The following is a 67596-nucleotide window of genomic DNA, read 5'->3' as shown; positions in this document are numbered from 1 at the left end:
TCAGGTCTGGGGCTGTGCAGTTACAAGTGCAGCACAGCCTTCCTGGAGCAGTGCTAGCCCTGATGAGCACCTGTGTCAGTCTCCACATAAGATATGAAATCAAAAGCTGCACAGCTCTTCAAAGCTTTCACACTGTCTTCTGAAAAGCTACTTAGACAGAAATGTGCTCTGCCATTTTTATCTGTGCTCTGCTTAGTACTGTCACGGCTGTGTTGACTTATATTCTGATGTGATTTTTCCAGTGCAATTTTCCTCTTTTGGTGGAAAGCTAAGCCAGTCCTTATCGTGACTAGCTAAAAAAAACCTCAAAAAACGGTGTCTGTAAGGATGCTGCCTATTAATATGCCTTGTAATTAGTATGTCCTGGATCTATGTTCAAGAGGCAGAATTTCAGTTAACCTCTTTGGCTGGTGGGAGTTCCCTGTCAATGCGAGCGAGGGGGGAAAGCCAAATGGTGGGGGCTCTGCAGCTCTGTTCCCTAGCCCTTCTGGTCTCTGAGAAAAATGACTCACAGATCAGTTTCCACGGATCAGTGGCCATCCTCCTCTGCAAGGAGACTTAGTTGCCAGGACAACTGTTGCCAAGACAGACTGGTTTTCCTTGGGAACAATTTCAATTACAGCAAACCATCTCCCATGTCTATTGTTAGACCCATGTGAGAAGCTATTGGGGTTTTAGCTCCAGGTGGAAATTAGGAAGCAGCAGGAAGGGAAAACAAGTCTAATTACCAAAAGGGAGTTTGTGGTCCTACATGGATCTGCACAAAGTTCCTGGTCTCTCAGACTGTATATGCACTCTGCAAACATGGGCCGCAAAACCCAACGTTGGAAGCCTCTTCAAGCCATGAGATCAAAACGAATTCCCAAGCTTACAATTCTCTTTAAAAATATTTAGTTGGGAATAGGATAAGGCCCTTGGGGATATTCTGTGTTGTAGTGCATAGCTATATAAGTTCTTATGATTGAGTACAGTAGCGGTGATCAACAGCCTGCATGTGCTGGAAGCAACAGATTCCACCACCTCACCCGACCTGGGAAATGCTGGTGGTTTTGGGAATGACTAACACGCCCTCAAAGGACCACTCTGTTCCCTTTGAAATTGCTTGTGAGTTCTATATCACCTGAAAGATTGCCTTAACTTCACTTTCGTAATGGTATAGCGTTAATGGTATATATGCAACAGTTGAGAATCCCTCTTGTTACAGAGGCTTTTAAAGTTTATGATTCAAAACTTTATCATTGCTCTATTAGTTTCCAATTTTTTGCATGAAATACTTTTGGTTCAAGTGGAAAATGTCTTTGATCATTGTATAATATTAGAAAATATTCAACTGAGTGGATGTAAGTTAGTTAAATGGATAAACTACTGTTGTGAGAAAAACAAAGCAACCAGATTTAACACTGTTCTTGTTGTCCACCAGAGGTCACTTACAGGCCACTTTATTCATTATTGGCTATGCTTTCACTTGCCTAGTTAGTGTCTGTTGTTTCCCACATTAAATACTTCTGGATCAGCTGTGCCAATGCAGGTCCTAAATACCCTACTAATGACTTTGAATCTTTTCTAGAATCATTAACATTAACAGAAAGGCAAAATCCTGCTGAAACGTAAGAAAAATCATGAAAAAGTGTAGGGACTTCATTGATTCTGTGATCTCAGTAGGTAATCTCAGCAAGTTTGCAGACAACACCAAGCTGAGTGTTGTGGTTGACATGCCTGAGAGACGGGATGCCATCCAGACGGACCTGGACAAGCTCGAGAAGTGGACCCGTGTGAAGCTCATGAGGTTCAACAAGGCCAAGTGCAGGGTCCTGCACCTGGGTCAGGGCAACCCCCAGTATCGATACAGGCTGGGGGATGAAGGGATTGAGAGCAGCCCTGCCGAGAAGGACTTGGGGGTACTGGTGGATAAAAAGCTGGACGTGACCTGGCAATGTGCACTCGCAGCCCAGAAGGCCAACTGTATCCTGGACTGCATCAAAAGAAGCGTGGCCAGCAGGTCGAGGGAGGTGATTCTGCCCCTCTATTCCACTCTGGTGAGACCCCACCTGGAATATTGCATCCAGCTCTGGAGCCCTCAGCACAAGAAAGACATGGACCTGTTGGAGCAGGTCCAGAGGAGGGCCACGAAAATGATCAGGGGGTGGAACACCTCTCCTATGAGGAAAGGCTGAGAGAGTTATTCAGGCTGGAGAAGAGAAGGCTTTGGGGAGACTTTATTGCAGCCTTCCAGTACTTAAAGGCGGCTTATAAGAAAGGTGGGGTCAAACTGCTTAACGGGGCCTGTTGCGACAGGACAAGGGGGAATGGTTTTAAACTAAAAGAGGGTAGATTCAGATTAGATATAAGGAAGAAATTTTTTACAATGAGGGTAGTGAAACACTGGAACAGGTTGCCCAGAGAGGTGGTAGATGCCCCATCCCTGGGAACGTTCAAGGTCAAGTTTGGTGGGGCTCAGAGCAACCTGATCTAGTTGAAGATGTCCCTGCCCACAGCAGAGGGATTGGACTAGATGACCTTTAAAGGTCCCTTCCAACCCAAACTGTTCTATGATAACCTCAGTAACTACACCATGATTCACAAGCTTTGCCGTGCATATTAAAGAATTTTCAGTGCGAACAGACTCTACCCTGTATTACTAAATCTATGTGGGATTCTTATCTGGATTCTTATCTGCTCAATCTTCACAAAACTTTTCTCAATGTACACTTAAATTGAGAAGCAAAATGTGTTTACAGCTTGTGATACTTCAACTGTATGTGAATCTCAGCTGTTGTGTGCTTGCGGAGGCCTTTGCTTCACAAATTGTTGTTGCAACATAAGAAAACCCTCGAGAAGTCTTTACTTGACCGATCAGTTGTCAAATGTGAACAACTCATCCAACTTTGGCAAAAGATGCCATTCTGCATTTTCTATTGCAACTAGAGTGAAAAGCTGGAAAATCAGACATGGTGTTTTATGAGCCCTTAAGCATCAAGAAAAGGCCTGTGTCCGAAGCTGTCGGAACAGAAAATAACCCCATTCCATTCATGTTTCACTTACAGTGGATGAAAGAAAAGCAGAGGAAAAGAGTGAGAAGGTTCCTATTCCTCCAAGGTGAATGAAGGGCAGAAATTCCCCATTAGTCTATAGACCCCATTAGCCCAATAGTTAGATTATGTGCTCTGAACTTTGTATGAAAGGCATTTATTTTTGTTTTGTTACTTTTTGATGGCAAAGTTTAACCACTTCTTGCACAGAGCAATATAGCACTGAACAGTTTGGCACCATACACCCACGTAAGCATCAGCATATTTTTTGTTTGATTCAGTTGAGTAAATATCAAGGTGTAAACTGTAGTTTTATCGTGAAGCACTGTAATTTATCTTTGTATCTGGGTATGCTGGAGCAGAAAAAACCCCTGTGAAATCCTCTGTCTCTCTAGCTCCCTAATTCTTCTGATATTGGGACAAGATTGTAGCTGCTCTCAAATATAAATGTGTAAATATGTCATGATTTTACACTGTGCTTAGTTTTCCAGTTGCACTAAGCAGCACATTCTTTGCAGAAGTCAAACAGAAAGCTGGGTGAACAGTGGCCTGGTGGCTGGATAAAAACTTTTCTTGAATGATGCATGGCCCATACACAGATACATTAGAAATGTATAAGGTAAGTTCCCATAAATCTCTATGAAGGTGAAGACAGAAGTTGTTTGACTTTATAGTCAAACCTTTACAATATAAGTAAAGCAGAACAGCTGACTAGGGATGGTAAGAATAGCATCTTGATGTTATCTTCTTTATGAATCTCACGCGTTTAAAGCTCAGATCTCTTTTAGCTCAGGTGACAGGAAGCTCAGTCAGCAAATTTTCAAAAGAGGAGGAGAAACTCGGTACGTGTGTTCTTAATAGTCAGTACATCGAGTGAGGGATCCTGTGTGAATTGTGAGCTTTGTCTGAATCTCAGACAGAACTTCCCCTGAGTTAAGCAGGTTGTTGGGTTTTTTTTAGTCTGGTCTGCTTCAGAGTTGTCTCACTATCTTACAGCTTCAAGATTATATGCTCAGTCTCGCAAACTCCAAAGTACAGATTCAGCACCTCTGCAAAGTCTGTTTTTTAATAAGAAACAGGAATAGTTTTTGGTTTATAAGCTTAGGTCCAGACTAATATTCAGCCATTTAAAGTTTGAGGGAGGGGAAGGTGGTACAAAATTCTGCTTTGTTCCTAGTTTGTCAGCTGTCTGGCTCAGGACAGAAAAATAAATTAAATAATATCTGACTCTAATTAATGTCCACTGGAAACTTGTTGGGATCTGCTTGTTTAGGTCTTTATTTTTATACATAGACATGAACTCAGAGTATTATACATGCTGATGCTTATGCTGTCTAATTTCTACCATGAATGAAGGGTGAGGCTCTGTAATAATAATTACAGTATTATTCCTATTCCTACTTATCTGTGTTATTACTATAGCATTGCTCCTAGTGTACCCTGCTACATAAATTCCCTCATCTCTCGCAAGCAGTTGATACTTTTACCTTGCTCTTAATATACAGAGTGGACACAGGACACCCAAAGATTTTTATCGTTAATGAGGGTTGACTCAGGGTACTAGCCCAAAACAGGAAGCAACTGTTCATCTGCATAGTCTCTGTGGCAGGCTGACAAGTGAAAAGAAATAGATGAAGAGCTTCAGATCTGCTCCATCTTTCTTACTGTGCAGAAGTACGGCTGCATGGTAGGTTACACAGGCAAGGGATAAATCACTACTAATTCAGAAGAAAAAGATCCTGCACAGGACAGCTTCCACTTTATATCTTTCTAAGAGCTCTAATTAAACTCGCTGTATGAGCACCTACTAAGAATGGTGCTCCATAATGCCTGGTCTGAGGTTTTTCTGAAACAAGGTTATTCCTAGGGTTTTGTTCTTCAGAAGTCTTTAATCCTGACGCTAGTTGTCTGAATGAAAAGTTTGAAATACTTTGTAAACTCCTGGTTTGGGGATAAGAGCACTCTGTTGATCTGACATGAAAGTGAATCAATGAGCTAGCTGTGCATTTCTATCCACTGCTTTAGCCATATATTCTTTTGCAAGTATCTAGAAGCTGTCACCCTGCTATGCTGTGATGAAAATAATTGGATATAGTTCCCACTTCTGTTTTTCCCATATGATATTGCTGCTGGTGAAAAATACTCAAAACTGATGGCTCCAAAGGCGAGCTTGAAACTTCAAAAGCCAAGTGTTTTCATGTGCTGATCTGCTTGCTTCTCCAAGGAAATCTGCAGAGAGCTGCACCATATATCAAAGAGCAGCCAGACATAAGACCATTCCCCCAAATGAATGATATGCAGAAAGCAGGTACATTCAAGGATCTAAATAGTGAGGAACTCCGTACTCACTGGGAATCAGGAGAACCAAATAATTCTGGAAGAAAGGAAGGCTGTATAGAAGTAAGGAGATAGAAAATGAAATTACATATCCAGTGAAGAAAGACATTTAATAATTTGTGAATACTAAGCCACCTGCCCTTATGATTTTTATTTGTCACTTGATGCAGGTATTTACAATAGTTCTGTAGGTTTGGATACTGCATATAAACATGCTAGGTTTGCCACAGCTTAGTAAAATTTCTGCTGTGTGATAAACTATGTTTCAGCAAGATGGTGTCCTGACCTGGCGAGAACCTAGGGCTGGGGAAATTGCTGAGAATCCTATCTGCTTCATACTTCTGCTTTTGCAGGCAAGCAACCTTCAGGGAAGTTCAACAGACATTCAACAAACCAGACATTTTTGTGGGTTATAAGGTTAAAAATGAGCCCTAGATGCCATGTGTTGACAGTATATAGATACCACATTTGGTTCTTGGCCAAAATAGCAAAGGTCAGTGTGGAAATTTCAGCTTCCTATTTAAAAAGATAGATCTCAGATCCCAAATCTCTGTTTAATGATGTTGGCTCTACAATGTTTTTATCAAATCATGGCTGACAAATAGCACTGCTCTGAACTGATGTTTTCATTTCATTTTATTTTTACTGAGACTAAATTTATTCTAGCTCCTGAACAGGAAAGTTACAAAGGCAGCCTGACAGCCTACAACATCTCTATCTGATGCCACCACATCAGAGAACAACAGCCCTAGAAATGGGATCTTGGGAACAAAATCACTCCTCACACTGCTGCAGGGATGGAGTTTGAATTGTTTTTTGCAGCTGGAGATGTCTAACAGACCTTCCTCTGGGTAAGGAAATTTTCTGCAAGCAAAATTGCCCAAGACATCTCTTCCTCAGCATTGTGTTTTATGTTATTAATTTTGCAGAGCTACCTATGGCAATATCCCACACACTATTCTTGCTACTGTACTTTTCATGTCCATACAATGGTACTATAGCCAGCTGGAGTGCAAGCTCTATTGAGAAGTTTATTCTAATCACTATCTATCACTAGCATTATAGGAAGACAAGTAGTAAGTGATTTACTTAAAAGTTTAAAGATATATTCCTTCACCCCATGTTGTTTTTCCAAATCTCACATCCCATTTTTAAACATAAATGGGTGTGTTTGAGTTGGCCAAGTTTTTTCCAGGGATAATTCAGAGTACATTGCAGGAAAGGCAGTCACTGCAGTCAAGCAAGCCTCAAATATCCTTCCCTCTCCTAGGTTATTCAAAAATGAATCCATTGACTGAATAAAGGGTAAAAAAACTTATAGTCAAAACTTTCAGTGCCTGCAGTTGTTCTGATTTTTTGGTTGTTTATTTGTACTGTAACACAGCCAATGTCTGTCCAAGGCCAGACAAAGGGCAAAGGGCTCACTCCCAGAATGTCATATGCAGTACCTGTAGATAGGGGTGGTAAGATTGAGGTAGGCAATCATTAGGATTGTGCAAGACAGAGATAAGCCAGTAAGCAACCTCTTCCCAAAATAAGGCACAAAATTACAGCTTTTAGTAGAAATGTAGGTTTTTTTTTTTTCTCTTGGCAGGCTCGTCCTCATGGTAAAAATCCAGCAGGTTTCTATTCCATTTCTTCTCTACTACATTCTGTTGTGCCGGCTGTCAGAGAAACCAGTGGTGCGATAAGAGTTTCACTGTGTACTGATCAAGTAAAGGTGTCGGTAAGTGAAGATCTCTTTTGCTGTGATAAGTATTTAACCATACTGAGGCCATGCAACCCTTGCAGGTGCAGACATGCTGGTTAGAAAGGACTTTTGTAGGCTGCCCTACTGGAGCACAACAAGCTGAGGAGGAGGACTGTTACAGGATGTAATCTATCAGTTTAACAGCATTCTGTCCCTGAGTATTCTCTGTATAAATGCAATATCTGCTTTTGAGGAGCAGTTTTCCTAGTACTTGACTTCAATAGGGCTGTCCTGTGCTGTCAGACTCTCAGGTTTCGGGCTAATGACTCGGAGCTGTCACTTCCAAGACTAGGTCTGGAACAAGGACTCCCTGCTGCCTCTTCCAGGATCCCTTCCCTGCTGTTACGTGCATTGGGTGAATCATGTCCTAAAGCAGTTCTTATGGAGGAGCAAAAGAATTAGCTGAGATCTATGTCTTTAAATAGGACCTCCAGAATTAGCTACCTCCTAAATATAAAAGTTTCATGGCATCTTTCAAGGCCTAATTCTGATCTCTGCTGAGAAAATCTGCAACTGTGTAAGCTTTAGGACCTGAGGACTGTCATTACATCCACACTTAGTGTAATTCTCCATGTGGAATTCTCCATCTTCTCTAAATATAAATATGGACTGCAAAACCTGTTTTTTCTATTTCAGCTCCCTAAGATTTACTCCATTTTTGCGAGAAATTTGGAACATTTTGTTTTTTTGTCTAAACCATTGTTGGTGCAAAATATTAATCTCTTTGGGAAGTGATTTCATTGCTAGGAAACCCTGCCACCAGTTTGCCAAAGGTAACCAGGCACTTTGACTCTCCTAGAATAAAGGATCGGGGTGGTCAACTTGGAAAACTTTGGAGGTAAATAGATCTTGGCTCCTGGCAGGCAAAAACAACAAAGGTTTGTGTGAGATTGAATCTCTATAGCGAGTGGACTTCTCTGAGAGCTTAACATTTTGTTTTCAAGTTTTCCTTTTTTGTACCATTATTTTGAGCTTTGTCTTGCTGCCTTCATGGGAGACAGCAGCAATGTCAACTTCCCTGGTATTGGATAATTAACATAGTATAAAAATTCAGCAGAAGGAAATCCTTAGAAGGCTGTTAAGAACTGGCTTGAGTCCATGAAGCTGGATAAGAAATATAAACCAGGATTCAAGTTTTGTTATACTAGTTAGCTAAATACCTTTCCTTTTTTATTTTGGTGTATGCCATTGCCCCAGATTTTGATGTGAGCCTAATGGAGGAAGCACAAAGAAGTATATAGAAAAGTGGTGCTTCTTAAACTCTGCTTTTTATCCTAATGATAATGTTCTCACAGTAATATGCTGGTGATTATACTTTATATTGTGCTTTATCAGATGAAACATGACAGGGGAGGCTGCTCTCTGTGGGTAACCTTTTCTGAAGCTTAAAATAAAGGAAATAATTGAGGTGACTAGCAAAATTCATGCTGGATTTGATTTTCTCTCCTTACCCTAATCTGTCAACCAAATGGTGCTTCCTTAGGCTTGTTTTTCATTTTGACTGGTAGAACTGGGAGAAAATAAGGCCAATTGACTTTAGTATGTGGCTTGTTTACTGTAAAAGTTTGCCAGCTCATGTTTACGGTAGTTTAATTTTGTTTTTTTCGAGTTAAACACAGAATACATGGGACACGATTGCCTCAAATTTTAGCCTCATATTAAAACCAAGGACAATTACTGTGGTCAACTTGCCAGCATGTCATGCAGAGCTTTACCTTATGATGTTACTGCCTGTTACTGCTCTTCTGCTCAGAGAGGGCAGCAAAGTATTGCAGATCTGGGATCCAAGAGGACTTCGGCTCTGTGGTTTAATACTGAGGAAGAAATGTATCTTATTAATATATTAGGTCTGAAAGGAGAAATTGGGAGGCACTTAAATCATTACTACTTAAGGTTTTTGTCTTTTAAGCTATGGGTGTTTGCTAGTAGTGGAGATGCTATAAAGAGAAACAGCTTAATCACTCTAAGCTTAGACATACAGCAATCCTGATAGCTGTGGAAAGAAGAGTTCCAGCAGAAACACAATAGCTGGAGAGTTCAGGATTCATCCCAAACTGGAATACTGTATGACTCATTTGGCATGAAGAGAAATGTTTTAAATTTAGACATACAATGAACAAAACATTGAAATGGATTTGCAGCACGGTGAGATTGATGACTGTTGCTATATTAGATATTTTCATTACACCTTGAGATTTTCAGATTCTTAGAAGCTTGGCTGTTTCTTTTCTGGTTTCCATACATAAAGATACAATCAGAGGCTAGATGAAATGGTTCAGACACTATCCCTTGTTCTTGGTCTTTTGCTTGAAGATGGGAGTGTGTTTCCTAGGCAATGTAGGCAACTCTTTCCTAGGCAACCCTTTAAAATGATGTAACTGGAGAAATTTATTAAATTGCCCTGCTTGATTTGTCACAGATCTGTGGACTTAGCAATGACTCTTCTTCAGCCTTTCAATGCCATGGTACTTTGGCTTTCACTATTAATGGTAACAAGTTCAGTTAACACAGATAAACCTGAAGAGAAAATTTATTCCTGCAGTGCAGTGCTCCTGCGGTCAATGGCTTACCAGGCAGAGATGGAGGAGATGGTCCCAAAGTGAAAAGGGAGAACCAGGTACAGAGCTATGACCATTTAGCAATATTGTATTTTTGACACTCTTTATCATCCCTTTACTCTTGTTTCATGCCTCCTTCATTCTTTGATTTTGTCCTTTTTACTTCTCTCCTTTTCTTCTGCCCCATTAACCTTTTGTAGGCTCTGCACAATTTCAGGAAGCTGAAAATGCTTTCTGCATTTATAATGCTACTCTAGATACCTGGCTTTTAATAAATAAAAAAATACAATACATTTTCACAGCAGCCCATAAAACAGAGATGTAATGGGATTTTAATCTGATTGTAGCATTTGTACTCTGAATCACTTACAAAGGTTCCTACGATAGCCTACTAAATGATTATTGCTTTTTTTTTTCCAGAGGCCAGCTCTCAAAACCAGAAATCATGCTTGCTAGAGTTTGCTACTAATCTGATGGTCATAACTTGATTGCTTCATACTCATTAAGTCCCAATAACAGAATTCCCCCAAGGCATGATTTGTCAGTTAGGTAACTTTGTTCATGCACTGCTGCAAACAGCAAATAGATCAGCAAGTGCCTTCTGTCGTGCGGTAGAACCAAGTCACCTGCTCTCCCAAGTTGTCAAATCATAGTTTCTGTCCAAACACTTAATAAGTACATATGAATCGTATACTTTCTTACCGTATATCCTCTCTGTGTTACCATGTGTATACCACACATCTTGGAATTGAATAATTGCTTTTCATCCTCCAAGCAAACTCCCATCATTATCAATACTACTTGAAATGAACTATGACATAAAATTTCAGTGACATATATTAATATTCTGTATAGACGTTTTCTGGTCCACATACCATCAGCACGCCCTCTGCAATTTCATGGTTGAAATAAATAAAGCCAGCACTATGTTTCAACAAACTGCTTCAGAGGTATCCTTAATCTTATGATTTAGCTCATTTTCTAGATCATATACCGTGATGCGTGATTGGATTACAGCTGAAGTATATTGGCTTTCTGGTTTTAGAGCACGTATACCTCTGCAATAACATGAGACAGCATTTATTTAATTGGATTTTCAGTGTCATAAGTAGCTGTAGTAAAGAATTTTTCGTCAAAGTAATGCATTTCCTAGCAAATGAAGCTTTCCACAGGAACAATTCAATTTTCCTGAGATGTTTTTATTTTCCTGGGGGGGAAAAAAAAAAAGAAGTCAGTGTTTGGTACTCTCTCTAAGCACTAAGAAAACATAGCGGGGGAAAAATTTAGAAAACATTTAAACAATTTTCTTTTAAATCAAGCTCTAGGAGAAAGATTGAGAGGTCTACAGGGTTTCCCTGGAAAAGTGGGACCTCCGGGAATAAAAGGAGATTTAGGACCACAAGGAGAGAAAGGAGAAAAAGGAGAACATGGAAGTAAGAGATAAATTTCTCGTGTTTCTGTAGTCTCGTTTTCAACCTTTTAGTATATTTTTCCAAAAAATATTTGTGTTAATGTCTGGTATTCTTATAACATCATTTGAGGAAAGGTGTGATTTCCAGAAGTGTGAGGAGCAGAAAGATAAATTATCTGTTACATAGGAGATGAGTTGACCAACATAACTGGGAGAAAAGAGTGTCTGGGATGAGTCACTAGTTTATTGTTGTCTGTGAGTGAAATAACAAACCCTCCATCTCATATTATAAACAGCATTTTTTCTTTCATTCTTTGCCTGTTGATGGGTTTTTTACTTCAACTTTAATTAATTTTAAAATGTTTACATTTGTGTTTTGCCTTTGAGAACTGGGCTTTTCCCTCCGTATAGAAGATGACTTTGGCAGCCCTGAGAATTCAAAGCCCACCCAAGTATTCATCCCGGTCAGGGATAAGGTTCTCCCAGTGGGACAAACTCCCATGGAACAAACCTGCAGTGTGGCCTGTGGTTTCTGCTCTGGAAACCAAATACCCCTTCACATGGCATCAGGTTACAGGAGAGCTAAGCATCTCAGAGACAGTTGTTGTGTAGTCATTTTAATATAAATTACTAAATAACACCCTTAACTCCTAGTTGTAGTAACTGATGACCTGCAGAGACAAGTAACTGCTTTCAAAACAAAAGTACAGGTTTTGGAGACGGAACTAAATAGATACAAAAAAGGTAAGGTCCGATCATTGATGAGTTTTCTTTTTGGCCTGGTAAAATGATGGACATGCTTGTTCTGGACAAGGGACTGAAAACAGTAGCTTGAAACAAATATTACGCATTTCTTTTGTGTTGCTCACGGGAAATGGTCATTAATTAAATGTCTCACTGAATACGTCCTTCCTGAACTGACCTGCCAAACTTTAAGGATCACTTTGCCAACATACAGGGCAGGCGCTTTGTTGCATGGACTGCGGGATGAGGTATTGTTCTCTGGGTGCTTGTGCTTTAAGCATTGCATTACATTTTTCTTACTGTCCCAGTTCTAGATAATTTTCTATGAGTAGACATGGATTGGGATGCTGTCTGCCTGGGCCTGGCTGCAAGTAATTTCTCAAGAGATACTGTGTGAAAACTTTGAAAGAATGTCTTATCAGCATACTACTAGCCCTGGTACAAATGGCACGCTAGGAAAAGCACAAGGTCCATCATTGTTCTTAAATTAACTTGGGAGGAAATCACACAGGCTGCAATCTACCACATTACGAGCATCAGCAGAATAAAGTCATATAGCTCCGCAACACCCGCTGGCCATCCTTCCAAGAGGGTGTCTTCCCTGGACAAAGCACAACTTTGAAGCCGTAGTTGTGTATAAAGCCTGAAAGTTAACCTGAAATTGGGGCAAGAAATTGAAGAGCACGGAGAGGCTGAACAGCTGGCAGCAGTAATCTCTTCAGCCATCTCCCTTTTGTCCTCCTGTGCTCATGTATCAGCACCCTAGAAAAGGGTGTCTGAAACCATTGTGGAGGTTTTACCTGGCACAGAAGCGTGGCACATTGGAAGAACATTGGAAAATTTAACTATGCGTATGCCCTAGTTTTTGTGTCATTGTTATAAGGTAGTAGACACCCTTCACACTAATCCCAGAAACCTGTTAAAGGCAATAAGATAAAATAACTTGCCCATTAAAGACAGCAACTATGTTTCAAAAGAATTGCTGCTAGCAGTTTTATCTGCTAAATGAACAAGAGCTTCACTTTCCATTGGCTTTTCATGAAATCCTGTCAAACATGTGAGCTATATATTCCTGCTTCTCCTAAGATAATTTATATTTTTCTGGAGAAATACTCAGTTTCCCAGGCTCGCTAAAGCTGTCCCTATGTCTCCTCTTTCTGCTCTGTTGCTTTAAACCCTGAATTTCGTTGCAGTCCCTCAGCTTTGGTTTCTGTGATAAAGCTGATGGCTACAGAAGATCTCCTAATTGCAGCTCTGTCCCTTTCTATGATTTTAATTGATCTGTGATTTTTTGCATTGAAACCTGGCAAGCTATTTTGTCATGCTTGCAATTTGAGTGTGAATTCCTTCAGATCCTGATTCAAGAGCTGTAATACTATATGAACTGGAAATGAAAAACATTAGAACATGACTTATGATCCAGTTTCGTGTGAAATTCCAGTTTTCTTGAAGTGTGGGCTTGATATTTTCAGGTGTCTATTTTGTTTGACTTCTATTGGATTCTGCCTACTACTTCAACAAATAGTCTGTTTATAGGTGGTATTAGCTACTTCTGAAGTACAATTGTGATATGGGTAAATAACTATAGCATGATCAATTTTTGGTAAAATACAATTTGTTCACTTTTGTTTCTAGCTTTGATTTTAAAGAACATCAAGAGTATTGGTAAAACAATATTTGTCTCAATTGGAAAAGAAGATACTTTTGACAATGGAAAATCCCTTTGTGCAAAAGTTGGAAGTGCTCTCCTAGGAATGAGGCTGAGAATACAACTTTAAAAGACTTAATAAGACCTTCAAAGCAGGCTTATATGGGCATATCTGATGAACAGACTGAAGGCAGGTTCACGTGTGAATAGAGGGGCTGTAACTTACAGAAACTGGAATGCTGGAGAACCAAATAATCTAAAAAATGAAGACTGTGCAGTAATACAAGACTCTGGAAAAAGGAATTACATTAATTGCTCAAATTCACGTGCCTTAATTGCTTGTGAATTCCTGAGCTGATGAGTCTAAGAAAGCCCAAAGTTTTTGCTCTCAGTTATGTGGTTGATATAGATTTTTGTTCCCATAACAGTGGCCTGGAGTAACCAGAACCAGAGTGTATTTATAATTGTTTTCTCTTTGACATTCAGTTTTGAATATCCTAATAAAATACAGATTTAATTTTTTCAATCATTATGAATTAGATTGTGTTTATCATAGTGGTAGTAAGGCTAATAAGTTATGGCATGCTCAGCAGGCTGGTTATTATACCTTGCTACGAGTTCCTCATAAATGCAGCATGAGGGAAGCACTTTTTAATAATCTTGAAACTAATGAAAAATTCTCATATATTTGGTCTTTGAGCTGAGCTGTAAACTTGGAGAGATTGCTCTCTACATGTTGTTTCTGATACGTTCTTTTATCATGTAAATAGTGGACAGTGCATAGAGTCCTATGCTATTTCAGTGTTTAGTGATGGCTTTGCTCCTAGTGCGCTTTTACTCTGGTTCTAAAATTGGCTGATAATGATCACTTGGAGTCTAAAGTGGTATTTGTCATCTGGGTACAGAGGTCCATTGCACACAAGTGATTACTGACATGCAACTAATGTCTTTTTTGAAGTTTTGGCTATTTTCGTGCTGTTTTTTCCATGTGATAGGAAAATGAAATGTGCTGTAACTACAAAGAGGAATAAAACAGTAAAACGCCCGGCCAGATTGCTTTGTGTGCACTAGAACAATCACAAGAGAACAAGAAGATCTTTTGACAATCTATAGGCATCACTTGAAGTACAGGAGATACAGATCAAGATTTAGATGCAGTAGAAAGCAGAAACTTTTTGTCTTAAACACAAAAGCCTACTGGTAAAATGTACTCCAAGTGGCATTTAGCTCATGCAGAAAAACAGCAAAAGGCCTTATTTACGTGAATAGGTCCTTAATGTGAGAGAAGTGATACCATGGGCTTTTATTATTTTCTTGATGGGAGCTTCTTTCACCTCAGGTGAACTACAAAAAGATGAACTATAGACTGGATTAACTAGGAATAGGTGAATACCATGACGACAAAGCCCAACACTAAAAGTTCGACAATTAAGAAAAATGTTTACATGCAGGCTTTAAGTTTTTGACCATGAAAGAGTAGAAGATTTTCAATTCCCCTTCCACTTAGTTTAGGACATGTAAGCTAAGTACCTCTACTGAGAGAAGGACTGTGTCTACACTGGCGAGTAATGTTGACCCATGGGAACACAGGAACATACCTGTACAGAGGAGCATTTAGTGCCCAGCTCATCTGTTTTATAGCTGTTGTTTTCATTGCCTAATTCCATGTCTACCTTTGTAAGTAATGACATTTCTTTTCTTTGTGCCAGGTTATACAGGTACAGCAAAAAAGCAATTACTGAAACTGGTGAAGGGTGTGAATTTTCTCGAGTATGATTTATCTGCTGATCTGCATCATGTTTTCCTTGTCATTACTGGCAACGTATCTTAGCAGTTCTCTAGTGAACTGCATTCCTTTTCTTCATTAATTGCTGTCCTGCAGCTATGACAAGAAGAACTTTTACAATTTTGCCTGGGATTTTTTAATCAATATTTATTATATGAAAATGCAGGATATGGTGCAATATTTAAAAGACAGATTTGGGTTAATTTAGGACAAGAAAAAGACATTCTAGAGAGTAGGTACAATCCTGTTGTGCTTCCAGATTTAGGGATCAGTGGTAATTCAGTCTCCAGTGCATTTATTTGGAATGATTATGTAAGATTACTTTGAGATTGTATCCAAAAAACACTGTGATGTGTTTTGTGACCGTTTCATTTGAAGCTGGACTAAGAGCAATGATATATTATGCCCCCAGTGCATCAGCCACTAGGTTACAATGACTAAATTGCTGATTTGAAAAAGATTTGGAGTAGTATTTTGCAGATGTGAATGGTTGTGTTCTTTCAACTGAATTTTTTTAGAAATATTATTCCTAATTGCCATGTCAGTCACTCTCTCAAGAGTCCAGCTCTGAAATGTAATTTAGACTAATTTTTACATGATTTTGCCCAGAAAATCTCCAATATGGTTGTTAGAAATTTATGAAGCTTCTTGTAACCTTATATTAAGATTGTTTGTGTTCGGAGAGTACTACACATCATTCAAATGGGTCTATACAAACTGCAAAACTGTTTGTAGGTAAGTGCAAAAATATTCCTACGCTAAAAACACTGGGAGTTCATGAAAGCCGAATGGGAGAACATTCATATTGTATGCTCAGTTTCATACAGTCCAAAGTTGTCAGATAACTCACTTTTTTACCAGGCTGTGTACATGAAAGGTGTATTTGGCCCCAGCAAGAATGGTGTAAATAGCAAATCCGAGCTGCATTTCTTGAATCTACTTAAAGTAAACGCCCGGTCAGCTCATCTCTTGGGTCCTCAAGCTCTCAGGCTTCAGTCTGGTATCACTTCTCCTGTTCCCAGCATTCCCTGTCTTGTAGGTTTACCCTGGTGTAAACCATCTCAAGGAAAATGGTCCCCCAGCTGAAACACCTCCTGTGCAGAAGGGAAGCCGCTAGCTTCCCTTCCTCTCTAGAAGACAAATCTCTGCTCTATATTACACTGGTGAAAATCCGTCTCTGGTGGAGTTGCCCCAGAAATGCAGCTGTGTAAGTGAAAGTATAGCTCTATTAGTCTGGGCTTACCCAGTCAACTGTCCTGTCCTGCACCGTCGCTTGGAGGAGCAGAATAACAGTGCTGAAATCTGCGAGCTTTGGCAGGCCATTGCGTGGGAGCACGCTGATCTTCTCAGACTGGACGAAAGTCCACAGGGCAGGAACAAGACCTGGAAATAGAAAATGAGCTTTTATTAAGTCGTATTACGTGACACTTTTAAAGTCAGCAAGGTGTGCCCTAAGTTCTGACCTTTCTCACCATGCACGTTAGGGACACCTTTCTTCAGGGACACCTTTCGTCAGTAGGTGCTGAAAAGAGAGGAGGGGTTTAAAATTGTGTTCTATTATCTTCCGAGAGGCTTAAATCAGCATCCCTGATGACCACTTAATTTTGCTTTAATTATAAACTAATCTGTATTTACTGTTATACCCCTGATTGGAACCATTTCATTTGGTACTAATGTGACCTCTGCAGAGCTTCTGAGTAATTCAAGATGAGAGCAGCATTTGTTAATCAGCTGCTGAGTTTGTCTTTCTAAAACATAGCACAACTTCAGGCTAAGTACAGGCTTAGGAAGAGCTATCCTGTCACATGTGAAAAAACACAATCTCTGAAAAGCTCTTTTCCTTCTCTTTATTTTTCAAGTGGCAATTTTCAGCGGGAACTACAAGGTGGAAGCAGGAAGCTATTTCAATCAGTAGCAACTTGTACTTACTGCTTTATTTTTTAATTATAACACATAAATATGGGGGAAGGGGTGGTTAACTTGTGCTCAGAGAGCAGAGGAGAAACGTGCCCTTTGCTCTGGCTTCTTTCCTGTTCTGGAAGAAGGCATCACCCTCTTGTGTGAAACATGCAGGGAAGCGTTATGCAGGGAAGTCGGTGGCTTTAGTGCTACCCAAGTGGCTCTGCCCTTTGGCCTAGCACCTGGAGACATAAGGAAAAAAAAATAATTCCTGGATTATAGTTTGGCCAATAATACCCAGGAGAAGAAATAATGCAGGAGAGCCTGGAAACCTAGGTGCAGTCTCATATCTCTTTTAAGTTCGCTGCCAAACCACTCAGCACTAGCAGCATGACTGGATCCTCTGTGTTATTTCTAGGGAATGAATTTATGCTGGGGCACCTACAGTTAACATCTCTTTCTGTGGTCTGTGACCCCAGTGATGTTTCAGACATTGGTAGCTTGAGCTGCTTAGATCAGTGCTTCAGGGTAGATGGTTGTGAGAGTTTTTTCCTGGCTGGCTGTGTGTTCTGGTTTCCTTATGTCTTCAAGTAGCGTCACAGTTTGTCCCATGGAGCTGAGCTTGTGCATTAATCCTCCAAGAAGGTTCTGGCAGCTTTGCAGTGGGAGGAAGACTCTACAGTCTCTAACTGGTTGGCATCCTCTTCCAGAGTGTTTAAATACAGATAAAACTTCAAGCAGCTGGACTAGGTATACAGAATGTGAGAGCCGTAGGCAACCCACATGTAGGTGTCTGATTTCAGAGAGTCTGAGTGTGCTAACGCTGGGCTTCGTGGAAACGGGCCTGCATCAGCTCAGCGGTGCAGCAGACTGAATTTCAGTGTTTCATTGCAGCCTTAACAGAAAATATCACTACAGAGCCACAAAAAATTTTTTAGTATGTATACTGTCTCACAACATTCAAAACTCCAAAGCCACCCTCAGTTCCTGTGTTGCTTTGCCTTAGTGTGGTCTCTTATTTACCCTGTTGTTTGGATGCTCACGGCAACTGTGTCATGATGAGTCCCAGTTGATTGTGTCCTTAACAGTCCTACTCTATCTCACAGCTTGTACTTGAACAAATTTCAGAGGCGCGCCAAAGGCAGTGAGAAGGGGAAAGAGAGGTTAAACCATTTGGTCCTGCTGCCTTCTTGCAGCTTTCCCCATCAGTCTTTCTGCACTCTCTTGGGAGAGCTCTGGACAGCATCTCTCCCCTTTCCTCCCATCTGCACTGTTGGGCTACAACTCTTGACCACTTTTGCCTTGTGCTTGAGATATGTACAAAAAAAAGCTCTGTGCAGCCTTCCCCCCTGCCCCAAGAATTATTCCCGAGCATGTTTTTTATTCAAACTTTTGTTTTGATACAAAAAGAGAAGCTAAACTACTACAAGCTGCTTTAGCTGAGATGGGTACAGCACTTCACCAAATTTAGCTGGAAATCCTGAAACCTCTTAAGCAACATCATAATGAATACATTGGTTACTCTCTTGATTATCTCCTACCTTGCAGTTTATGGTTCCAATGATACCTGTGCAAGGGTATCCCACTCACAAGTGGTTTGATCAATGCTACGGATCACAACCTTTCAACCCCTCTATCCTTTTACGCCCTCTCCACCCTGCTTAAGCAGCTATATACATTCACAGAAGCCAGGTAAAGATAGGAAAAGAGAAAGGCGGGAGGAAGAAGTGATGTATTTTTTAAACCTTTTTACCTCTTTACCTTTTATTATAGAGAACTACAGCTAAACTGAAAAAAGGGGGGGTATTAATGGTACTTCCTAAGCCTGCCAAGTAGATCTTTTATTTGTGCACCAAAAACTAGTAAAGCAAATACTATCTTGAAGCCTCAGATTGCCCTCTATGTGCTGTTATTTTCTAGTACCTGGTATTTAGCTTAAAGCTGCAATTGCCAGCATCTGGAGAATCTCTGCTTTCATTTTCAAGACTAAAGTGCATTTCTAGCTTTCATGACTAATAGTGAAAAAAACTTAAAAGCCTTTCAATTAGAATATTCCACAAAAAAAGTGAAAATCTTTGTTTCCTTTTAATCTCATGATTTAAAGTCTATCTTAAAGCAGAACCTGCATTTTTAACAAATGGGGATTAAGTGTCGGGAACAGTATAGCAGGACTCTATGGCAAGAAAAGCTGCCAGCTCATCACACAATAGCAGTTGTAAAGGCTATTTAAGAAATGTTTCAAATGTTGTCTACAATGCTCAAGTGTATTATATATCACTTCACTGAAAATTGTATACTACACTCTGTCTCGAGTTACTGGGAGCTCTCCAGTGGTTTTGAATGCTGCAGCCCTGAAGTTTATCTTTGTCAAATTCTCTCAGAATAGTTCTGAATTTGGCCTTTATTCTGGCAAATTGTGTGAGTTGTTGGAAAGTAAAATAGTTTACATCATTTATCTCTGTTACAGTGGCACAGTATGTTACTCTGGAAAGGTGAAAAACCATAAAGGATGGAAGTTACTAGACAGTTGAGCCTCATTTGTGTGGAGACACAGCTGGGGAAATAGATGCTGGAGAAATGCAGTGTACCATTTGTATGCTAACACTGGTACTGCGCCAGTCAGGAGCACAGGTGTTCTCTGCAGGTTTTGAAAACTAATTTTTAGAAGTTAATACTTAAAATCCACTTCAGCTTTAGAGGATTGTCCAAGATAACAGTGGATATGGACTGACCTTGTGAAAGGGGCACTCCGTGTACTCAGCAGGCTGGGCTCTGCACAGGGCTGAACACATGTCTGAAAAGGCACAGTTAGGAGAGAACTATGCTTTTTTTCTTAAGAAAAACTTAATTTCTACTGTGAATCCCTGAGACAGAATACAAGAGTATTCGGAGAACAGGCAAGTATATGACTGGTGATAGATGTGAGAAGCCACTGAGGGCTTCAGGAGATAGGAGAAAGACGGGAAGAAGAAAATATTATTAGCAGGACAACAGCTGCTCCAGTGATTTAGCGTACTTACCTGAGGCTATTGGTCTAGACCTTTAGGTAAACTTCATTGTACTTGTGGCATGTGAGCTACACCGATGTGAAAAGGCTTGTTTTAGTTCAGTACTTGTTTGGAAGCCCATGTCTCTGCTAAAATGAATGGAAAAAAACAGTCAACAAAAAGGGTACCCATAGCTGTGCTGCTGTTTACATTTCCAGAACAGTAGGTATAGACCAGTAATCTGTAACATCTTTCATAGTCACTGCTGCGAAGATAATATTTGAATGAGATAATGACTACATAGTTGCATGGTACATACATGCATTGGGATCTGAGACAAAATGAACAGCAGCTGCTGTTTGTGCTTTTGCATTTTGGATGGAAAAGGTATGGAGATACACACAGTCCATTGTACAGATATGCATGTATTTGTCAGGCTTAGCAGAATGGATCTGAAATCTCCAGGCCAGGATGTAGTTCAGATTGCCTCACCAAGGACAGGACAACTGCTCCTTAGCCAGGCAGTGAGCTGCTTGAGCGTACAGGGGCTAGATTTCTGCATGCCAGCCCCCGAGAATGATTCCTCACATCAGAGCAGTGAATGGCAAACCAAATTTAAACATAAATAAATAAATAAAATTCAACAGGTAGCTGAAATGTTTATTAATAATTTTGTAGAGTTTCTTTTGTCTTACTAAGAAAAATAATGTTTAAGCTTCAAAACTGCATATAAAGCTGCTATAAAGGCTGTAAGGAGTGACCCCCATGGAATAACAAAATTATATTTTATTAGTTAAGTAGTTGACAACCATGGTTATTACATTTCTCAGGGTCATTAAACATTCTCTCTGATTTGTCATGTAAGCTAAGTCTACTGTGTTTTAATAACCTACTAAACAGTTTTAGTTTGAATCATTCTGGCCTCAAGCAATATTCAAGATCTCTCCAGAGAGACTCTGAGGTTGTAGGGCTCTGTTCATTCCCTTTTGTTTTCTTTCCATTTCTCTGGGCCTTCATCTGTTCCTTGTTTTTATCTACTAGATGAACTCTAAGGGGCTTTAATTAGCTAGCTAAAAAAGGAAATGCACTGCAGACTTGAAAGAAAACAGATGGGAGTGTATTTCTTCATGCAACTTGCACTACAGGTTGCAGTGGCTTGTGTCTTGGCGTAGGAAAAATGCTAACAGTGCTGTTATCCTAACCAACGATTGAATAGCCCACCTTTTTCCCTCTGGATCTCTGATTAGAGAGAAGAATTTCCTCCCAGTGATTTCTCAGACCTTCCTTCTACAAGTTTTCCCATTCCTTACTGTTTTTCATCTTTCTCCTCAACATGTTACGTGCCTAAGGAAGTTTCCAAATGGCAATTAACTACCAAATTCCCTTTGAAGGTCACTGGAAATTGGATTTTAGAAGTGCAGGTGTTATGTTTTAGACTCAAAGTGAGTTGCATATTCCTACCTTATTACGTAGTGTTCCCTGAATCATCCTGTTCAGTACAAAAATACTCTTTACTGGTTAAAAAGTAAAAAATTAAAGAATTTGCCACTGTTCTGTTCCATGTGGATATTTTACTGAAATCTTCAAGGAAACAAACAAGTTAAAAATACTATTGGGTGTTGCAATGCTTTTTAAAATGCCATAGATTTAGCTGCTTGAATTTCAGTTACATTGCAGCATTCTTCTAATCCTCACAAATGAATGAATATGTATGGTTCATTGTGCTAATCTTTCCGGTTCTGGGTATCAGTTTTCACATTTTGTAATCAGAACAAAAGACTCTCAGTATAGCCCAGACTATAATAATAACAAGCAAAATGGTATAACAGGAGTGCAGTTTTAGCAACGATGATCTAAGGATGTAAACATGGCACATGTTTGCAGGGAGAGGTCATACTTTTTTATTAGGGCACCAGACATAGGCCTTAAGCTTTTATTTTGGACGTGAAGAATGTCTGTGCTCAAATCTTGCCATTGTCAAGATGGTGAAAACATGAGTCCTCATTCTTCAGGGAGCATCTCAATGTATATGCTGAACCAATGCAACAAGTGTTGCAAACAAAGCCACTTTGGTTTGAAATAAGCCATACTTCTATTGAGACAATCCTCTCAATTTTAACCTATTTACTAACCCAATTACTAATTATGAAGTAAACTTTTCCTCCAATTACATCCTCTGTATTACCTCCGTTAGTAGTTGGGTAGTTTTGGTCAATTCTCACTTTTAGAAAAATCCAAAGGATTTCCACAAGCTGTGTTTATTTTCTTTAAGAGTTTGGCTTGCAAAGTCTTTCGGATAACTCAGCAAGGAAATTGGCTTGTAATTAAAGAGTAAAACTATAAGCATCTTTCAAAATATCAATGAACTTTTTAGTCTAAGATTTTTGAAAACTTAGTAATAAACAAAATTACTGCAGAAAGCTACAAAATAACTCTCTCTAGTATTTGGGCTCCAAAATATTCTGTTCTACAGTCAGGGAACGCTCAGGGTGAAAGGAAAAGGGTGTTAATAAATATATGTTTGTAGCTGAGCCTTTCTTTTCTCTTCGTTCCTTACAGGAATCTTCCAAGAATATTTCTACACTGAAGCCTCTGCAATAACTGCACCTTATATAGTTTCAAGTCAACTCAGGTATCAACAAAAGGCAAGGAGATTAATCTACTTTATTGGGCCCTTCAGTCTATGGCCTTTCCTTGGCATCTCAGTGCCCTAGCTATCCTGCCAGCAATACCCGGCATGGCTGCTTTGAAGCTGCCAGGGATTTACAGGCAGAAGCTGCAGCGGCTGCAGGCAGGGCCACGTGCCCGCGCTGCGTTACGCCGCTGCTGTAAGGAAGAGCGCGATGCAGCAGCTGAGCACAGCAAGGGCTGGGGCCCGAGGCACTGCTTGCTGCTGCTGCCCGGCCCCCCCTGCTCCTGGGGAGCGAGATCCCCTCCTCTGGAGAGGAAGCACTAAACCACCACGCTGAATTGCAGGAGCTGGGTGGAGGCACGGCTGTGCTTCACCAGGTCAGTCAGGTGCTCAGGAGCTTTGCTTTTCACGGAAGCGGAAATAATGAAGTGCCTTCATCTGCTACCAAGGAGGTACAAAGTGTTCCTCTACACTTTTGCACTAATTAGAATCTAAAAATGTGCCATTACAAAAAGAAAGAGATTCGGTATATTAAATACTATGTGCTTCAAACAACACAATCAGCTAAAACATACAGAATTTTGTGTTCAATCTCCTGAAAAGTTCTGTGCAAAATGAAATGCTGTAACACCTATTGTCTTAATTTTCAGCTCATAACAGCAATAACAACCACAATATGCGGTGTTTCCTGGGAATTCATTACCAGCTGGGGTCCCTTCAGTAAGATGCAAAGCAGCTTCATTTTACCGTGACCATCAGACCTTAACAGCAGCTTGGTGAGCTTATTATTTTCATTTCTAACTCTGTATTTTCTGCCATGTGTTTTCAAAAACAAGTTTCTCCCAAAGACTTTGAATTTCGATTGCGAATAAAATGTTGACAATGCTTTTGGATATATATGTTGTAACACTTATCAGTGAGACATTAGATGGGCCATTTCCCGGCAATAACAACGTAATAACAGTTTAGCAGGATTTTTCTGCTATCTGCAGGCTAGATTATCTTTATTTTAAATTGATAACAAGGGCCAGGTGGCTGTTTATAAGGGCAAGATATGAATTACAAGCATATGTTTCCAAGGCAATGTTGGCCAGTGGCTGTTCAAGCATAAATTGCTTCCTATTACCACTTTTGATAGGAGGGACACGGTACGGTTCATCTCCATGGGAACACGATACGGTAGGACACCTCTGTGATTACTCTTTGCACTATTTCCAGTAAAAAAGGCAATATTTACTCCATTATGACACTACTAATTGATATTGCAGTGGGTAATTTTGTTGTGTTGTTGACCAAGGATTAGGAATAATCTCCCATACTGTTGTGTAGTATTCCCATAGAGGGCTACGTGCTTAGCATGGAAGATACAAGGAGGAATTACAAAGTCAGTAATATGGCCTACAGGAGAGAAAACTGAATTGATGCTTGGGAAAAAAAATCAGGCTTCCTCAATAATAATGGGGGGGTAGCACCTCTCTAAGCTTTAGGGTTTTTAGCTGTGAAACAGGTAAGATACAGACCTTCTGGAAATTATTAGGTTGTGAAGTTAGAATGAGATTATTTCTGGGTTTCTGTTTGTTTCTAAAAGGAGAGACAGAAGCTGACTACAGTATGGTTAAATTTTTACTAAACCTGGAGAGAGAATATGGGAAGGGAGAAGGAGAAAATACTTGTCCTGCCTGAACGAAGGAAAAAGGCTGGGTCTAAAAATCTGCCGTCAAAGCAGAAGCTGCTTGCTGCCTTTGTTTTAATGTGCTCTAGTTGATTTTCTCTCTCTTTTTTTTTTTTTCCGAGGGCATAGAAATAATGGTTCAGTCAAAATGACTTTTCTAGCAACTTGCCTACCATTTTCATGTAATCCAAGAGGCCGCTTTGCTGATGTCCTCTAGTATGCTGACTATGAATCTGCAGTTTAGATCAATTGCTTCAAGTATATGAGAAAGAAGGAATCAGATATAATCTGAAAACAAAGGACAAGTAGTTCTTCTGTTAACATAGTTTTAAGGTTATAAGTTTTTGGCAGGAGAGAACCATGCCTGTTTTTTTTAACAAAAGCTCTGAAAAACCTGGTCACCCTTTTTCTTGATAGTATAGTTTGAATTTGCTTTTCCTAGAATTGAAGAGAGATTGAAAGGGATGTGGGTTTTCTTAATTGATTTGCTTGAAGGCTTTTTTCTTTTTTTGTCTTAAGCTTACATTTTCTGTGCTTTGCAAGAACAATGCTATGCAAGGGCTGTTCACTACAGTCGGATGGATCCAGCTCTTTAAAATCCACTACTCCAAGCTCTGTTCCCCATCTCTGCTGTCCTCTCTTTAGGAACCTCATCATCTATATTCAGCATTCCTTCTTGTCCTCCAGCAACCTGCTTACACTTAAACCTAGAAATCTCTGCCCTGGGATCCGTTCCACAAAATAACAGTGTATTATTAAGCTAACAACATGTCACTGATACCATGTTTGTTCATAAATATGTCTCATCAGCAATGACATTCTTCCTGTAAGATGGTTATCCTCAAGTTAGAGTGGCATAAGTCTGGAGTACACCCAGCAATAATACAAATTTCAAGACCTACCCACAGCAGAACTTGTATTCTTTCAGTATTAGCAGTGTAGTAAGGTGCCATACTCTCTACATTTTTCATCCTATTCCTGCATCAAGGCACTGTAAACTAGCATAAAAAATATTTTATCAGTGCTTCTCAGTTTCCAAAAGCAGGGGGACTGTTGACCTTCCCATGTTTATTGTTTGGATTTGTCTCAGTAAAATTAAACCACAGGTGGGAAGGAGGCAGCACTTTACCCATTGGATTGTTTCATTACTTAATAGGTGACATATATTTAGTTCCCTATATTTCTGGTGCGGGCTTAAGCTGATGCCAATGAGTCATCTTAAAACTGATTATAGGCACCTAAGTCTGGTTGATTTTAAGTCTGTAGCAGCAGAGCAAACAGACTACAGTGGAAATACTAGACAAATATAAAAAAATGTTATAAAATGTTATAAATGTTTTGAACAAGGTGAAGATGGAGAATTGACCACACCTGCTTACCATGCAGGTGCTGTGCCAAGGACAAGCTCAGAGAGCTGATATCAGGAACTTGCAGCACAGTGACACATTTAAGATTAATGTCTCGCAAATGGCTCAAATAAACTAGCATGGCTGTACTGCACTGCATTTTGCATGAAAGAGTGCAGGATAGCTTTATGCAGATTGGGGTATGATAAGGTTGTTAGTAACCAGCTCATTTCAAAACAGTGTGCTGAGCAAAATGGAGAGTTCACCTTGTTTTCTGAAAATTAGAGGTTTGAAGGCTATATAAAATTGGTTCTGGTTTTGAAACCACCTTGGCAGTTATTAGTTTTCAAATTACTTTTTTGAGGGTAGCGTGCACGGCTGCTACATAAAGACGACACCTTTGAAAATCAGATTCCTTTTTTTTTCAAGTTCTCCTTTGCTAATTGTTGAGCAGCCCATTGTGGGGTGTGGGTTTAATTCACTGGCATTAACAACACAGCATATTTAATGATTAGGGGACATCAGAAGGAATCTTATTGTTCTACTTAACGACAGAAAGAATGACGTAGTATCTGGCGCCCACTGAAACCATTAGAGTTCCCTGGCTGGGTTTTGTGAGTGTTACCCAGGTAACCCAGCCATTACCACACAGGTTTACCTGTAAATTTCAGAATACCGAGCCTCCTAGCTATTCTACAGGGGTGCCAGGTTGCAGAAAAAATATTTACTTTCTTTCTTCCTTATTCTAGTATATTTATTTTCCCTAATTCTCTGGCACATAACTAAGGAAAGTAAATCTAATGACTAAGTAATCTCTCACGATGGATAATGTTTTACGTTTATCAGCTTCCATTGTGTAAGTATAATCTGATTCATGGGAGATGAACTGTTATCAATCAAATGTATGTTTCTTTGAAAGTTTTGGTAAAAGATAGTAATTTATAAAGTTTTTCTACATCTTAAGCCATTATAAGCCACGTTTTGCTCATGCCACACTTTCCTGAATGGACAGAGATAGTGCATAGCTGGTGGGGCTTTACTGACTTCCCCGATTAATGTGTCCAATTCTTTCTTTATTTTTTTTTAAGTATAAACTGTGTTGGGTAGGAGAAATAGTACAAATCTGTAAAGATCTATCATCATGTTGTTCATATATTAATGTTGCATGTATACGCGTGGGGAGGAGGTATATGGGCAGTGATATCACAGAACAGTATTAACCATTACAACTGTTGCAGAGTTGCCTAGAAACTGGTTCTATATGAGATTGTGTTCTGGTAAATTAGATTGCCAAGAACTTGGGCACCTAATCTTTTAAAATATTACTTCCCAAAATCTGGATCTATTAAGTTCCATCTTATCTTGCAACTGCAGAAATTTCTTAGAGCTGTAGGTACCCCAGAGGTCTGCTGCCGTTCAGAAACAGAATTACCCCATGTCTTGATTGTGCCGAATTGCCTGTGCTATTCCCAAACCGCAGCAGGATTCAGGAACAAGGTGTTTTACCTACTGGGTACTATCTAATCCACGTCTTAGACACTTAACACCAGTTCTTTTCATCTACCTCATTTGGACTACAAAAGGAAATAGTTTCAACTGGTGGGATTAGAGGTTTTGCAAAATGACCCACATTCAAAGTTTTGCTGCATATGAGGTAGAGGAAGGACTTGAAGATAGATTGTTTATAACGTACATCTGTGAGTGTTAAGTGATCGTTTGCTTAAAAGGATACTGACATCTCCTCAGTTTGCTGCTCTTTTTTTTCTTTTTTTTGTGAGGGAGGACAGACCATGCTGAGCACTTTTAACTGCAGGACGAGGCTCACAGTTATGAATGGAAGTGGATTTAGGTGACTAAGTTACTTCTAAAGGGCATTCTAAACATATCTCCTCCTTTGGTATTTTCTCTTAGCTAGGTCAGACAGTTGATATTAGACATCTCTTTATTTGTCAAACAAGGAGCCTAAAGATGTTAGCTTGCAGCTGTGACTTCTGCTGGTAGAAAGACACTACTGTTAGGGATTATGGCAAAACTTAAGCAGTTTTAGTAAAATGCAAATGATAAGTAGAAACCATTCTATCCTTAAGATACCACAGTGTAAATTGGCAAAACCGAGAAAAGCTGTGAAGCAGAGGTATTTCTATCTTACAGGTGAGGGACTGAGGTGTTGGCTTGCTGTGGTTCATAAAACAAACCTCAGCTAGGATCAAACATAAGTGTCCTTACAGTAGAAGGCATCAGAACCAGAAAGAAGTTATTCACAAGATCCCAATCTTTCTTGCTGGAAAACTGGAGGACCAAAGCCTCCGGTTCTTTTTCACTTGAAAATGTTATCCATTTGAGGATTTTGTGCATGTATACAAATTTTTCCAGGATCCATCTCTGACCAAGTGAGGATCAGCTGTACTCTACATGCAAAAGAGACCAGATGCTCACAGAAACATTGAGTGTACACACGGCTAGAAAATGATATTAAGGTAAGGTAAGTACATCAGATACAGAGATGGGAAGCAAAGTTTAGAATTCTGATTATCAGGTCAGACTCTATCTGGAAGGTTATGTGCTTCCCTAATTAACAACAGCACCTTTCCTTCTACTAAAAGGCACTGGTGGTTATATGCCATTTTTGCTTTTTTAAAACAAGAAAAAATTGTTACGATATCACATAGAATCACGGAAAGTTTCTTTAAATTTTTATACATTTTGTATGTGTCTACTCTTATAGAAGAAAAAGAAATTTCTCAACTCTAAAAATTGTCTTAGTATTTGCATAACAAGTGTGTAAGCAGAACATTCGCGCCCTCATTATCCAGCCTCCACTTCAGCGGTGTCATTTAACAAACACGACACTATGTAAAGGGGACTTGTGCGAACTGCTCTTTCATTTCACTTTGAAGTAGAAGGGTAAGTTGAATTTCCTTTTAATAAATCACAAGGAACTTCAGCTAGAAGGCAAACCTGTTCCTTTTCATTTCCGTGGTCATATTTACATTTTAAAATTAAATTTTCCTTTGTTAGTATGTTTTTACTTTGCTTATATTAGCAATTTTAGTGGATGAGGAGATGCCTGAAGGACACCAGATTGTAATGACTGATGAAGGTCATTAAAAGTGGATTAAAACTGAAGAGCTGTTTTTTCTATTTTGCTATATAACTGATCAGGACTCTGACTCTGTATCATAATCCAATTATGAGCTGGATGCAGTAGTCCATTCAAATGCAATTCCCTGAATGATCAGCACCAGATGAAGAGTACCTGCTGTAATTGCATTTCCTTATCTCAGGGACATAAGTATTCCTAGCCACCTAAGGTAGGTTTCTGTTAGGGACTTTAATAATCTGCTCTCCGAGTCATCGGCCAGCATTCTCAGAGGTGTCTGCTAGCCTTCAATACAGTAAAGGCTAAACAACTTGAGACACTTCAGATTCAACACGCAAAACTCGACAGCACTTTTAATACATCATGTGTGTTCCCAGGAGGATTTGAAATTTCCACTCGTTAAAGTGGAAATTCTTGACCATGAGGAATAGATGCTGCTATTACTTAAACAGATTCTGTATGCAGCAAAATGCTGAAATTTATGAAATAATTGAATATTCTTAAATTCAAGGGTATGTCCCACTGAACTGATTTTGATGAGTCATTCCTCTAGAAAAAGAAGTGAACTTTGCCCTTAAAAATAGTTGGTATTGATGCAGATTTAGAATAATGTCAAAAACCTTCTACGATAGAGTCAGTCTGGAAGTGTAAACAATAATTCCTTTTTTTAAAAGCTCAGTCCAGTTTTAGTGTATCCATTTAATAAATGGTAATAATGATAAACTGATATTTTGATTCTGCTTGGCGTATATGCTTTGAAACAAATACCTTGTTTTAACTGATGAACCCAGGTGGTGTTAATCTTGCAGCATTCAAGCCAACAAAGATTTTATTCTCAACTTCAGGTGGAGCTGGATTTAGAACATATTATGTGTCAATTAAAACGATCTTGTCACTTCTGAATTTTTTTTAAGGGTGGAAGTTTTTAAGAGAGTGTAGTACATGATCCTCTCTAATTTGTACCAAAAGAAAAGTGAAGTCATGGCTATTAAGTTACATGTTTTGTATGAGAGTCAACCCATCAGGGTCATCTCATTTGAAAAGGATACCCATTCTGGCATCTTGAACCTTTCTTTCTCTCTCTTATTATTTTAACTGAATGATGCCAATAACTGGATATCTCCATGCTATAGTGTCTTAGAGTCCATCAATTCAGGTTTTATAACCGCACTGTTACCAGTGCTGCACACCTACTAGCTGCGTTGTAAACCCATGATCTATAGTTTCAGAGTGCTTTTTAGTCATGATATCCCAGCACTGAGATTATAACCCTACTTAATGTTATATCTGAAAGGATAAAATAAGACGAATAGGCCTATTGCCAACCAGCAAAAATGCATTTTCTACAAGACTAACTCTGACATTTTCAAGCTTGTGGAAATTTGTTCAAAACAAGATAGGAATGTCAATTGAGCTATAAAATTTTGCCCATGTGTAAAACACTCTAGCAGTCTGCTTATTTCAAATAAATGTGCTTAAATAGTACTGTGCTTAAAGAGACTGCTAACTAGCTCCAAATCATCACAATAACTGCTGTAGCAGATTGTGCCTTTCAGGTTGGTAGCGTATGCATCTATGTTTCATTGAGTGATTATAGCCCTTACAGACAACTAATGGCTTAAGCATGATCAGCTACATCTGAGCCCATCATTTCTCAAGGATTAGTCCAACAAATAGTCAGTGATAGGAAAAAGGATGATTTGTCTTCACTACTCCCAAATATGAGGCTGTCATTCTGTAATGAGCATACTGATTTGTATCAGTCTAGAAACTGTTTTGTGTGCTATGCAATGGTAGCAAAATAAATCTGGGAAATCTCTTATACCTAAACTATAGACTTTATCAAAACAAGGAAAGAATGTAAATTTCAAGAAGGGACAAATGGGGAAAAAAAAGAAAAGTCGTCTTCAATATATAACACTGTTATGTGGTATATAAGCCAACGCCTACATTTTCTTACAGAATCATTCCCTGATAAATATGTGGGTTTTCTTACAGCTGGCCTGAGCAATCATGTTGTCTTACTCCTCCTACGTGCTCACAGCAGTAGCTGCTTTGCTAATGACTTGCCATGCACTGCGTAAATGCCCAGGAATTCCTGGGCTACCTGGTGTCCCTGGACTGCCTGGAAGAGATGGTCTGAAAGGACAGCCACGTCTACCAGGTAAGTAAACTTGCCTTTTTTGCAACAAATCCTTGTCATGAAGGCTGCATGAATAAAAGCAGTTAACACAGAAGGACATGTGCCCTCAAGGAAGCTGCATTTAGCAGAGGAGGGAAAACTGAATGGAGGAAATGATGGGTTTAATTTTTTTTTTTCTAAAGGGTAAGTCTCCTCTCTCTTCTGGGAGAAGAGGGGAAACAAACAGGTTATCAATACTTAAAACATATAAATATAATCTATATATCTTTGTAGTGCTTTTCTGTTGACTTTCCAAAGGCAATTGCTTCTTTCACAGCAGAAGCTTTTTCTTTTTTTTTTTTTTTTTTTTAAGTATGAAGAAAATATTATTCCAGTATTTACAAGTGTAATTAAAAGGCTTCTGGCATATTTTTCTAGTATTCAAAGATGGTATGTGCAAAAGTAGTCTGGTAAGGAACACACTTTGCACTGTGTAATTTTCTTTTTATGTAGAAATGCTTTCTCCAGATCCATTACCAAGACTAAAGCACTATCAAAATTATTCATAGATGTAACACACTTCAGTTTAAGTTCTATTTCATCTTGAAGTTCCCAGAATATGCATCAACTGGAAAGAAAATTATGCTTCTCTTTTCCAGGTCTCATAGGACCCTCTGGAAGCCTGATGGGACCTCCTGGAAGAGATGGTCTTCCTTGGCTGCAAGGTGATAAAGGAGAAAAAAGGGGACGTTGGACCATCTTGTGAAAAAGGCTGACGTCCACCTAATGTTCTGTCACTCAAACGGACTCTCTTTATTGGGTCAAATATGTTGTTTTTTACTGACTGTGAAGTGCAGTAAGAAAGAGTTGCAGCTTGGAGAAAGGGAGATGCAGCAATATTTTGTGCTTCTACATTGCCATTTGTTTTAGTTGTGAATAATGGGAACACAATCATGGGGGCACACTAGTAACTTTGTTCTACATGTAGGACCTTTGTTACCCATGGAAATTTGTGTGAAAAAAGTATCTACCTTTAGCAAGCAATGCTGGATGGACTGTATTTCACACAATCTGTGCAGAAACCCTCCTATACCAGTGTTTATGGTTTCCATTAAAATAAGATCCCTCTGTAAAAGCACAAAGCAGATTAAAAAGAAAATGGCATGGTGCCATGGGAACTGTTCCCTCCCCAAAATCTCCCTTGTGCCTGTTCACTACCAATTATTAGAATGAAACAAATTCTCTTTGGCAAAGCCACTTTCACAGACATGACAAACATAAGGCTTCAACCTAAAAAAATTCATTTTCTTCTGTGCAGAGGGGAATTGTCAGCATTTCAGAGGGTTGGAGGTTTGTGTTTGTTTGCTTTAATATAGGTTAACAACAGTGTGAAAAAATGCTGGGAAAATATTTTTTTAATGCCAGATGATGTTAAAAAAATACATTGTGTGCTAGTTAGTTTTGGAAAATGATTAGTTTTATCCAAGCAATTGTTGCTATCAGCAGAGCCTAGTTTTGCTTGATTGTATAACTTTTATTTTTATCTGTGTAGGTCTACGTGATTCTCTGGACGCTGAACTCCACAATGTTTTAGTAAATTTGAAACACCGACTTTCCAGACTTGAAGGCGGTAATTTTTCCCATTTTTACTTTTTCAGCTCACAATCAGTTTTAAATGCAATAGGCAAAATTAATTATAGAATCATGACTTGCAGGAAAGAAATTGCACTTGAAAATGGTATTACAGCCCAAAACTCCATTTTCTCCTCCAAAGCAGGGAAGATCATGACTCATTTTCCCTGGAGAGGCAGATTTCTCTCAGGAACACTAATGTGCATTTATTCAAATTTAATTTATTAAAAAAAAAATTCCAACTCATGTTGCGCTTTCCACGTGGATTCATGGGAACTCCTCAACCTTGTACCACATTGCTAGCATTTTTATCTATCAGCAACCAGATTGTTAAAGGTGGTAAATTGTTTTGTACTGAGAAGGAATTCACAAAAACTATCATTTCTCTGTTTCACTTGCTCAAGTTTGAAGCAAATTGATCCTCTTCAGAGACTACACACAATATAATAGGGCTGACAGCGTATGCAGCAAATGGTAGTGGGGTATCTTGTCTTGGAGAAGACAATATCAGATGGTCACAAGCAGCATAACAATATACTTAGTGAACAACTAGCAAATTGGTAAAATTTTGAAGATCTTTATTCTTCTTCATCCTTTACTCTCATTCTTGCCCTCTATTCCCTCCTCTGTTCCTCTTACCACTTTTAATTTTCTCTTCATCTCTTGATTTCTCTTTCTTTGCTTTCTCATCAATATGCCATAGAAAATTAAAAAAGCTAACTAGTTTTTTCTTTTCATGTTTTAGTGCTTGCTTTGAATGGGAAAATAAGAGAAGTAGGAGAGAAAATACTTGCCAGCAATGGAAAGGAAGTTGATTTTGCATCTGCACTAGAATCCTGTGAAGAGGCTGGAGGAACTCTTGCAACTCCCATGAATGAGGAGGAGAATAAAGCTATTTTGGGTATTGTGAAACAGTATAACCGGTATGCTTACTTGGGCATAAAAGAGGGTGAGACTTCAGGTCAATTTAAGTGTATAAATGGCACACCTCTGAATTATACCAAGTGGCACCAATATGAGCCTAATGGCAAAGGGACAGAAAAATGTGTAGAGATGTACACTGATGGGAGCTGGAATGACAAAAAATGCAACCTGTATCGCCTCACAATCTGTGAATTTTAAAGAACGGCCTTTCAGCTATCTCAGAGTATGGAGACAATGAAATATCCTGTGTCTCAGGTTTATGCAATTTCTGCAATTACTGCAATTATTCCATGTCAGAAAATCTAAAATTAATCATATTATGGTATTTTTTATCCTTAAGAAAATGCCAAATGTGGTAGGTGATTAACTTGATTAAAATGTGCCTAATCTGATGTGTTTATCTCTTTTGGAGGGTTGGGAATAGCTCAGAATTCATTTTTCATGGTAGACTGCCTCTGTGCACTGTGCCTTTGTGAAGACTAGAGGAAAATTCCAAGGTTTGACTTGCGATATTGGAAAAGTCTGAAGTTATAATTGCACGTGGCTTCATAGTGCACCCATTTCCAAGTATTTAATAGTTTCTGCCTTAAGAGATGCACAGAGGTTGACTTCACTGGACCAATTATGGTCTCAGGTTTTGCACCTCTCTTTGAATTATAGGGCTTGTATTGTGTCACATTGAAGCATGCACCAATTCATTCGGCATCCATATTTGACTTTTGTTTTATAAAAATATTAACAGTATCAGTTACAATTAATTTTCTTAGTTTCAGAAGCTATTGTCTATAAAACACTAAGATGAACATTGCATTAGATCCATGTAGACATAGAAATATGTGTATAAAATACCAAAGATGCATTTTGTTGCTAAAGCATCGCATTCCCTCATAAAACTATGACCATTGCAGTGTTAGAAGGCCACCTGTCTTCTCCCAAACCACTGAACAACTACATACTATTTTAAGGGAGCAGGTAAGATTGGAAGTTCAATCAATTCAAACAAAATTCAAAGCTATTCCTCTGCTGATGTCATGCCAAGCAACCACACAGTCAGACCATGACTCAAATCCGCTAGGATCAAGAAGCATCTTTTCACAAAATATTTTCACTGCTACTCCATTTGGATAGCTGGTGAGCAGTGGGAGCTCAGTAAATTACCACAAGTGGGAACCACCTGAGGGAAAAAAAAGAAGCACTGGAGTTAAAATACATGCATAAACACTTCTACTTCATCTTCTCCTCCTCCCCCACATTTAGCTTTGTGCAGGGACCCCATAGGAACCTGGACTTGACTCTGGGCAGCATTGTCCCTTGTCCCTAGCCTGCATTGAGGAAGAGGTGGGATCTATTCACATGGTCATTTCAAGCTCTGTCAAGTAAGAAAGCTTTGGCATCTTCACATGCAGAAGATAAGGGGATACTTTTGGCAGCAGAGGATTCACATCCAGAATTGCATACAGCACTCCAGCTGATCTGAGAGTGGACAGGGACTTTCAAATGGGAAAAGTACACCCAGTACCATGTTGGATAGATTTTAAAGTGTGAACCTGCTTTACAAAATAGATTCCTTTGAGACCTATGACCATGATACCATTTTGGCCAAAAATTTCAAATGGGAAGGGAATAGATCATGCCATGACAAAAGTTCTGACTCTCAGGTTACTTTGAGAAAAGATGAGGTTAAATTAATACCTTTTAATTTTCCTTTTAATTTAGCTCTGACCAGCTGCACTAAATCTGCTGGAAAGAGTTGAAGGTTTACTTAAAACTACCTCTACCTCTTGCATTTTAATTATTAGTATTTTAATGAGTAAACCTTGTTAGCAATTTTTGAGTCTTTCAACCATACAGATTCTTTGTTAGAGCAAGATGATTACCTGGCATAAGAAGGCATCATGTTGCAGAAAGAGACCAAAAAAAAAAAATCACTCTACTAACATGATCTGAACCAAATTCACATATTCATTTATGTAGATCTCCAACTAGGTTTGGAGTATCCTATTCCTTTAGTTAATCAATGATTTATTTCCACCACATTTGTGTTTACGAAATGACTATACAAATCTCTTGTTAAAATCCTTAATGTGCAAAATCTTACAAATGGCTTAACACAATATATCACCTATCTCTAAACAGATTTAGACTTCAAGATATTTGGGTGCTTTTTATCCAGTTAAGAAAAAGAACATTATTTTTTCAGTCAAAAGCTAATTTTTATTACATCAATAAGCAAAGCATCTAGTCTAGGTCTCAGAGTCCAATTTCTTTCTGCTTAAGCCATTACTATTAGGAAAAAACCAAATCAAACACACACATGCTGCTTAAAAATAAAAACTCCTCAGATCCAGTCAAAGAACTGCTAGGCAGCACTTTCCCCTCTATGGTTCACACTGAGATCTGTAACAATTCAGGTAATTGAACTAAACTCCTCAGTTATTTTCATAAAATATCTCCACATAACACCATACTCAGCTATGCTCTAGCCTTCCCCTTATACCATTCTGAAGCAGCCCTCCTTGTTCTGTGTCCAAAGTCTTGACTATGCCTCCTATATAAAACTGAAGATAGCAAGGGGACATCTGCCAGTTTTCTGCCTTCTTTATAAAAAAACTAGTCCACGTTCTTTTGCATGGACTTTTATCTCCTAACTTTGGTGAACTTCAGAGAAAAAAAAATAAAGTCCAGTGTCAACCATCACATGTAGAAGAAATAAATAAAATTCCCTGATAAATATTCTACAGACAGGCTTGGAATGCATTTGTATCTCATGGGATTCATACGTGGTAATTAAAATCCTGGTGAAGGTACATACTCAGTAGAATGTTACTTGATTATTCTTTGCAGTTCCACAGAGGAACACAAAAGTATCCAGAAATCATTATTGTGTTCTTTTAGATGGTGCTTTTTTGTGTGTGTATAACCCTATCAGTTTAAATCCTCAAATGCTGTTTGAAACACTTATAACCATTTTAGTCTATTTTTTTGTGAAAGATCCAAATTCCGCATTTATGTATTAATGGAATTTTTTTTAAATGGACAGAGAGGTCAGGCACAAGAAGAAACAGAACAAATTGTTTCTCTGTTCTGTTATTATAGGCTAAATAATTTTGATAAAATCTTTCCTTAAAAATGCAATGAACAAAAATAATTCCTGGTACATAATGATCAGACTAGGAAAAATCCAGGTTAGTCTTTTTTTCTTAACTTATAATAATTTGCTACAGAAAAGCAATCTAACAGTAAGATTTTTAATTCAGAAAATAACTTATTCACTTCTCAAATTTTATAAAAACAGATTTTGAGAATTAAGATCTTAGTACAAGTTAAAAGGTCACAAAAATTCAGTCCCTTCTGAAGCAAATGGATTGCATATCACATAAGAGAAATTTCATACAATTGTTATTACAGTATATTTAACAGTGAGAGTTTTGTCTGGCCATAAAAATGATGGATATTGATTTCAGAGAGAATTCTCTCTGGTCTAGAGTGATACCGTCTTTTATAACTGTATAATTTAATTTGGTGTTTTAGCTTAGAAATACTATTAGCAATTTTGAGCACTCAATAACCTCTCCCTTGCTCCCATCAATCCCTACCACATGTAAAGAAATTGACCATAGATTACAGAAAATAAGCCTTTTTTTTGGCCACTTCCTGATTTTTGTAAAAAAATTATTTAAAAAAACCCCAAACCCTATGGTTCTTCGGAAAATTGAGTTCAAATTCAACCTTATGTGAACATAGTAATTGGATGTGACATAGGCTAGCAGGGCTACCTTATCTTGTATAAATTGTGACCAGTACCTCCTTTATTTATTTATTTTTAATTTTGAAGTCAAATTTAAAGAAGAATAATTATGTTATTCCTCTGTTCTTTTCCAGAGAAAAGAAGATATATGGTGGAAAAATACCAGTACTTGCTGCTGCAATATCCTAGCAATGATGCATTACAAAGTAGGGTAAAGGTTAGTCATACATTTTACGTTTATTTGCAGCTTTTCTTTAGAAGAAGAATAAGTGCAAACAGAGAAGAAATATTTGCCACCAGGAAATTTGTTAGCTGGTTTTGAAACCACACTGAAAAGTGATAGTAAGACTAATGGCCCTATTGCAACTTTTATGAACCAGAGGAAAACAATGTTCTTGGGAGTATTGTGTAGTGGTATAACAGACATATTTGTCTGAACCTCAAAGTGTGTCAGATTGCAAGTGATTTTCATTATCTGAAGTTGAAATGTACTGTTATAAAATCACATTAACCTACAGTTATACAAACATACCTGGGTTTAAAGCACAATCAATACAGGATGCTTGGAAATTAGAGTAGCACCTCTAAAAATGATAAGGGGACTTGGATTTGAGTTGAAGTCTCTGATCAGAAACCAGGATTTGGCAGAATTTGGCTCAACAGTGATAAGCCAAGTGAGATGCCAGGTGAAACCTGGAATGCAACTTTCACCCACCCCTGCCCTTGTGGCTCAGGAACCAAAGGGAACTGTACAGCAAGGGTACCTTAACCCTTGAGGAGGCTGAGTGGTGTGGTTGGCATGCTGGAGGGAAGGGATGCCATCCAGAGAGACACAGGCAAGCTTGAGAAGTGGGCCCATACAAACTTCATGAGGTTCAAAAAGTCCAAGTGCAGGGTCCTGCACCTGGGTTGGGGCAACCCCCCAGTATCAATACAGGCTGGGGGATGAAGGGATTGAGAGCAGCCCTGCTGAGAAGGACTTGGGGGTACTGGTGGATAAAAAGCTGGACATGACCTGGCAGTATGCGCTCGCAGCCCAGAAGGCCAACTGTATCCTGGGCTGCATCAAAAGAAGCATGGCCAGCAGGTCAAGGGAGGTGATTCTGCCCCTCTGTTCTACTCTAGTGAGACCCTACCTGCAGTACTGTGTCCAGCTCTGGAGCCCTCAGCACAAGAGAGACATGGACCTGTTGGAGCAGGTCCAGAGGAGGGCCACGAAAATGATCAGGGGGATGGAACACCTCTCCTATGAAGAAAGGCTGAGAGAATTGGGGTTGTTCAGCCTGGAGAAGAGAAGGCTCCAGGGAGACCTTACAGCAGCCTTCCAGTACCTGAAGGGAGCCTACAAGAAAGCTGGAGAGGGACTTTTTACAAGGGCATGGAGTGCTAGGACAAGGGGTAATGGCTTTAAACTGAAAGAGGGTAGATTCAGATTAGATATAAGGAAGAAATTTTTTAGAACAAGGGTGGTGAAACACTGGAACAGATTGCCTAGAGAGGTGGTAGATGCCTCATCCTTGGAAACATTCAAGGTCAAGTTTGGTGGGGCTCTAAGCAACCTGGTCTAGTTGAAGATGTCCCTGCCCATGGCAGGAGGGATTGGACTAGATGACCTTTAAAGGTCCCTTCCAACCCAAACTTTTCTATGATTCTATAATTATGATAGTAAAGACTGTAGTGAACAATTTAACCTTCTTCTGCAGATAATGGAGAAGAACTGCAGAATATATGGAAAAATAGTTTCATCTTGTTCATGAGTTTTTCCCTCTCTCGCATTAGAATGCTATGTTGCTATTAAGAACTATTGAAGACATGAGATAGTCTTACTTTCTATTTGTTATAAACACAAAAACCTCTATTTCTTTCTGTGTTGTTCAGCTGAGCTGCACCAAGTGACATATCAGAGACATCTAGTGACCTCCACTTGGTTGCTTCACACTTAACTTAAGTCAGTGGAGCAAGATGGCAGTAGCATTTATGAGCACTGATCACACCATCTACAGGTAAAATTAATTAAGACTTTCTGGTCTAAAATGCTGCTCATAACTTCAAAGAAAAAAGTCACATTGGAATTTGCCATCCCAGGTGTCCATATCTTGCTGAATTCTTTGCTTTCTGTTTTTAAAGCCCAGCAAAAATAGCCTCAGCCCTCCTCTGAGAAGGGGAGACAGTAGGTCCCACATGCTCTGTGCTCTTCCTGATATTCCCAGGCATAATGGAGCTGTTGGGGACAGTCTGACAATGATTTGAAAAAGAAAAGGAAATGCAGAAAGCACAGGATAAGGTGGTAGCAAGGTAGGATGGAAACAACAGCAGAACAGAACACAATCAATGTAAACAGAAAATATAAGTGGGGTTGGGGCCATTTAAATACAAACTGAGAGCATAAGAAAAGAATTTTCAAGGTTATCTGAGGTGTGACTAGCACTATGAGGGAAAAAAAACCCCAACTTTCAGGAGGTTAAGTATACAAAGGAAAGGCTAACAAGTAGACTCACACACACCCCTACATTCATAAACTGAAATTCAACTCTAGTGTCTGTATTTCTTGAAGCAGCTAAGAAAGCAGAGTTGACCAACTTTTGTCCTTAGCATGTTTTGCATTTACCTACCTACATGGTGCAACACTGAACCTACTCTCAGAATATCCTTCATTTGTTTCACGAGCACTGAAATTATAAAACCTCTTAATGATAGATGTGGAAACACAGAAGAAAAGTTGCCTCAATGCTCAAAAATTATTTGTCCTGTATCAGATCTGCATCCTTGAATCTTGCTGAGCTTCTATGATATGCAGCTCAAAGCAAGATCAGAAAATAGTTTACAAGTTATGATAGTTATATAGAATATTCTATTAAGGCAATCATAATAAACAAGTGTAGTAGAAATGTAAGTATTTTTAAATATCTATTTTAGCTTGCTCCATCTTATCAATATGCTGATGAAAGTCAAGAGAAGAAAAGTTTAGAATTTATTAAACCTACACCAGTTCTTCTCAGGAGGAGTCTATTGCACAAGAAAAGTTTAGGATTTATTAAATCTACATCAGTTCGTCTCAGGAGGAGTCTATTGCACAAGAAAGCTTCTGTCTTCCTCCAGGTTTCCCAGGCCATCAGTCAGCATGTGAAACCCGCTAACAGAGGCCAAGCCTCATCCTCTTCTCACACTTGCCTAGCCTGCCGTTTACTTCCAGAGGCAGTTGAAGTGCTAAAGTTGTTCTCACCACAGATGCAAAGGCCCGGGTTCTGCCAGTGACCTTTTCTAGGGCTCATCTGGACCCCAGGTAATGGCTTGGCTCATGTTCTCTGTAAGGTGTTTTTTTTTCCATAAAACAATTAGAAAACCTCAGCCAAAAAAAGGTTAAAAGTATTAAGCCAAACACTCAAAAGCTAAGCAACTTGAAATTTAACAAGATGCTTTAAACAAAGGTTACTTATGCAAATTTAAACAGCCCTCTTCTGTCAAGGTACATACAACTGGGTACTGCTTATTTATTTTTCACAGGACTTGTGCCTTTTCCAGGGCACTCGATAGACAATGCTGCAGGAATTAATCAGGCTTCTGTGGGCACAACACCAATGACAAAGGACTCTACATCAGTTGTTGAGGTAAGTATGAAGGTGCAGAGTGCCTGTGGAGGTGATCTAGACTTTCTTAGATCCAGTAGCATCTTAGACTAATATGGCTATTGTTACATTCCCTGTCTAATCTCCAAGCAGCTATTCCTCAGCTGACTCGGCTGTTAGCCCTGCTGCAACATCAGGACGCTGGCCTGACACCACAAGGGTGATGTGACTGCATCTATTTGTTTGAACTGGAGCACAGCCTGAAACTCCTTTCCTAAAAGTCTCATTAGATAGAAACAACTCTCAGCTGAGAATTACTTAAAAGTACATGGCAATGCATTTCCCTTTCAGCAATGCTCTGCATCTTGAGGCCTCTGTACTTACAGGACTGGTTTAGAGCAGCTTTTTCCTTCACTGAAAGGTCATTGTTCTATTGGCTAAAACTGTACTACTTACATAGTACTGTAAACTGTTATTATTTATGATACATAGGCTTCCCCTGGAGTATTATGTAGGTTATCTAAGTATGTGCTTCTGTGGCCGTTACCTCTACGTATGCTGCAGATGTACCATTTTTCAGCTTTGCTGCTACAATTATGAGATTCTATTTGTTATAAAACATCAGTAATTATCATTACAGTCTGTAATGAAAATGATGGTGGTGTTCCTGGTCCGTATTATATTTCAGGTGAACTCCTTGTTTTGGCTTATCTTCAGTGACATTTACAATTTAACATTTACACAGCTGTCCTGTGGAAATGTTAAGTATTTCAAATATGTATTGAGAAATTGCTTTGTTCTGCTCCAGGGTTGATTTTTTTTAAACGTGTGAAAGTGTTTCTACAAATCAAAAAAGTACCCTTAAATATTTTCCTCACATTTTAAGTGTATTTACCTCTTGAAGAAAACACCCCCTCTATCATTCAAGTTAAAGTTCATTAAATTTCTATTCACATGCAAATTCATATATTACATACTCTTTGTATCTCCTGTAGGTAGCAAGATGAATCTCAAGTTACACTCCCTATAAATTAGACCATTTAAAGAGTCTGTCTTAGTTCATATTGGAGCTGCTAGGTAAGTTGAACATCTTTAAATAGGTTTCTATTTAAATTATGTTGAATCTTCTTAAACTGTATCACAAACTTTTCATTTTAGATTTTTTTCTCTTTATGTCTCAACATTTTTATTAAAACTTTACCTACTTTTACAGAGGATATCACCTCAGGTGAAGATACTTTAAAAGATGGATGCCATAATGGAAGAATAAGCATTAACAATTGTTTCACTGTAAACCAATTGATAAAGACTGTGTCCCAGTTTAGCTTACCTAGCTTTCTCTTGCTAAAGCAGACGTGTCTGTTGCTCCCCTGTAAAATTAAGACTGAAACTATAGCTTTTCGCATGGGAAAAATGGCATATATCTGCTGTACAAAAAAAAAAAAAAAAGAGCTTTGAAGGGGATGTTTTTGTTTTTTGCTCTGTAGCTTCAACTTTTAAGTACACTAACAGACTGAATCTTTTGGAAGAAGTTTTTAATTATTTGATGTAGTTGCAAAGTTAGGTTATTACAATGACATTCATGTCACTGAGGGCAAAGCTTATGGTACTAAAACTTCAAGACCCAGACAGCAAAATTCTGAAACATTGCCTTTTTTTTTTTAAACACAGGACTCTACACTGGAGAGTAAAACAGTCTGGTTTACATTTGGCTTTAAATAATGCTGTCTCCACAGCTGTTCCACAAAATCTTAGGAGTGGCTTTTTTCCTGCTCCCATGCTGTGCTCAAGGTAAACCAGCAGGAATTCCTCCACTGCGCGGTTTTGCGCACTCGCCTGAAGATGGGATAGATGAAGGCTTTATACCAGGTACCTGCAATTACCATCTCCATTTTTATCTAGATGTACTGTTGTGTTCCATTGTTATGCTTTGTAAACTCAGTGCTATGCTGTATAATCTGATGTGGGTTCTACTTGATAGAAAATAAACAGATCTTTATTAATTCCTTGTATGAAGCAAGATGCTTAAATCTCTCCTACTTAATGATGCAATGGTTCAATTCACAGCGAAAAGAATATCATTTTCCATAACGCAGGGCACAAGAAACTTGTTGCTAGGTGTTAGGTTGGAGCTGCAAGTGCTTGAACAGCCTGAAGGATTCTGTCAGCAATCCCTAGACGCAGTTAAAAATCAACTAAATCTACTGCACGAGTGCCAGGGTTTTGCCTGGACTGGCTTCATCACTTATAGAGTGAAGACTAACTTGGTTTGCTAACTCAAGTTTTCCATAAACATCACTGCTTTGCAGGTAGATTCCAGGAATGTATTCCCTATCCTTACAAAGATCAATGTATGAAAAGATCCCCTATTTAAAACACAGCAGTAAACTAAAACAGGTCAAACAAATATGTTGAAAGTTCATATTAATTTCACATGATTACCTCTGCTTTATCTTGAAAGCCAAGATTCAAACCGTAACGCAAAGTGCATAATATCTGGTTTTGTTCATAGGTTTCCTACCGCTGGTTGAAAGTGAAACGGAAGATGTTATCCGTCAGTTAGAATATCAGATTTCCAGACTTGAAGGAGGTAATTTATCTGCCTTTACTTTCTGCTGTAGCTGAATTAGCAAGCATAAACAAGATGAGCAACAAAATGGCTTCTTAGGAAAAAAGCAGAATTTTCTGTGGTTTTATTGCATTCCATTTATATTTTGTTCACTGGTAGATAAGAGAGTGATAACTCAAACTGGGGAGAGGGGGCAGAGATTAGTTTTTCATAACTAGTGGGAGACATGTAGGTAACAGCTCTGAAATATGGGTGCAAGCAAGTCAAATTTCTCAGATTAAAATCCCTGCCTATGCAGAAATGCTTCACGGGCACCTCATGCTCCTAACAGACAAATAAACTGAACACTAAAAACATACCAAAACAATCACAGCTAGATACGTCTAAGATCCTACTCACTCAAGGGCTGATATATACCCTTATAGGCTGCAAACCATCTCAGAGAGCTTATACAGAGTACAGAGACTCAAATTCCTTATTTCCTTCCCTCCTTCTCCAACCTCTTCCATGCTTCTCCTATTTCATTGTCTGTATATCTATGTTTCTTCCTTTCCCCCCCCTCCTCATCTTTTTAGATTTCTTTTTGGAAGCGGTCTTTTTTTCTTTTCTTCTTTTATCTTTGGTTTCAAGTTTTCCCCTCCTTTACTTTTCCTAGGTTTAATCTAAAGTTATGGAGGAAAATAGTGGGAATTACAATTGGCAGCAAAGTGACCACAAAACAATGCATAAAAATTTAACAGCTTTCACCTTATCTTGCAGTCCTCCGCTTGGAAAAGATGATAACAGCATCTGGAGGAAAAATATTTGCTACCAATGGGAAAAAAGCTGGTTTCCATACTGCACTGAAAAAATGCAAAGAGGCTGGAGGGTCTATTGCCACTCCAAGGAACCCAGGCGAGAATGATGCCATTCTGTACTTTGTGAAAAATTTTAATACTTACGCCTACCTGGGGATAAAGGAATCTCTAATTCCAAGCAAATTCCAGTTCCTGGATGGCACGCAACTGAACTATACTAACTGGCATTTAAATGAACCTTCTGGCAAAGGGGAAGAGGAATGTGTGGAGATGTACACTGATGGCACTTGGAATGACAAAAAGTGCAACCAGAATCACCTTATTGTCTGTCAGTTTTAGTGCTTCCCCCTGCTGCTGTCTGGAAGGCTCCCTGGAACATGATTTCCTATCCCTTGTCTCTTCATTTGTAGCTAGTGAACTCAGATAATGCAGCAGGAAAAATAAAAGTCACTTCCCCAGCCTGATTTGTCTTTTAAAAAAATGCCAGCCATAAAGAGGAAATTACTTATAACGAGAGCAGTGGCCATTTTGTCTGTTCTGTTATTCATTGCCCACTGAGTTTCTTGATAGGACTGCCTATAGGTTCCTACTGCTCTGTTAACCTGCTGACTTATTACAACAAAAGCAAAGAGCAGATTTCTTGGGCACATACCTAAAGTGACTTGAGGCCACAAGATCTTCCAGCACCCCTTTATCCATGGACCTCTAAGTTGTGTGTATTTTGATCCTTTCTACAAGTTTCCCTTACCAAACCTACCCATACAGACACTCCTGCTACTGTGGTGGTGCAGTCCCCCCCGCTCTTTTCCTCTGGGCTACGCTACGATCTCAGAACCTTCTGTTAAGCTTTAGCCATTGTGTATGAGTGGGGCAGTTAAGCATCCCTTGGCCGTACCAAGCGCTCTTGCATGGCTAAGGTGGGGAACGACACTGATCATACCGGAGACACTAGCTACATGATCAAGGTAGGGAACAGAAACAAGAGATAATTCGTCATCTCTGACGGCTCTGAAGCTCTCCCTACCTGGATCATAGCTCAAGGGGAACAATACCATTGTTACCGTGAAACAATACCATAATTACTACCCTGGACCACCTCGGATAGTAGCCAAAATGGAAATTCACTGATGACTAAAGCCAATCATCTTGCAAACCTATAAACAGCGGTACCAAGTGAGACCCTTTGAGCTCTCCTGGACCGCAGCGGGCTGCATCCAGAACCTCCCTCTGAGTGGGACACTTCTCAGGGTCCGCAAACTCGAATTTGCAATACTCGGAGGATCACCGGGATTTGGCCTGAAACACTCCTCGGGGCTCAACCCTTCGCCCGTTGGGAAATGCCAAAGCATTTAACATGAGTATTTCACAGGACTCAAGGGGAATTTTTAACAGGTATACCTTTATAAATTTAGCTAGCTTTAGGCCTTTCATTTAGCTTTGGTACCATATTCATATGCATATATATACATATTGATTGATCTAGATCTTTTTGCACGCTTATCTGTATAGTTAGTAACAAGTATAATCTGTAGCTAAGTTGTTTTAGTATTTGTAGTAACTTGACTAATTCTTTGCATAGCTGCCAAATTCATTAATGCTTAAGTATTGTTGGACTCTTAAGTTGCTGCTAAACACCCTTAACTCCTTAGTCATAAACCGTTGCCCAGGTCTGAGACTAAGGGTAGATCCAGCTGCACCAAGGCTCCTCTCTGAGAAGGAGTTTAGAAAGCAAGAGGGGGTCTACTCTAAACCTCGTGACTCAACGGGGGGGGGTTCTTATCCCTTTTTGTATTAGACAAAAAACATTGTCCAAGTCTGAGACTAAGATTGGGTCCAGTCGGATCTTCTCTGAACCTCATGACTCAGCAGGAGGGTCCCCCTTACCCTTTTATCCTCAATCTCTGTACAAATCATTCCAACACAATTCTGATATGATTTTCCCCTGTGTATACTTAATCCATGTAATAAGTAATAGAGTGAACCTTGCCATCAAATTCTGTTAAGTCACATTTCTATAAATTTCTATTAAAATCACCCTTTGCCAATAACTTTGCCAGTGATTTTTTCCGCGGCCTTAAACCACTCATTTGTGACAGCTACCACTGCTGTTGCTCAGCCTGCATTTCTCTGGCCATCTTCACCCGTACCAGATCCCCTAAAAGAAGAAATAAGCAGTGCTGCTAGGGTGATGCAGAGCTATGAGCACAAGGAGGACTCACCTACCTTGCATTTCCCATGGGAAAGCTTTACTCAGGAGGTCTTTAACCTTTGTATACCTGAAAAGTGGTGGCCAGAAGTCACCTGCCTTGAGCTCCTCCAGCAACTCCTAATCTCTTTCCTGACTCAAAATGGTAGCAGCACAAGAAGGCCAAGGTCCCACGCCACGTGAGATGTGTGTGGAAGAAAACATGCAAGAGCTGAGATGTTACAGTGCCCATGTGGTTTGGGGAGATCAGTAAAGTCAATTTTTAGGTCAGTTTTTTTGAGCTAGAGAGATTCAGATACAGCTAATTTGTGGGCACCATAGAGCTGCTTGGCAAAACATGGTTGGGATTTCTATGGGGCTAAGCTTGGTGGATGCCTATGTTTCTGAAGCAGCCTATATTCTGTGCTCATTCCAGAAGCTGCTCAGAGCCTGTGCCCTCAAGCTAAAGGATTGTTTAAGACAAAGCTTTCTGAACAACTTTGTTACTGGGGTCCAGTCACCTACTGAAGTTGAGTATTCCCAAGATTAGGTGCACAGTTGTGCAGTGCAAGAGGCACATCCAGAGATGTCTCTGATTTTTTTCCTTCCTCTAGGGCAGCTGAAGTCAACATAGCTTAGACAATGAAGGCTCTGCATAAGCTCCGTGATGTGGTGCAAAGGTTGGTTGCACATCCAGGCATGCTGCCATATACACCAAGGCAAATGCCTGGCTCTCAGTAACACTTACTCACATGAACTTTGTTAGTTCCAGCCTGGTCATGGAGAGCTGAGCAAGGAAACATCCAGCTCTAGAGCCAGACCAGCTCCTCTCACCCTCTGTGCAACAGGGAGACAGAACAGACAAACTATGAAGGTAATTGGGGAGGGAAGGCATGCTCACCGCTGGTGTGAATGCAGGGGCCAGCTAAGGGGCTGCGTGGAGCCCCATAGCTGTGCACATCGCTGTAATTCCAGAGCAGCAACTGGCCATGCACGACATTCCTGAGCTGGCTTAAATTCAATTGCTCAAATATTTTGAGTACACGTTCTCACCACCTGCTCTATGACAAGGCATGGATCTTCCTGGCCTCTGTTCAACCCTCTGCTCGATGTCACGGCCTGTGAATCATTCTTGCTATTATTCTCTGCAAACTAAGCAATTTATCTTACAGGTATTTACTTAGGATGATTAATGCAATGGAGCTAACATCAAACCAAGACACCTTTCTGCTTGAACAATTTGGTGTCTGCAGGTGGTCTACCTCCACAGATTACTTAATTATTCACTCCAGCAATATTAAAATCCTTCATCACAATAATGCATGCTAAATAGGACCATGTTTCCCTATTCCAGGAGCCATAAAGTTATCCCAACATATGCAAAGAGAAAAGCTTTGTGAGCAAAGCCTCAGTTTATCCAATGCATCTGTTTAGCACGTAAGGAGATCTACAAGCTGTTAACTAATGCCCTATTTCTGGACAACATAGCCAAAATAGAAACTACTGAATCCTATATCATGCAAGGTCTAGGTAGACTGTTATGTTGCTATAGTAACCCAGTTGAAACAGGTATGTAGAGGGGAAATGAGGACTCAGGAGTCCATAGGCACTGTTTCACTTTGAAACTCTGTTCTTACTCTTACTCACAAATATTTTACAGCTCACCAGTATCTGCCTGCACCCATGAGCTCACCCGCCCACAGTCTTCAGCCTTGCGTGACTTCTGTTGTGAAACTAACCCTGCCACGAGCACAAGGAAACAGAACACAGGCATCGCCTCATACAGTAGTTTTCCACTCGTCGTATTCCAATAAAGTTTAGGAAGTTTGCAATGATTAACATCAGCCTGAGAATGAAGTTGGACCCCCCAAACATTTAAAGCCATGGTAAGTTTTGTATTTTATCCTGCTTATCTCCAGGTGGCTGCCTTCAGTGTCAGCCTAATGAATATGTGCCACAGCAGAAATGTTCCCCCCCACCCCGTGTTTGGGCATTTTCCCCTGTGGACTCCCAGGGAAGAGGGTAAAGGACTTAACATGTTACTCCTCCACAGCTACAGATACTAGCCCTGTTCAGACACTCTAGCTACTTGTGGTACTAGATGAGGACATAAAACCTCAAACAAAGCAAATATTTCTCACCTTGCCTGAAATTGCTCCCTCCAGCAACCCTGCTGACAGCAGGCAGGTCTGGAAACAGCAGACTTAGCCTGAAAAGCAGATTGGTTTAGCACTTGGGCACCTAATTTATTTCCTAAATCTGCATGAGAGGGCAGCACAGCATCATCTGTTTTGTAGAAAGACAGGAGGAATCCCCAAGACTGGCAACTGTTTACTTCAAAGTTATTTTCTGAAACATTTATGAACTTCTTATAAAAGCCTAATCCACCCTATCCTAACATTAAATACTAGCTGTGCCTTATAAGATTGCCACCATTCACCATGTATGTACCAGTACTTTTGCGGGTACCAGACCACCCGGCTTGCTGACAAGCCAAACTGCCTGATGTTCAATATTCAGCCAATGGAGAGCGCCACTTCCAAAAACGATAGTAATGACACCACCACCAGGATTCAGATTAAAATCCTGTTAATCTTACAAGCTAGTGAAAAACAGAATAAGCAGAAAAGGAACGAACTTAAAAAGGAACTTAAAAAGGAACTTAAAAAGGAACTTAAAAAGGAACTTAAAAAGGAACTTAAAAAGGAACTTAAAAAGGAACTTAAAAAGGAACTTAAAAAGGAACTTAAAAAGGAACTTAAAAAGGAACTTGGTTTTGGCAAGATCAATGAAATAGTGTCAAATATCAAGAGAGATGGAAGTCACATGTCAGTTTGGGGGGAAAAGTGTTACTGATTCTGCTTTGTACAATGGAAAACAAATTTTTTTCCCCCAAAGTGTCCAGAAAATTGTTTTTGATTCTATAAAAATTATCCATCACAAAAATGATTCTTAAAAGCTGTTATTTTCTGTAAAAATATCCTAGTTCACATCTTCTGTGTTTTGCAAGAGTTTAAAAAACCCTCCTGTCAGTTGGGTGACTTTGATATCTCAAGGGACATGCTTGAAGTCTGAACTTTGGTTTCCATAGGTGCAAACATGCGCCCCTTTGGATAGCTCCATTGCAAGACAGATAGTTGCACAGACTTCAGTGTCCCCAATAAAAGGTTTTTAACCCAGGCTGCAGTTTAAGCTTCACATCTTTCCTTGTCATCAGTCAAGTGCTGGACACAGTACTGTGTATGGATAAGAGGGCCATTTCTCAGTGGCTGTGTAGTGCCACCTCCACAACAGCATGCAGCAGAGCCAGAGCTGGCTTAGCAAAGCCTCTGAAAGGGTTTCTGTGTGCTTTTCACTCCTTATAATAGATACTGCAGCAGCCTGACAGTAGCTGTGATTTTTCAAATAAAGCTAAGCTTGCAAGTAGCAAGTGGGTTGTTGAACATACAGTTGTAAGACAGTTGGGTGTATGAACCCCTTGGATCTGCAATAACCTTAGGGGCACCAGCCCTCATGCTCTGAAGGCTACATGTACTACTCATTAAATAACTCAGATTCTGACTGGTTATTATTATCAGATTATTCACTTCTGAGAAAATAAGATGATTTACAAGGGAAGCCCAAGTGGTTTCCTGGCAAAAAAAAGGGCCATCATTTTTCACTACAAATGACTGTCTCCTAAAGCAGCTTGTGCATGTGTGAACACCCAGTTATTGCTCTGCTGATCCTGAGCGAACTGTGGTCAAGGCAGAACTTCATCCTTTCTCTGGAAGGATTGTGCCACTTTAAGAACTCCAAGAGGGAGGTGATACAGGCGCCACTGTACAAACAAGCACCTGTGCACACTGCCGCGCTCACCTGAGCCTCGCACAGCTGAGGGGACACTGCCCGCACCCTCCCTGGCTCGTCTGGCAGGTCGAACACCACCTTCTCTAACACACACTCTCGCTGCCTGACAGTGAGGACGGACGCCCAGATAAAGCAACTCGATCTTAGCTGCAAGACTTACAAGATACCTTGAAGACACTGGGAAGGTAAGAGTGGACGGAAAAGAGCTGAATGACTGCAGGACCACTCAAGCTTTAAAGAAAGCCAGGACTTATTTCAGGTAGTCAAGTTGAGAAAGATGCAAACCTTCAACTCAAATTCAACCACTTGCTGGCCTTTCTGCAAAAATAAGCGCATAGCTAAATTATTTCTAATTTGGTTATGGGGTTGTCAGCAGGGAAGGGATGAAGAGGAAAATATAGACATACTATTCATGTAATTTATTTTAAGTTCACTAATATCAAAATAGTTTGCTAAATGGTTATAGAGTTATGTCTGCAAGTGCACTGCATAAGGCAATCCTTTCTTTTTCTTTTAAAGTTAGCAGACCGTCAGCTTGTGTGAGTTTATTCAAGAGTGTTTAAAGCCTAAATATTTCAGAACAGGAAAAGGCTATTTGACTGACAGGTGTCTATAACCCCCCTCTGCAATACACTCAGGAGTCAGAAAACTAACAAGACATATGCCAGGAACTCTAAGATAACACATAAAGCCACCTTATTAGGTGAAATACAAAACTCAGAATTTACATGTCCAGAAAAAGTGATTTCTGTATACTTTAAATAACAGCAGAGGAACCTCTGTTGCATTTTAACTTTGATTGTAGTCACCTGCTTACTTTGGAAGTGAGGTGAAACATACTGGAACTAAAGGCATGATCAGCAAAATCCCAGCTATACTAGTTTTGCATTATTAAATATGCTTTGTCTTCATCATACCTTTCTTTTTAAGATCTCCCAAATTTTATACATCTGTTTTCTGCACCCAAACTTTACATTGTTTTCAAAATTCTTTAAGCTAGATTTGTATCCTGTAGTGACTTTACTCTCAGAAAGCACACACAGGTTTTACTTAAAAGTAATCAGACTCAACTACCACATGCTTTATAAAGGCTGAAATCCTATTAAAAATAAATACTGAAATATTTATAATTAGCACTTTATTCAGTTGTTAGTTGTAGAGGAGACATTTATAATAGAAGCAAATTCAGTGATATTTCTTTTAATATTTTATGATTCTGAGCATTTTCATAACACTCTCTTGGTTTGAAAGGTTTGGCCTTCTAGGGATCAAAGCAGTGTTAATAGATCTTTCTGGAGTCTTGCACAGTTGAAACACAGCCTTTTCTCTAAGGTACTCAACTCATGAATTTGATTTCTGGTTTTTACAGGAATTTTCAGTGACACTTTTAACTTGCAGTAGGAGTTCTCTTGATCATCACCCTCATTTCGAGTCAATTACTGTGCAAGAAATCCCAGCCTCAGAACCTTTCACGTTCCTACCGTTTGCTACCTCTGCTTATAACATAGCCACAGAAGTGGCATAGGAATTCACCTTTCTGCAGTTGCACACTGTTACAAGGCACACTATGGACACTACAGCAGTGATGACCTCCTCAGAAAACTAGTCTAGACATGTGTAATTATCTTTAAATATTAATAGGAAGTTGGCAGTTATGTCAGAGAACAAGTACACAGTAACACTTGTTTTCCCTACTTGAAGGCTAAAGATTTAAATCACTGACTGAGTGGAACAGGACGCAGAACAAGTTCATTGCTGTTGCTGGTTTAACCCTTTTGACTTGTTCTTCCATTAAAATAAGTACATGCGTGGGAGAAGAGGTGTTCACACCTCTGCAAAATGGGAAGTGTTTTGCAGCTAAAGCAACTGAGAGTCGATCTGTGTATCTAAGTGGGCAGCTCTCACATCTAGATAATAAAACCCCTCCCCACATAAAGCGCTATAAGCCCTGTTTTTATAAGATACTGGAAATTCAATATCACATATCTGGTTTTATCTGATATACTTAATTAGCATATTTTAGTGGAATTACTGACCTGCTAAAGTATCAAAAATGATTGCATAAAGAGATAACTAATATTCAGTCTTCAACATTTCAGATATCTGGTTTTTTTAATACCACTGATTGTGTTTTTTCATCCAATCTGACTGTATTAATCTCCACCAGGAGATTAAGCTCCACCAGGCAAACTAGTGATTGAGCGCTGTCACTTGATTACACAAAGATAAGTCTGTGACCAAGGTATTCCCAAAGGTGCTAATACAACTACATTATGTAGAAGTTCTTTTGTACTGTCTGCTCCAGCTTCAGTCTGATTCAGTAATAACGCAAATCCAAGCTTATACTGAATAGGACCCTGCCTTTGGGGCTGGAGAAGGAAAAGGGAAGGATTGATTCTCACTTAAATATTACTGAACAGTACAACGAATGGCCTAGAGCTCTTGTAGAAAACTTGTCCTGGCTGATTGGTCTTTCTTAAAGCTACAATAATTTTCTTTGATGTAGGAATAGTTTTTCTCTTCCCTCCCCCTCCCCGCAACGTGGAATGTGGAAGAGGCTAAACAAATTGTGATTACTTGACAAGATACATACAACACCAGTGCCCTGCTACCTGCTTCAGGGACAACAGCAAAACCAAACCTCCCGATATGCACTTCCAGCCAGATCTTTGCAAATGATACTTACTGCTCAGATCCATAAGCCTACATTTGCAGTATTTTCTTGCCTACAAGAACATCTGGGGCAGAACCTGATGCTGTTGCCAAGAGTTTCAAGTAACACTAGAAACAAAAATCTTAGAGCAGGCCACCCAGCATGAAATTAAACACCGAATTCACCTGTTTGGACATTAGTCAAGGGTTTAATTTCTTTGATGTGCTTCCATAAATACTCAGACAAGCCTATAAGCCAATGTCAGCTTGAGGCACATTTATGCTTGCTTTACAAATATTTAGCAGCAAGGTTTTTGCTTAGTAAGAAGAGCACCGAGTAGTTCACCAGTGGGGAATTTGTTCTGTTGCAGGCGCTGAGGTTCTCACCTGCCTGAAGTCATCCAGCTCCAGAAATCATTTAAGAGTCACAGGATTTACACAGCATCAGTTCTTTCCAAAAACATGTAAATATGGGTGTAAACCTGAAATGCTATGTTGGGACAGATAAGGAATTACAGCTTTTCTATTGGAACTGAAGACGAGGAAAGGCAAACAGTCTTTGCCCACATTTCTTGTTTGCTTCCAACTGAGTGAATCTTTTGTTCTCAGGTACTTTTTGATTGACATTAAGTGCTGTAGCTATTAATCAGAATATCCTTATAGAAACAAGAGAAAAATATAACTCAATTCACTGATATGGAACAGGCCTTGCAGGCTTTGATCCATTCTGCCTTTTGGTAGCTGCACTTACAAATTTACTAGGCTCCCAAATAATTTTTAAAACTTGTTCCCAGAAGTTAGCCAGCAGTACTAGATTTGTGACCTTTCCAAGTAGAGAGAAAGAATTATTACATGATAGTCAATTATTCTGAAGTTTGGAGAAGGACAAATTCTATAAATAGGTGCCAATTCAGATACCAGATCATCTTTCTGCCCCATGCAAAACATCTTCAGAGGAACCACAACTGAGAGCAAGTAACAGACTGGGAGGCCGCCGCCTCCCACAAGCATCTTGCTCGGGGACCTTCTCACATTACAATGACCCCTGTAAGCTTCAGAAGGCCGTCTTAAAGCTTTATGCTACTTCTGTAGACTGCAAGTCAGCCTTTTTTGCATAACAGCATTGCTACCTTCAGCATTTGGCCTCATCGTACATTGAGGAAGTATAGCTTTCCCCCTTCCCAGTTGTGATAGGGGGATAAATGCATCTGGGTTTTTGTAAGGTTTTCCCTACTCTTAGTTCTCGAAAAATCAAAAGATATTCCTGAGTAACTTGGAGAAAAAAAAAGCAAGATTAGAGAAAAATAACTGACTTTTTAACATAGGTTCATTACAGCTAGAATCAAAGATTACATTCAATATAGCAATGCCTGCAGCAGGCAGGACAAGCACTCTTAAATAGATTCAGCTGGTGGGGAAAGATTGGGGTAGGTTCCTTGCAGGGCAGAAGCCACAAGGCAGCTGCTCAGCTGCACCCTGCCCATCCACTTCACTGGGAGAGAGCAGCCCATGCCAAAGAGTAAATCACCCTGTCTGCCTACATGTGTTTTTGCTTTTTCCTAATAATCCTAATAAGTTAAGGCTTCAAATCAAAAGGTCAAACAATATTTTCTGGCTTTTCTGTATTGCAGCAGGCTGTAAGCTGGCAGACAAGTATACCAGCTAAATATACTGTAGTGCAAGTCGTCCGTTTCCTGCATATATAGTGCTCTGCGACAGTTGTGTGCCATGATCTTAAAGATATTACAATTCATAAATGGATCTGTGCTAAGATAAGGGGAGCAGCAAAGCCATCAACAGTCTAAGACATACATTTTTACAAGGCCTACTTTAGATTGCGTTAAACATATGCAATTAATGAAGCATACCAGCTTTGTTTCCAGAATTATGTAACAAGGTTATAATTTTGTTTTCTGTGGAGGGTATAAGGATAGAATTGTGAATTTTCCGAGAGGATTCTGACCACTGTGCTAAGATGACCCCTTCTTTAGTGTCCAAAAAGGTCTTCCATCAACTATAGTTCAGAAAAAACCCTTTAGTTTATATAGCTTCAGGCAAATCTTAAATGAAACACTAGAAATGGAAGGTACAACCAGAAATCACACTTCTCTAATAGGCCTCTTTTTTCCCCTCCCCAAATGCCGTCATTATTGTATACTTCTCCAGAGAAGTCATTTATTGCATTCCATTTATTGCCTTCAGCTCCAATCCTTGCAGAGCGCTTTACTCTTCTACCCAGTTGTTAAATCTAGGGTTTAGATCTAGAGCATCCTTCACTGCAAAATATTTTGTGGTTTAGAGATGAGATTTGATATGCTCACACATTCACTGAGGAGGATTTTAGTTGAGATAAAGAACTTGCAAAGATCCAGTGACAGCATGTATTTATTCTGAAAGAAATACCACTGCTTTTGTATTTCTAGAGCTATGTTTTGGTTGACTGCTATTTTGATTCATTCTTACCCTCCCGTAATCAAACCTTAGAGGTTTAGAAAGTTGGCAGGGATACTGGCTGTTTGGAAAGATTGTTTAAGCACACACAGCCAGTGTGCATCAAACACTGTCAATATGAGAAACACCTCGTTAACTGAGCAGCAGTACCAAATCTTTTACAGCTACACTGAATGAAACACAGGCAAACAACATTTAGAAGGGTCATTGAGTCCTGGCCTCCAGCCTCTGTACCTGCTGGTTGCACAGCACCACAGTTTAGCAGACTCACTTGTCAGTGCACCTATTTCTACTTGGGATGGATTCCACTGTCATGAATATACCTTATTTATGACATATCATACTGAAAATTATGTAATATAGTAATACTGATGTACGGCATGACCCTCTGATGTATTCAGTCCCCAAAAGACCAAAGCAAGCTGCATATGCACCCCTGGGCTGTGCAGCACTCGCTCACTTACAAGCTAAGAGCCCAAAGCCTTAAAACACGAGAACATGAGTGCAGGGAAAGCATAGAATATGTAGGTGAAGGACACATTAATAGTTTGGGGACATTATATAAGACTTACTATCAGTTATTAGCCATCCGCAGCTTTTCTAGCTAAAGCCAATGTAATCAACAGCTCCGATAGGCGAACAAGGCCCTTGGCAAATGAACCGCTGCTCTTTACAGCCTTGAACTACACAGCCTCGACTGTCTCCACACTATCACAGACCATCCCATCACTTCCCAATTGCTTCTGCAATATCACCCTCGCCATTATTTTCTGACTGCCGAGCATTTCAGGTCCTCAGAAGGGCCAAGGCGGACGGACACCCAGCAATGCCTCCCCCCACAGACACACATCGGGCTGTTTTGTCCAACCTTTGTTTCACTGCCAGTGGTACCACTGCCAGGACAGCAATCCCTTACCCAAGCATAGCGACATGTTACCTCCTCTTCACCAAGGGACGAAGCAGAGGGGTGCCTTCCCCGTGGTGCCTCTACTGCTGTGTGCTCAAGCACACCTCACCTTCCTCACCTCAAACCATAGGGTTTACTTTCTCAGCAGAGGAAGGGAACAGAGCCTTCCTTCATTCTCTGCATCCAGGGTGTCTTAGGACCTCTATTTCTTACACAACATGGTATATAATTCAGCTGAAGATCACTGGAAGTTTGTTTTGTGGAAGTTAACTGGTGTGACCTTCCCTCACAGCCAGGATTTAAGGAAAGGGGCAATGCTCTGCTCTCATCCTCACCAGCTCAGGCTGCTGGGGGAGCAGTGGGTGCTCTCACTGCAAGAGGTTAACAGAAAATGCCTGACAGAGAAAAAGGCAGGAACAAGAGACCACAAAGCAAATCAGAAATTAAGATATTTAAGGAATTCATTGATGGAGAAGGAAAAGTGAATTAGAGAACAAGAGGCCCACCTCCGATATTCCCAGTGCAGCAGCTGTGTGCAGCAATGAAGCAGCACAAGGCAGCTCCCTGAGCACAAACACCCCTTCTCCCACAGCTGTCTCCCGTTTACCTTCATCCACCAACAGAGGAGCAAGAAGAAGAATTCGAGTGCCACAAGAAAGGTCAGAATATCACATAGCCTAACAAGCTCCAGAGCACAGCCCCAACAGTCAGAGCTGCAGATGCGAGCAGATGAAAAACAAGCAAAACCAAGCAGCTATTTTGCAGCTCAGGGGACACCGGACACAGAGCACAGCCGGCTGCAGGGAACGGGCCTGGCGGGCAGCATTCCAGCGCCAGCAACCATCCTTCCGCAGGTATGTGGCTTAGCTGGCAGGGAGGCAGCAGCCGTGAGCACGCTCCAGGCTCTGAGCTCGGGGAGCTTCGCTCTCATCCTCCATACTTTTCCCCAGTTGCAAGACTTGATGTTAATCTGACTGTAAAACTTGACACAACCTTGCGAGGCCTGAGGTTTCTGGAAAGGTCTCGGCAGTGCTGCAAGGCAGACACCGACCCTGGACAGGCACAACTGAGTCTGGAGAGAGAAATGTGTTTTCCACCGTCAAAGCCTGTGTCTCTTTCTCCACAAAAGGCTGAACCGGTACCTCAAGAGGAGAAGGTAAATGTACAGGAAAGGTCGGCACCAGAGAGCCAAGGGGTGACTGAGTAGCAAAGTCCAGTTCATTTAGCAGCTGAGACAAACTCCAGCTAGAGTCTGCCTAACAGATTGCTAGCCTTCATTAAGGAATATCATTACCTAAATCCTCCAGGATTTGTTACCAGACATCTGCTGCTTCTCCTCACAGGCCACAGCAAAAAACCCTGAGCTGAGGGCAATTTTAACACTGTGAAGCCAGGTACAAAATTGCTGGCAGCTCACTAGCTTCCCATACACACTCATGCTCTTCTACTCGCTCCAAATAAGCACATTCTACCAATCCTGTTTCAGTTTTCTCCTTCTCGTAAGGGTCAGGATTTAGCAACAGAAACCCCTTACACCCCCCCTGCCGAAAAGCAACAGACAAACCTGAGGTCTCCGCTGGTGAAACCTAGGGTGAAACCTAGGCCGAACCCCCAGGCCGGCGGCAGCAGCGCAGCCCCTCGGGAAACCTCCGTGCTGCCAGGGCGCAGGGGCCGGAGGTTGTGGGAGAAAACCCTGCTTGGCCCCTGGCCACCACCTTTTATACATTCACCTCCTTAGGGCTTCGTTATGGGTTTCAGGTGTGTGGCCCCTGTGCTGAAGGAATCGCGCTGCGTCCTTGATTACCTGGGACACACCTGTTATCAGCCCTGGCTCCTTGCCTCAAAACCAACGGGATCTAACTCCTTCCTAACGGGTCTGCTCTTTCTTCTTCTATTTTGCAAAAACTAAAGGCTTGAGATTTACTAGCTCTGCTTCTGCTCTGCGCGTACACCCCACTGCCTGCTCTTCTGCATCTTAAGCTCATACTTGTTTGATTAAACCATTTCAAATAGAAATCAGTTTTCAACAGATTTAACAGTTTTATTAAAATACATCTGTAGGCATTCTCAAAGCACATAATTCTTTACTGAGTGTCCACTGAAGCTCTCTGGCAAGCAAGAAGTTTCTAAAGCCCACTTCATAGGGAAAAAAAAAAGAGATAAAACACACATTCTGATGGCAGATAGCTTGCAGTTCTCCTTTCCGTCGTATCCTTTTATTCTCAGGTTTAGCTTTGATACGTGTGACTGTAATAATCATTTTGTGTAATGATGCTCTAAGTGGGAGGGGAGGGCCTTAAAAATCAAAATTTTAAAGAAAAAGTGACAGAGGCTTGCCCAAGAGTCAGGACAAGTGGACATAGTGTCTTACACCAGCATCAGTGACTGCCACTGAGCCAAAAGGCAAAGGCAGGCTGATGCTCCACGGAGGCTCTCGAGGGGACGGAGGGAGAGAGAGCAGGAGCTCCTCTGGGACCTGCAGCCGGGGAAAATGGGTTTGTTCTTCAGGATGAGAAAATAATAGGAGAAAAAGGCTGACAGCCCGATGCTGGGTAAAACAAACACATCTATACAGGTGTAATGGCTATTTGGAAGAAAGTAATGCAGTATTTTTTGCTTTACAGCTTTAGACTCTTGCATGGAGGAAACCATGGTGGAAACGATCCTGGCCCCATGGGAAATACTGCTGGTCATTTTTGCTGCAGTGCTGATAATGAGTTTTCTCATGTTTCTGCCCCCCGCTGCGGTGGTGATCTGGAGAATGAGGCGCGTGCCGCAGATCTCGCTGCACGGCTCGGTGTGAGCCAGCCCTGGCGCAAGCTGTAACACCACCGATCCCTTTAAAGGATGGTCCAGGATGATAACATCTCTCAGGAGCACTGTTACTCCCTGGGATCCATCCAAAAGCGATGGGTTTCCCAGTCCATTGCTGCTAAGTTCCTGTGGAAGGAGAATGTGTGTAATTTTGTCTTCGTGTACTACAGTTCTCAGCACTTTGCCTCCCATTTTTTTGGCTACATTGTAATTACTGTTGTTGGCTTAGTCCCTAGTCTTCCTTTGCATTGTAATGGGCTGAAAAGAAGACGGAGAGAGGAGCAAGCATGACACAGCATCGTGTTCCCTTAACTACTATCAAGAAAGCCTGCCTTTCCATAGTTACACTGTAAATACTACCAAAGCTTTAGCTGAGGTGACTGACAGTTATGCAGGTGGAAGTATCAAAAGCGTGCAGTATGCTCTGGGGAGGTGGTGGTTTAGTCTGGTCGCACTGTGAAACCTAAAAAATACCAACAGAGAACGGTGCAATAAATAAGCATCTTGTGCTTCTTTTGTCGGATCTGAAAACTTAATGGCCTAAAATGTTTTTCATTTCTTTCCTTCTATATGAATTTTCCTCTCTCTGCAAATCCTGAGTGCCAGAACACAAAGCCCTCCCCATCCTGGGGTTAGAGCTGGAGCATGAGGGATGGCCCAATGCTCAGACATGCCCGGCCAGACACCGACTCGAAATTAATGCAACCATACAGCAAGTATTTACCTGAATTATATTATGCAAATTTACTCTGGGAAAGAATGTGATTAAGTTTACTTTAGTTTTTAACTGTGTCATATAGGCTTATCGTTTCAACTTCCCTTTCTCTTATATAAATAATGACTTGGGTGGTGGGAATAGAACAAAACTGCTTCTCTGCAAGTTTATGAAAAAACCCACAACAACCCAATCTCCAGCTTAATATCAAATTCATGCCACATCAAATTAAAGCTTTCCAGCCTAATTCTTCCACATTATGCTTTGCTCATTAGTGGGATTTCTGATGCACAGATTTAACAGTTTCTGTTAGTTTACAAGAGCAATGGGTTTGATTTCCTCATGAAATCCAATACTGGATTTCTTTTCGTTTGTTGGTTGGTTTGGAAAGTCACTAAAATAGCTTAATATAACTCAGAGAAAAATGTTTTTTAGCACCAGTAGGAAAATGATACTGGAAAGTGCTCAGTGCTTCAGATATTTTATTTGACCATCAACTGATAATGAATTGGCTGGAAATGAGAGACTCAAAGACATTATAATTTCGTTTGATAAGAGATTATTTGTTTGCCAGAAATAAACAAACCCAGCAGTGATTGAGAAACCATTGCTTTTCTTTAAGACTACAGCACTTTTGTCTACAACACAATGACTTAAGTTACTGCCTCATAGTTTATAAACAGCCAAAGCAGGCAACTCATCCCTTTGTTGGTATAATTGTCTGCTACACTCATAGTCGTATGACTGCCTGGTTCTGGGCCCAAAAACAAACGATGATTGTTTTGCTTGTAATGACTGGATTCTGAGTCTGAAGGATAGTGTGTAATTTTATATATCTGAATAATTTAACTGATTAATGAGGTAAAGGTCAATTAGACATTGCGTACCACTGTGTCTGTGTCCGAGAGATTCACAGACATAGGGAAAAGGTAAAGAAGAGAAAGGAAACACAAACAGATGAGCTGGCTGTCTTCAGATCTACAGCTTCAGTTTGCTCAACAGAAGAAAATTAAAACAAAACCCCAAGCACGGATTCCACTGAAAACCAAGCAAGCAGTAGCTAGGCTTTTTGTTTAGATTTCATAACAATTCACATGCACATCTGTTCTGTAGCTACAGCTCCACAAATAAACTGGATCTCCAGTGTTATGTTGTCTCTGGTCTTCGTTTGCACCAAGTGCCACGTGGACAATGGCCTGGGCTTTCTGCTTGCACACTTCTTACTCTGCGCCTTTGGTTTTTCAGAGTACACACACGTGTGCGGGGGTGTGCGGGGGGGGGTGTAAAAGAGGGAGAGCTCACAGAAGGCATGGGATTAGAGCAGGAACAAGTATTTATATTTCATGAGAAGAATCAATGACAAAAATCACTTGGATATTCGTTCATGTTTAAAGCTGTTACAAATTCAGATGACCAGCTAAATTTTTACTAACTTTGGTAACAGCCAAACCTGCCCCACTTTGGAAATAGAATGAAGAAGGGGAAAAAAATGGGGGGGACGACTAGCCAGAAGCTGTGGAAATATTGGTCTAGGACCAGCAGCCACCCTGGCACTACTGTGCTGAGACCAGGGCATCTCAGCCGGTCAGCCCTGCGCTCAGTCCAAAGCCCTAGGCACTACCCAGATGTGGCCCGTCCCAACTCTTACCAACCAGACCTCGTTTGCTTTTGTACTTTCCCTCCAAAGGTGAGCCATAGCTTGTGGGAACCACAGCCTCTGCCTAAGGGAGGCCCCGTAGGCGCGTGTGCCGCATGCGCCCGGGGAGCGCGAGGGAGTGCGAGCACAGAAGAGCACTTGCAGCCCCAGGTCCCACAGGCTGGGCACAGCTGTTGTTAGAGCAAACCAAGGGTCAATAGGACTTTCTTTGCAGAACCACCATGGTTTTGCCCCACAGGGACTGAACAGAGGAGACTGAAGCTGATCCCTAGCACATTAACGAGGGAGCTTCTCAACACCCGCCCCCTACATCTTTTTGGCAAATATCTGGCAGTTTACGGCAATCCCAGTTCTCACATTTTGTACGGTTCTGAGATGTTACATTCTTCCTGCCATTTTGCCTGGTTACAGCAAGCATACAGGACACTTTCTGACTTCTAGACATGCATTGAAGTATACCTAAAGGCTATGTCTTTCTGTGGGATGTCAACAAGGTGATAAATACAGGAGAAACCTTTGAGCTATCCCACCAGCAAACTGCAGTGCTTCAAGTTTGTAGCTCATGCAAAACACAGGACCTTGAACAGCTGGATGTATAGCCTGATTTAACCCCCAGTCAAGCAGGCGCATGAATAAAGAATTATACGCCTACAGCCAGAAACTGTTGTGACTTGCATTGCTTTAATGGTCATCAGAGCAACAATAGTGATTAACTGCCAACTGTAAAAGCAACTAAAATCATGGCCCTTTCTCAGTGAAGATGATTTCTGATAACAATTATTGTGTTTAACTAATATTTGCATCCATTAATCAACTCGAATTCTTATTTAATTCCAGCTAGACAAATTTAAGCCATAAAAGCGATCTTTCTTTGAAACACCTCTGCCATGAGCTATGTGATTAGTTTTAGCCTATATATCTGTACCCAAGAGCTGAGGTCAAATTTTGACTATGACCTCTAGTCCTTTAACTAAATAAAAGCTGTATGTTTACATGTCTTAGCAATGATTTCACTGCTCCGCTTCTCTTGTCAGAATACCCATGTCAAATTGCAGATGGCTGGTTGGTCTGTGGCACAAGCGTTTCGGTGCTAGTAACCACAGAGGATACAATCAGCCTCCTTGTCACGGTTGGAGCCGTCGATGCCTTGCTCACCAAGCTCTTTGAGGAAGATGTTTAGCTGCTCTGTCTGAGTTTCAGTGAAGGCTAATGTGTGTAGACAGGTGCTGTTGGCGGGGAAATAGGCAGATTTAGCTCCACTGATGGCCGTCTCAGAGGCTGGAAAGGTCAAAGATGACAACAACAACAACAACAACAAAAAGCAGCTGCATTACTTAGCTTAGATTTGTCCTGATCTTTAAACAAGCACCAGCATTCCCATTTTCCTGACCAAAGATTTCAACGTGGACTAAAAGTGCCTAGATGATTGCTTTTGGTAAGCCTTGGGAAACAACCGCTCTAGCAACACGGCACTGTCAACAGTAAAATACTTTCCATTAACCATAGGAGAGAGAGGTTGGCCCTTTTGTGTATATACACACACATTTATTTTTAAATCAAGGCAGTAACAACAGAGTCAGACAGCCTGCTTCAGGTCACAGATTGCTCACTGGATGCGATGGGAGCACTCTTAAAACCCTTAGGCTGCCACATGAAAAAGGCAGCGTTGCTGGCTGGGAGCCGGCTCCTGGGGTTTATTGTATGTACATACGGTGAACAGTGCAGGTGTTGGCCAATTTTGCTGAGATTCTTCAAGTACTGTTGCAAGATAAACAGCCATTTTATGTTCTACTGCTGTCTGCCTAGTGGGTCACACAGGCCTTGTGCAACATAGGGGTTGTGTTAAGATGATACCTATTTACTGTTTAAGAAAAAACCAGTGCATCTCCCCACAAACATTGCATACATGTCGTATTTGCCGACCCAAGCTGAAATAGCGATGCTCACCAGCCCAGGCCTTCGTGGTTTTAAAGCTAACATGATTTCTGGTTCAGCTGTTTGTCCACTCTCACAATGTCACACATGCCAAGAAAAGAGAAACCTTTCTTTCCTCCTTTTTTTAAACAAAACAAACGGAGCCTCCCATCCCTGTGACCAGGTGTGTTTGAGAAATACTCACGGTTACAAACAGCCAGTGCCTTTCCCCCAACAAGCTGCGTTGTCCAGGAAAACCCAGTGGCGTTGCCACATGCTTCATACAGTCTACTTCTTCTGAGGAATTGAAAGTCATAACCCTTGGGAAACAAAGATGGGGAAAAACCAAACAAACGGTGTCTTAGGCTACATCATGGTAACCGTAAGATGAAGAAATATTCAGCCAGTGAAGGTCATTCAAACACTACAACCTCTCCCTGCCCTATGGGAGAAAAAAAAAAAGTATAACAAGGAAAATGATGGATTACACAATAAACACTTGTAAATTAATAAATAAATCCAGCAATATAGCAGCAGTAAACCATGACTATTACCTTGTTGCACATGGGTTTGCAGTACTGAGCATTGTCAATGGTGACACACACCAGCCCGCCGTTTCTAGGGGCTAGTGGGCGCGGGCATGGAGGTAGCTGCTTGCAAACTTTTGAGTGGATTAAAAAGAGAAAAAAAGAGAGCAAGAAAACAACGTATCAGCGTGAAAGTGAGTATAAAAGTCTCCCCCTTCCCAAGCAAACCCTAGGCACACTCATTGACCTGGGTATGGGTGATAACTGCCCCCACTAGCTGACATTGTAAAGTAACCATTTTTGTTTGTTTCAAACCTTTTTTCTTTTCTTTTTTTTTTTTTTGAGGCAACGCCCGATTTTTCCATCACTTGTCACGGTGACAGCAAAGTCCCTGTCAGCCCCAGTTACACTTTAAAAATGGCTCAAAGTAGCATTTGCATTCACAGCACCGACGCTCAGTACTATTGTGATCAAAACTATCCAAATATTTCTTGGCAAAATATGGCTGACGTGCCCATTCCCAGACACCGAAGAGGCTCTCGCCGGAGGGCAGCGCAGGCCCTGCTGCCTCAGCGGCTCTGCGCTGTGCTCGGCACCGGCGGCGGGGCTGCGGGGAGGGGGGACCCGGCGCGTTGGTGCTGCCGTGCCTCCCAGGTGCCTGCCAGCGCAGTGGTTAAGCACTTTCCGGCTTGTTGCTGAGACTTCTTTTATCTTATTTTTTTCCCCCTCAGGGAACGCAGACACTTAGCTCACTCTGACTGCAGGTAAAAAATTTTTCTCGGTGCTTCTCCACTGCCACTTGGTTCAACACCCAGCAAAGAGGAGCATCGGTTCAGGAGGGGCCTCACATTTCTCTTGAACAGGGCGCAGGAGACCGAGTGTTTCTTGCAGTGTCCAGACAAGGAAATTGATTGAAGATTTTTCACCCTTGGCGATAATTTCATGAAAGCATTTTGAATATTTCTGTGGAGTTAGAGGAGAAAAAGGCTAAGTTGAAGAGGAAAGGCCTTGGAATTAATTTATGAAAGTGGTCAAATATTTTTTCCTTCTGTTTTTTAAAATGCAGAACAAGAACCAGCTTGAAAATTATATAGTTTTAAGTAACACTAATTTCCCCACAATGTTTTTGGAAAAAATCCGGTAATTGTTTTTGAAAACAGGGGCTAGATAGGGTTTTTCCTTTATATTGAGTTCAAGAGGGAGGACTGGTATGGGTTGGGTTTTTTTTTCCTGTATATGAAAAGATGCCTTTATAAACAACTGTATGTATCTTCTTTCCGTACAAAACATTGGTTTGTTATTCTTATCTTCTGAATGCTGACATCTCACAGACTTTCTCTGCATCTGTGTGTGTCTGTGTGTGTGTGTGTGTGTGTGTGTGTGCGCAAAAATACAGATTTGTGAATGCGTGTAAACAAAGAAGTTCCTGTATTTTTATCTAGCTATTGCTCTGTACCCATATAAATAGCTTTCAGTCCATATGTGTGTGCCTACGCACATATGTATATAGTGCAGAGCTGTGTAAACTCCACAACCAAAACACAAGTGTGTGCCATCACTATAACAGACACCAATTACTTTGAACTTGCACAGATGCAAGAAAAAAATGCAAGCGCAATTTTCAGTGACGGCTGCTGACGCACTAGCCAGCAATGGCTAACTCTGCTTCTCAGGCTGAAGCTTTCGAAAGTTGAAAGTGATGGACATCCGTCATATAAAGAAAATAATATAATTCAAATCTCTGGGGGAAAAAAAGTCAGACGCCTGGGAGAACTCCTCCTCGGCACGTGCAGCCCCAGCCTTCCCCCCGCCGTGGGATGAGAAGGAGACTCCAGGAGAAGCTCACAGTGCGTACTGATATGTGGACCCCACTCCAGCTATTAGTTCTGACTTGCTGTTTTACAGACAGATGTCTCGACCGTGTGTGAAAAATGTCTTTACAGGCTCTGCCCTGGTATTTCTTTACCATTTCTACCATATTCAAGGGTCACTGTCTGATCACTCCCTAGCCCATAGAAGACAGGGGCACTAATTCATAAAACATAGGCTTTCAGTTGACTGGATTTACTTGTATTTAAAATATTTAACACTTTATATTTGAAAGTGGGATTGGTGCATGTAAGGCAAAAGACATAACTGTTTACGTTCAAGCCACTTCATATATCTGGAGCAAAGCAAAACTGGAAAATACACCTACAAGGCTTTGTTTTTTGAGTAGCAGTAGCAGGGCCAAAGACATGGCAGGTCAAACGATACTGATCTTCCTTTGCTCTTCCATCCCGCTCCCCTCCCCACCACGTACTTCTGTTTCCAGCCAGGCGCTGCCAAAGCCATAGGCAGGTTGTGCTGGCCCAGCCAGCGCATCCGGCTGCAGGGGGGCACGCGGCAGGGCCCTGCTCCTCCACCGCCGACCGAGGGGGTCTGCACGGCAGCTCCTGGGTGGGCCAATGCAGCCAACCTCTTACCTCCAGCCTCGCATTCACGTCATCTATGGTTGCACCTTCACATTCACTTGGACTGGCAAAAGCTCCCATTTCAGTAAAATCTAAAAGACAAACAGAAGCAGGTACACAGCTGGTTAATAATCCCTCCCGACACATGAACAAATAACAGTACTTGTTTAAGGGAATTGTGCCACTACCCTGCAGTCCTAGCGCTGCCTTGTATACCTGAGGCTCAAACGTGAATAAACTGTGCAAACACTGATTTATTCTGAACAGTTAGCAATCTGATCGCCTGCTTGTGGCCACCCGGGGCTGGGTTCCCAAGTGGGATGCTTCATTTCTCTAAGACAGCCACTACTTAAGTAATTGTCAATCATATCCAAGAATGGCAATATCTTACCTGCAAGAAGCACAGCTAAACTTATAACAAACAGTGTTTTCCAGAGCGGGCAGGAGCTGAACAGCATTTTTCTTCTGCAGGAGGTCAGGAGCTAGTTACTTGCTGCTTGTGGATCCTAAGAGCTGAGGCGCTGGAGTCAGGCACAAAGCTGCATGTCCGTGGGTCACTGGCAGTTTGCAGCGTGCTCGCTGCCAGGCGGTGCTGTGATAAGGCGTTAGCATCAGATGGGGGAACGCACATATTGCCCAACTTGCTGGGAAGGCAGCGGAGAGTTTGCCAGCACGGTTTAGGGAGGGCAAGGGGAGGGTTCTCGTTACCGTACTGAGGCGGTCTGGCTTCCCGGCTACTGCCAACCCCACCGAGAAATTTTCAGATTAACTGGTTTACTGTAAACATGTTTAGTGCATGCACACGCTGCCATGTTCTTGCTGTCTCTCCCCCCACCTCTCCGTCTGGGTTTGTCTGTCTCGCTCACACACACACACACACTTATATATTCATATAGAAGACATAAGTATGCCTTACTTACAGGGCTCAACCCTGTATCTCATGCTCCAAGAGAAAGCTCAGAACATCAGGTGATGGCTAAACTGATTTGGACCAAGGGGATGTGCTCTATATCCTGTAGCATCCAGAGTTTAGCTACTTGGTAGGAGGGCAAGTTATGGTTTCAAATTTCTGGCTTCTGTGTTATTAAATACAGATTAAACAAAGCAGCAACAGCAGCAGCAAAGGAGAAAGGAAAAAAAAAAAAGGCCTGAGAACACGACTCTACTTTCTGTCTCTATATTATACGGCCAGCTGCATACCTGCTCTCTCTGTGT

The 67596-nt window shown here is 40.6% G+C and overlaps 4 protein-coding genes across 4 annotated transcripts; 3 read left to right on the top strand and 1 right to left on the bottom strand.

The window, feature by feature from the left end:
• The first annotated feature begins 9551 nt into the window (after window positions 1–9551).
• On the top strand, window positions 9552–13835 carry SFTPD (surfactant protein D). Its single transcript, XM_075155379.1, is given in 8 exon segments — window positions 9552–9654; window positions 9657–9713; window positions 9716–9733; window positions 11000–11107; window positions 11740–11829; window positions 13465–13569; window positions 13572–13677; window positions 13679–13835. Coding segments are annotated over 8 exon segments (744 nt in total).
• Window positions 13836–30905: 17070 nt separating this feature from the next.
• Window positions 30906–33852, top strand: LOC142084583 (pulmonary surfactant-associated protein A-like). Its single transcript, XM_075155432.1, has 4 exons — window positions 30906–31063; window positions 31681–31746; window positions 32574–32651; window positions 33399–33852. Exons 1-4 carry the CDS (start codon window positions 30913–30915, stop codon window positions 33773–33775), a joined length of 672 nt encoding a protein of 223 aa, XP_075011533.1. The 5' UTR covers window positions 30906–30912; the 3' UTR covers window positions 33776–33852.
• A 6983-nt stretch (window positions 33853–40835) lies between these two features.
• Window positions 40836–45050, top strand: LOC142084582 (pulmonary surfactant-associated protein A-like). Its single transcript, XM_075155431.1, has 5 exons — window positions 40836–40937; window positions 41891–41968; window positions 42563–42760; window positions 43404–43481; window positions 44220–45050. Exons 3-5 carry the CDS (start codon window positions 42613–42615, stop codon window positions 44594–44596), a joined length of 603 nt encoding a protein of 200 aa, XP_075011532.1. The 5' UTR covers window positions 40836–40937; window positions 41891–41968; window positions 42563–42612; the 3' UTR covers window positions 44597–45050.
• Window positions 45051–62149: 17099 nt separating this feature from the next.
• LOC142084158 (uncharacterized) lies at window positions 62150–66940 on the bottom strand. The gene is made up of 6 exons (XM_075154355.1): window positions 66773–66940; window positions 66394–66473; window positions 64777–64891; window positions 63956–64062; window positions 63607–63721; window positions 62150–62765 (listed from the first exon to the last, which is right to left on the bottom strand). Exons 1-6 carry the CDS (start codon window positions 66837–66839, stop codon window positions 62578–62580), a joined length of 672 nt encoding a protein of 223 aa, XP_075010456.1. The 5' UTR covers window positions 66840–66940; the 3' UTR covers window positions 62150–62577.
• Window positions 66941–67596: the final 656 nt, after the last annotated feature.

Source organism: Calonectris borealis, chromosome 7 (genome assembly GCF_964195595.1).
Source record: "Calonectris borealis chromosome 7, bCalBor7.hap1.2, whole genome shotgun sequence".
NCBI classification, from domain to species: Eukaryota; Metazoa; Chordata; class Aves; order Procellariiformes; family Procellariidae; genus Calonectris; species Calonectris borealis.
Note: the sequence above shows the minus strand (reverse complement) of the source record. Positions and strands in the feature narration are given on the sequence as shown.

Coding starts and splice junctions, on each gene's coding strand:
- LOC142084583 (XM_075155432.1), top strand. CDS start 30,913: ATGTTGTCTTACTCCTCCTACGTGCTCACAGCAGTAGCTGCTTTGCTA. Junction 31,747..32,573: donor TGGTCTTCCTTGGCTGCAAG/GTGATAAAGGAG, acceptor TTATCTGTGTAG/GTCTACGTGATTCTCTGGAC. Junction 32,652..33,398: donor ACTTTCCAGACTTGAAGGCG/GTAATTTTTCCC, acceptor TTCATGTTTTAG/TGCTTGCTTTGAATGGGAAA.
- LOC142084582 (XM_075155431.1), top strand. CDS start 42,613: ATGCTGTCTCCACAGCTGTTCCACAAAATCTTAGGAGTGGCTTTTTTC. Junction 42,761..43,403: donor AGATGAAGGCTTTATACCAG/GTACCTGCAATT, acceptor TTTTGTTCATAG/GTTTCCTACCGCTGGTTGAA. Junction 43,482..44,219: donor GATTTCCAGACTTGAAGGAG/GTAATTTATCTG, acceptor CTTATCTTGCAG/TCCTCCGCTTGGAAAAGATG.
- LOC142084158 (XM_075154355.1), bottom strand. CDS start 66,839: ATGCTGTTCAGCTCCTGCCCGCTCTGGAAAACACTGTTTGTTATAAGT. Junction 63,722..63,955: donor GCAAACCCATGTGCAACAAG/GTAATAGTCATG, acceptor TTGTTTCCCAAG/GGTTATGACTTTCAATTCCT. Junction 62,766..63,606: donor GGCACTGGCTGTTTGTAACC/GTGAGTATTTCT, acceptor TGACCTTTCCAG/CCTCTGAGACGGCCATCAGT.